The sequence below is a fragment of the Rattus norvegicus genome, chromosome 4 (assembly GCF_036323735.1).
Source record: "Rattus norvegicus strain BN/NHsdMcwi chromosome 4, GRCr8, whole genome shotgun sequence".
Lineage (NCBI taxonomy): Eukaryota > Metazoa > Chordata > Mammalia > Rodentia > Muridae > Rattus > Rattus norvegicus.
The window spans coordinates 165,113,045-165,185,133 of NC_086022.1; the positions used below are offsets into that span (position 1 = coordinate 165,113,045).

General features: G+C 38.6%; 2 protein-coding genes across 4 annotated transcripts in view; both read right to left on the bottom strand.

Moving 5' to 3' along the window:
- Positions 1-1,999: 1,999 nt before the first annotated feature.
- On the bottom strand, positions 2,000-28,478 carry LOC690045 (killer cell lectin-like receptor, subfamily A, member 17). 3 transcript variants are annotated; one of them, XM_039108385.2, is made up of 8 exons: positions 28,059-28,475; positions 26,225-26,393; positions 24,009-24,098; positions 22,942-23,163; positions 21,744-21,886; positions 17,919-18,022; positions 2,337-2,492; positions 2,000-2,257 (listed from the first exon to the last, which is right to left on the bottom strand). In XM_039108385.2, the coding sequence occupies exons 1-7, from the start codon at positions 28,158-28,160 to the stop codon at positions 2,357-2,359; spliced, it is 966 nt and encodes a 321-aa protein (XP_038964313.1). In that variant the 5' UTR covers positions 28,161-28,475; the 3' UTR covers positions 2,000-2,257; positions 2,337-2,356. The 3 variants fall into 3 exon arrangements, with proteins under 3 accessions (XP_038964313.1, XP_038964314.1, NP_001165559.1); XM_039108386.2 differs by lacking the exon at positions 24,009-24,098 and having other exon boundaries at positions 28,059-28,478; NM_001172088.1 differs by lacking the exon at positions 28,059-28,475 and having other exon boundaries at positions 26,225-26,336.
- A 25,058-nt stretch (positions 28,479-53,536) lies between these two features.
- Ly49si3 (immunoreceptor Ly49si3) overlaps positions 53,537-72,089 on the bottom strand; it is a 21,515-nt gene continuing 2,962 nt past the window's right edge. The window contains 4 exon segments of the mRNA NM_001009919.1: positions 53,537-53,672; positions 66,957-67,060; positions 70,714-70,856; positions 71,938-72,089. The exon segment at positions 71,938-72,089 is cut by the window's right edge and continues 67 nt beyond it. Coding sequence (NP_001009919.1) covers positions 53,537-53,672; positions 66,957-67,060; positions 70,714-70,856; positions 71,938-72,089 — 535 coding nt within the window.

Here is a 72,089-nt window from a genome sequence, read left to right on the forward strand (position 1 = left end):
TATTATTACTTGAGTTTCCTCTAGTACCTGTTATAATGTCTGCCTTTTCATCTCTCATTTTATTAATTTGGGTCCTCTCAGTTTACTTTGGTTAATATAACTGAAAGTTTGTTAAACTTCTTAATATTTTCAATGAACCATCTGCAGGACATGTCCCACATCCAGCAGTAGGTAGACAACACAACATGAATTTCAATACAAAAAGAAAGAGAAAAGTAAACTGAGAGAGTTGAGTGGGTAGGGAGATAGGAGTGAGGATGTAGTCAGATGAAAGGAAATTAATATGATTGAAATACATGGTATGAAATTATTAAAGAACTATTAAAATATTGTTTTAAAATGAAGTTGTACATTAATGTTAAAATCTGGCTTAGCAAAAAAAAAAGGCAGCTACAATGCTGTAATCTAAATAGAACTAGTTTATAGTGTAAGAGCACAGAGAGGGTTAATAAAGGACTTTGAGAGGAGAAGGAAATACTGTTTGGATTTGATAGAGGATAAGAAGTTTACTTACTGATCAAGGCCCATGTTTTTCAGCTGGGTATTGTGCCACATGTTTTTAATCCCAGCATATAGGAGGAAAAGGAAATCTCTTTGAGTTTGAGGGCAGCCTTGTCTATACAGCATGATCCAAGGTGCACACTCGTGTGTGTGTGTGTGTGTGTGTGTGTGTGTGTGTGTGTTATATACAATTCTCATGACCTATAGTGGGTGTATTTTTTTATATACACAGTCTCCCTCCAGAAGATGATTTTCAAAATATCAAGGTAAAAATATCAAAACCATATCGCCGCATTTATCTCATTACTCAGGAGGCAGAGGCAAATGAATCTCTGAGTTCAAAGTCTGCCTGTTCTAGAGAGAGAGAGAGAGAGAGTCAAGACAGCTAGGGTAGCACACAGAGATATCTCCGAACAAACAAAGAAAAGCCCAAACAAACAAACAAGCAAATGAGCAAAAATCACCAACAAAATGAAACAACAATAAACATAAAAAAATTTCTCAGGAGAAAAGAACAGTAAAATGACACCATAACTGAGTGAACAGGATCCTGAACGTGGAGAAAATACCTAGAGTAACATTATCCGGTCATTGGATAGGTACACAGATCCTAGATTAGAATAAGTTATTGTAATAAAACTAAGTGTCGAGATTGGTCATTTGTGTGTGTTGTATAATACAAAGTGTAATCCCTAGAAAATATTGAGGAATACATATGTCTTGATTTTATTTGTTTTTTTTTTTTTTTTTTTGGTTCTATGATGTAGGCTCTTGCTTTATTTATATTTCATTAATCACGTTGTAACCTCCTATTTGCCAAGGTCATAGTATAAGCCACTAAATCTCACAAACTTCAATTATTACCATCATTTGTACAAGGCCACAACTCATGATAGATGGATTAAAGTGAGTGGGTGGGAAAACTGCTGCCTTAGGTAAGATATTCAGCAGTTCCTTGGCCTATGCTTGCAAATGTTCACCAAACTTAAAATTATATTTTATGAGCAAAAGAAATGTTTGTAACAAATAGAAAAACTTCTAGATGAAAAAAAAATCAAATTCAAACAAAATAGTATCAGCTAACATATAAAAAATAAAACATACAACTATATTCTATCCCGTAATTGTACTGACTTTTTAAAATTATTTTATTTATTTTATTTATTCACTTTACACATCCCAATATCAACACTTCCTCAACTCCCAGAGACTCCACAAAAATCCTTCCCCCATTCCATTTTCTCCTTCACTTCTCAGAGTCCCTCCTCACCCCTTGCACAAAGTCACATGTAGGATTCTTAAATGAACATTGACAATTATGCCAAGAAGGTTTTCAGTTTTTTGTTTGTTTGTTTGTTTGTTTGGGGGACTGGGGTCAGGAAAATTTTTGTTTTTATTTTTATGTTTTGTTTTCAAACAGGGTCTCATGTAATCTGAACTGTCCTCGTATTCAGTGTGTAGCTATAGATGATCCTTAACTCTTGATCCACCAGGCCAGTTTCAATTAACAGGATTTATTGTAATTATAAATAAATACTCAGGTTGGTTATTGGGATTTAATTTAATCGTATAAGAGTTTAAGAAATCAGAAAGAGCAGAGTCCTGGAGACTTTGAAGCAAACCATGTCCATGCACCAGAGAAAATGTGTCCTGTCTTCACCAGGATGGAAGAAGCCTCTGCTCTGCCACATCAGATTCCAGAGAACATTCCCACACTCTTCCAGCTCATCTCGCTGTTTGCACAGCAGACTAAATCCTGTGAACAAAACACCTGTCTGAAAGCAGTCACACATTATTAGAGGAAACAAATGAGGATCAGCACATTCCGTTTTTACCTTTATCTCTTGTTGGAGAGTCAATCAGGGAATTTATCCAGTCTCTTCTGACAAATACATGGGTAGGGGTTCATGCACTTAGCATTTTCTAGTCTTATTTTAGATAAGAACATACAGTCTCCATCCTTTACATTGTATTTCTTTAGGTTCAAGGAACTAAAGAACAAAAACAACAATTGGCCACTGCTTAATTTTTAACATTTCCTGAAATAGTCATGTTTTTTAAAATTCTATTTGCCAAAGTATATGGAATATAGAACTATTAATCATAAGTTCACCACCAAAATGTCTTTTTTTTTAAGCTCATGAAAGGAAATGGTTTCCTTATCACACAAAAAGTTTCCGTCTTATTTCAGACTCACAATTTTTTGGTCAGCAGGTAAAATGGATTTTCAATATTTCCAAAGAATTATTTTATGATAAACTTCCTTTCACATCAATATCTTGGTCAATAAAAATGCTAGGATAATAGTAAAACAGATGCTCTTGTCACAAAGGACAAGAAGTTATATGTTTATGTTTTAAAGTGAAAGAGATTTGACATACAATCACATGAGGGCTTGAATCTTTTTTTAAAAGACTGTTTTCCTTTCCTCCTGCTGACCTCATAATTAATGAAGCTGAGACTTCATGGAAACATGGTAATCTAATGAACTGCCTATATGCAACACAACTCTGATTTCTGCAGGATGGTATATCAGAGACCACAACTACCCTTCTGTTTAATATAATGCAGCTAAATAAAATAATAAGGTAGAAAACAGAGATAACTACCACTAAAAGAGGGCTGTGAGTTCTGGAACAGCTTGGGCTATGTAGCAAAACATAATTTAAAAATGAATTATTTAATAATTAATCATTAGTATTCTCTTGTATAAACTAATGGAAATCAGATTTCTACTCAACCCGACTTGTTAGCAGGAATTGGAACAAACTTAGATGGTCAGGACATCACTGAAGCTAGTGTTTCCCCTAAGAAGTAATTAACTAAAGAATGTACTCCCTGGGCTCCAACCTCCTAAGTAGCAATGAATAGCCTAGTAAGAGCACCAGTGGAAGGGGAAGCCCTTGGTCCTGCCAAGACTGAACTCCCAGTGAACATGATTATTGGGGGAAGGGTGTTAATGGGGGGAGGATGGGGAGGGGAACTCCCATAGAAAAGGGGAGGGGGAGGGGTTAGGGGGATTTTGGCCTAGAAACCAGGAAAGGGAATAACAATCGAAATGTAAATAAGAAATACCCAAGTTAATAAAGATGAAAAAAATGCACTCAAAACTGAGATTCTTAACATTAAATCCAGCCAGGTCTATTGAGAAACAATTGTAGTTCCAGTATTTGGAAGATGCAAGTGAAAGATTTAAGATTCAAGGAAAGCCTTTCACACATAGGGAGCTTGAGCTTAGTTAGGGTTACTGAGTCTCAAAGAAGGAGAGAAAGAGCATGAAACCCACTGAAACTACATGGGCTGAGATTTCATTTTTTATTTCATGTTTTATTTTTTCATTTTTTTCTTTTATTGGTTATTTTCTATATTTACATTTCAAATATTAATCCCCATTCCTGGTTTCCCCTCTGGAAATCCACTATCCAATCCCTCCACACCCTACCTCCATAAGGGTGTACCTTCACCCACACAACCACTCCCTCCTGCTGACCATCCCTGGCATTCCCCTGTACTGGAGCATTGAGCCTTCATAGGATCAAGGGCCTCTTCCTCCATTGATGCCCAACAATACAATCCTCTGCTACATTTGCAGATGGAGCTATGGGTCGCTCCATGTGTACCCATATGGTTGGTAGCGTAGTGCCTGGAAACTCTGAGTGGTCATGCTAGTTGATATTGTTGTTCTTCCTATTGGGTTGCAACCCCCCTCATCTATCTCATTCCTTTCTCTATCTCCTCCATTGGGAAACCTGTTCTCAGTCCAATGGTTGGCTGTGAGCATCTGCCTCTGTATTAGTCAGACTCTGTGGCAGAGTCTACCTTGAGAAAGCTATATCAGACTCCTATTAGCTTGCACCTCTTGGCATCCCCAATAGTGACTGGGTTTGGTGACAGTCATCAGGGAAATGTGACTAAAAACAATCCTGAGTAACCACCAAAAAAGAAAAAAAAAAAACAATCAACAAATGGGATATAAAACTAAACCGAGAATTGACAGCAGAGAAATCTCAGATTGCTGAGAAGCACCTAAAGAAATGTTCAGAGGGGCCGGGCAGCAGTCGCCAGTGCAAACGTTCACAGCTCTGCATAGACATTCCTGAGAGAAGATTACAGAGAACTGAAGATTTTACAAGGCAATATCTCCCATTACAGGCCCTGATATACAGATTCTAAGAATCAATATCTCGGACACCGCAGGAACCTGAAGAGACCGACCGGATAAACAGATCTCTGCACCCAAATCCTGTGGGAGGGAGAGCTAAACCTTCAGAGAGGCAGACACGCCTGGGAAACCAGAAGAGTCTACACTCGGCCCACATCTCTGACTCCAGAGGAAAACACCAAACACCATCTGGAACCCTGGTGCACGGAAGCTCCCAGAAAGGGCGGCACAGATCTTCCTGGTTGCTGCCGCCGAGGAGAGCTCATAAGCAACACCCCACGAGCAAACTTGAGCCTCGGGACCGCAGGTAAGAACAACTTTTCTGCTGTAAGTGACCTGCCTGGTGAACTCAAGACACAGGCCCACAGGAACAGCTGAAGACCTGTAGATAGGAAAAACTACACACCCGAAAGCAGAACACTCTGTCCTCATCACTGGCTGAAAGAAAACAGGAAAAGAGGTCTACAGCACTCCTGACACACAGGCTTATAGGACAGTCTAGCCACTGTAAGAAATAGCAGAAAAAAGTAACACTAGAGATAATCTCATGGCGAGAGGCAAGTGCAGGAACCCAAGCAACAGAAACCAAGACTACATGGCATCATCGGAGCCCAATTCATCCACCAAAGCAAACACGGAATATCCAAACACACCAGAAAAGCAAGATCTAGTTTCAAAATCATATCTGATCATGATGCTGGAGGACTTCAAGAAAGACGTAAAGAACTCCCTTAGAGAAACATAGGAAAACATAAATAAACAAGTAGAAGCCTACAGAGAGGAATCACAAAAATCCCTGAAAGAATCAGGAAAACATTAATAAACAAGTAGAAGCTTATAGAGAGGAATCACAAAAATCCCTGAAAGAATTCCAGGAAAACACTACCAAACAATTGAAAGAGTTAAAAATGGAAATAGAAGCAATCAAGAAAGAACACATGGAAACAACCCTGGATATAGAAAACCAAAATAAGAGACAAGGAGCCGTAGATACAAGCATCACCAACAGAATACAAGAGATAGAAGAGAGAATCTCAGGAGCAGAAGATTCCATAGAAATCATTGACTCAACAGTCAAAGATAATGGAAAGCAGAAAAAGCTACTGGTCCAAAACATACAGGAAATCCAGGACTCAATGAGAAGATCAAACCTAAGGATAATAGGTACAGAAGAGAGTGAAGACTCCCAGCTCAAAGGACCAGTAAATATCTTCAACAAAATCATAGAAGAAAACGTCCCTAATCTAAAAATATGGATACCCATAGGCATACAAGAAGCCTACAGAACTCCAAATAGATTGGACCAGAAAAGAAACACCTCCTGACACATAATAGCCAAAACACCAAATGCACAAAATAAAGAAAGAATATTAAAAGCAGTAAGGGAAAAAGGCCAAGTAACATATAAAGGCAGACCTATCAGAATCACACCAGACTTTTCACCAGAGACTATGAAAGCCAGAAGATCCCGGACAGATGTAAAACAGATCCTAGGAGAACACAAATTCCAGACCAGGTTACTCTTTCCTGCAAAACTGTCAATTAACATAGATGGAGAAACGAAGATATTCCATGACAAAACCAAATTTACACAATATCTTTCTACAAATCCAGCGCTACAAAGGATAATAAATGGTAAATCCCAACATAAGGAGGCAAGCTACACCCTAGAAAAAGCAGGAAACTAATCGTCTTGGCAACAAAACAAAGAGAAGTAAAGCACAGAAACATAACCTCACATCCAAATATGAATATAACAGGAAGCAATAATCACTATTCCTTAATATCTCTCAACATCAATGGTCTCAACTTCCCAATAAAAAGACATAGATTAACAAACTGGATATGCAATGAGGACCCTGCATTCTGCTGCCTACAGGAAACACAACTCAGAGACAAAGACAGACACTACCTCAGAGTGAAAGCCTGGAAATAAACTTTCCAAGGAAATGGTCGGAAGAGGCAAGTTGGAGTAGCCATTCTAATATCAAATAAAATCAATTTTCAACTAAAAGTCATCAAAAAAGATAAGGAAGGATGCTTCATATTCATCAAAGGAAAAATCCAACAAAATGAACTCTCAATCCTAAATATCTATGCCCCACATACAAGGGCACCTACCTACATAAAAGAAACGTTACTAAAGCTCAAAACACACACTGCATCTCATACAATAATAGTAGGAGATTTCAACACCCCACTCTCATCAATGGACAGATCATGGAAACAGAAATTAAACAGAGATGTAGACAGACTAAGAGAAGTCATGAACCAAATGGATTTAACAGATATTTATAGAACATTCTATCATAAAGCAAAAAGATATACATTCTTCTCAGCTCCTCATGGTACTTTCTCCAAAATTGACCATATAATTGGTCAAAAAATGGGCCTCAAGAGGTACAGAAAGATCGAAATAAGCCCATGAGTCCTATCAGACCACCATGGCCTAAAACTGGCCTTCAATAAAAATAAGGGAAGAACGCCCACGTATATGTGGAAGTTAATTGGACATTGAACTACCTTAGGATCCAGCTGTACCTCTCTTGGGCATATACTCACAAGATGCCCCAACATATAAAAAAAGACACGTGCTCCCCTATGTTCATAGCAGACTTATTTATAATAGCCAGAAGCTGGAAAGAACCCAGATGCCCTTCAACAGAGGAATGGATACAGAAAATGTGGTACATCTACACAATGGAATATTATTCAGCCATCAAAAACAATGCCTTTATGAAATTCATAGACAAATGGTTGGAACTGGAAAATATCATCCTGAGTGAGGTAACCCAATCACAGAAAAATGCACATCGTATGCATTCATTTATAAGTGGCTATTAGCCCAAATGCTTGAATTGCCCTAGATGCACACAACACATGAAACTCAAGACGGATGATCAACATGTGAATGCTTCACTCCTTCTTTAAATGGGGGAACAAGAATACCCTTGGCAGGGAATAGAGAGGCAAAGATTAAAGCAGAGACAGAAGGAACACCCATTCAGAGCCTGCCCCACATGTGGCCCATACATATACAGCCATCCAATTAGACAAGATGGATGAAGCAAAGAAGTGCAGGCTGAAAGGAGCCGGATGTAGATCGCTCCTGAGAGACACAGCCAGAATACATCAAATACAGAGGTGAATGCCAGCAGCAAACCACTGAACTGAGAATAGGACCCCCGTTGAAGGAATCAGAGAAAGAACTGGAAGAGCTTGAAGGGGCTCGAGACCCCTTATGAACAACAATGCCAAGCAACTAGAGCTTCCAGGGACTAAGCCACTACCTAAAGACTATACATGGACTGACCCTGGACTCTGACCTCATAGGTAGCAACGAATATCCTAGTAAGAGCACCAGTGGAAGGGGAAGCCCTTGGTCCTGGTAAGACTGAACCCCCAGTGAATGTGATTGTTGCGGGGAGGGCGGCAATTGGGGGAGGGTGGGGAGGGGAACACCCATAAGGAAGGGGAGGGGGAGGGATGTTTGCAGGGAAACCGGGAAAGGGAATAACATTCGAAATGTAAATAAGAAATACTCAACTTAATTAAAAAAAAAAGAAATGTTTAAACTTCTTAGTGATCACTGGAATGCAAATCAAAATGACCCTGAGATTCCACCTTATACTAGTCAGAATGGATAAGATCAAAACATCAGGGGACAATACATGTTGGCCAGAATATGGAGAAAAAGGAACACTCCTTCACTCCTGGTGGGATTCCAAACTGGTACACCCACTCTGGAAATCAATTTGGAGGTTCCTAAGAAAATTGGAAATAGACCTACCCAAAGACCCAGAAATAATACTCTTAGGTATGTACCAAAAGATGCCCTATTATGCCACAGTGCACATGTTCCACTGTGTTTATAGTGGCCTTATTTGCATTAGGAAGTATCTGGAAACAACCCAGATGTCCCAGGACAGAAGAATGGATATAGAAAATATGGTTTAATTACACAATGGAATACTAATCAGCTATTAAGAACAAGGACATCCTGAGAATTGTTTGCAAATGGATGGAACTAGAAAATATCATCCTGAGTGAGGTAACTCAGACCCAAAGAAGATGCATGGTATGTTCTCACTAATAACTGGATATTAGCCAAAAAAAAAACCCCAAGATACAGTTAACAGAACTCAGAAAGTATAGTGAACTCAAGGGCCCAAGTGAGGACAACTTAGTCCCACATAGGAGGGAGAAGAAAACAACCACAAGACGGGGAGAGAGGGAAGGACAGGAGATGTAAAAGGTATTGGGTAGGGGGAAGAGGGGAACATGATCCAGTATTGGGTGGGGGAAAAGGACTGAAGCCCTGAGGGCCAGCAGTAAGAATGAAAACTGGCAACCTCCACTGGAGGGAGGTTGGGAGAAACCTGTAGAATATTCCAGAGAGCAGGGAAGTGAGAGACTCTTGGAACTCAAAGGGCATACCCTTGAAAAAATGCCCTACGGGGGGCAGGGGCAGGAACTTGTAGAGCCAACCTACAGCAGAGAGACAGGGCATCAAGTGACGAATGGGTGGGGTTGCTATGCCACAGACAAACCTTTGACCCTATCTGAAAGAAATGCAGGAATGGAAATGGGGCAGAGCCTGAAGAAAAGAAGGGCCAGAGACAGGCCCTAAATGGCATCCAGCTTTAGGGCAGGCTGCAAGATCTGACACCATTATCAAGGCTATGGGGCATTCACAAAAGGGGAACTATCATGAATGCCCTCTAAGAAACCCAAGAAGCTGCTGAAATTATCAGATGCAGATATGTGTACCCAACCAAGGAACTTCAATGCTGCTCTACATAACAGGAAGAAAAATGGCCTTTACCATTTTAAGTCATATTTCCAAAGAATATTTCTTCCCTTTCCAGTCCATCACCCTATTTGTGTGATGGCCTAAGAACTGTGGTTAAAAATTTGATCCACAAGTAGTCCCAAATCATTACAGGAAGTCAACAAATATAACAAAATATTTCACTTTTATCTTTCCTTCCCTTCTCACACCAAATCCGGAAATTGATGTACTCTATTTGCACAGATATGGAGTGGCTTTACCACAGTCATCATTATTTATATCCGTGACACCGGAAAATGCACAGCCTCTCTCTTAGATAATGATTCTATTACAGATAAATCAATAGAAAACAAAAAAAAATAAATAAAATGGGAAATTATTTAAGTATAAAGCATATTGACTTAGGCCAAGGTATTTGAAAACAAGGTTTATTAACCAAAGTGTACACAATATCTACTTAATCAAAAGTGCATCAATAAAACTGTTAATTTTCTTTGAATTCATAAAAACTTCTTGGGCCAGTAACATGGCTCACACAAACTGACAATCCGAGTTCTGATATCAGCTCACATAGTTGGAAAGAAATAACTTAGATGGTGTATTAAGTGGCACAACTACATTCTTAGGAAAACATACTTTAATATAGACTAAAATATATAAAACCATTATGACATTATGAAAAGTGAGGCAGGTCACTAATCTCATCATTTGGGTGGCTGAATAAGGAAGACTTTAACCCAGGTTAGACATGGCTATAGAACAAGGTCCTAATCAAATATTAAGTAATAATTAAAACCCCACTTGATGCACAGTCAGGAAGCAGATCCCTACAGGCTTAGGCTTCAGCTGACACTTCAGAGGATAAGCAGAGCCTGGCAGGGAAAGAAAAATAGAGGATCTATGTGAAATGGTCATTTAATTCTAAAAAATTACTGCATGAAGTTCAGGAGTTCAAGGCATGTTGGGAAAATACAGTGAATTTTATCTAGACTATCCTAGGAAAAAAGTTTATGACAAAAATATCAGACAGAGAAAGCCATTCCCCAAGCACTTTGGGGAAAAAATGGCAACAGACTAAATTGTTAGTGTCTGGTCACCTTTCTTCAACCTTAGATTTAATCCAGGGAGAAACAGAGTATTTAGATTTACTGTAGGAACAGAAAAAGAAGATAAATGAATTCAAGGTAGCCATAAACAACAGACAGGGATGTAAGATAGAGTAGAAGTGAGAATACGCATTAGCCAGTCATGAGATTTCATTTGGGTACAATCAGTGAAGGATGTGTATTGAATATGGGCAAAAAGGAGAAGGATCCAAACCCGCTAAATAATCACAGATACACATGAAACACATACGCTGCATCATGAGCTCTTATGTTTACTTTCATAGTGATGAACTCCTAGATCTGTATACAAGAACACAAGTTAAGCTCACAGCTGCTTACTGTGGTCATTAGAAGATGTCATTGTAACAGATGGGCAAGGTTCTATGTCCTCCCACAGAAGAAAATGCTGGTGGTGGCTGCAGGAACATTCTGACTATTGTCCTCCCCTACTCAAACTTCAGGTCTGGGCCTAGTAAATATGTCATCACCAGGGAACAGTTTTGTAGCATAGTCGAGGTCAAAAAAGCTCTGTTCAGTTGAATACAGGACTGTTATCTCCCTCTGGTACTTCACTCTAAATTTTACCACCTGCCCATCTCTGACTCTATATGATGCTAGAGGCTATAAGGAAATTTACAAATCCTATGGCCAATCATAACATCAAATACCAGAAATCTCAGAGTTTGGGAGATAGAGAGAGGAAGACTAGGAATACACTGTGTGAAATAATACTTCATATGGACAATCCAAATAAATAACAGTATTAATAGTATCTGTGATTAGAACATATTAATACATCTTGTAAAGATGTCTGTCCTCCAGCCACTTCTGTTACAGTCTGCTTAAGAATGTCCTTCCAGTAAAGAGAGGAAGATATTTTCCAGAAAGTTTAGACTGTAGCTGTCCACACTGACAGGGTCACATTTAGAATCAAAGTGAGATAGACCTGCCAAGTTCCCAGGCACTGAATGAAAGATTCCTAGGAAAATTATCAATGCAGATGCCTCAGACTGTTTCTAAAGCTATTGGCAAAGAAACCCAGTGAGTACCGCAAAGAAAATGACATCATGAATAGAAGATAACAGAAATAGAACATGAAAACCACAAGAGTACAGACACTGGGATTATCGCTAGGACATGAATAAGTATAACTGACATCTTTCAAGAGATAAAAGACAGGCTGGGCATGCCTGTCTATATCCCAAATACCTGACAGATGGAGCTAAGAGGATCAGGAGTTCAAGGACTGCCGCACTTTGAGACTATACATTATCTCAAAATATGAACAAAATAACAAAAATTCCATTTATTTTTATATTATATAGAAAGCAACTCAACACATATCTATGTAGCAAAGTTATAAAGAATTATGAGGTTATTTCTGAAAATTTGTATTTCTAAGAAATCGACAATCATAAAAAATGATAAATATATAATTTGAAGGCAGAAGGTGAAGAATTCAAGTACAGAGCTGGATGAGGATTGAAAATAAGGGACATGAGAGAGTAAAGGATGGATTAACCAAAACTAAGGATATGTAAAGCTCCTTATAAAAACTCACAAGATAGTAATTTCATTTATGATCAACGCAAAGCAGATTCCATTACTCCTTGGTGGTTTGGAGTTTTGTGTGTGTGTGTGTGTGTGTGTGTGTGTGTGTGTGTGTGTGTATTTGGTGTGTTGTTTGTGTGTTTGTTTTTGTTTAGAGGAGGGATAACTTTTTTGTCTTATTGTGATTTTTGTGTATTTTGGTCTCTTGATTGATTTTATTTCCCCCTTAATTCTTGTTGCTGTTTTGGGGAGAATGTAATAGTATGACTTTGGAGGGTAGTGAGATGGGGAACAACAGGGAGCATTCTGTGGGCAGAGAACCCAAACAAAAGAAGATCTGAGTCTTTAAAAAGAACCCAGTGCAAAGCAAAGGATACTTCAAGAGGAATTACTTACTGGTCTGGGACATGACAAGGGTCTCCTACACAATACAGGTTACTGCTCCTCCACTTGGTTATCCATCATAACTACACGGAAAGGCCCTATTACTGAAGATACTTCACACTTTGACACCAACACATAGAGAAGTCAATCCCAACCAATATAGAAATATCTTCCTCTAGGCTGGCTTTTAAAGTGCTAGAAACTGTTTTTTCCAGGTTGTAGAGGAGAAAAGGTATGAGTAGACCTATTCTGCACTGGACCCTGCATGCTACAATGCTGACCTGTTAAACAAGATATGTTTTATGATAAATTTATGCTTTCTTATTGGAACTAGGTCCTTTATTATAAGAGGGAATAATGTCTGATGCTGTAATCCAACTCCAAAGCCTGAGATTGAGGGTGGTCAGAGACCATTTGGTCCAATTGCTCTGCTAAGTACTCAGTGGTTAAAATGTGTTCTTAGCATTTATAGCTATGGCCTAAACCTGTGCTGCTCTCAACTACATCAGGGATGAATCTTTTTTTCCTTTTTTCTTTGTGATATTATACATTTACATTTCAAATGATATCCTGCTTCTGTGTTACCCGACCACAATCCCGCATCCCATCTGCTATAACACCCTTCATTTCACCTACAGGAGGTTGCTCCTCCACCTACTTACCAATCCCAGCCTCACCTCTCTAGCATCTCCCTATGCTGGGGCATCAAGCCTCCACAGGAACAAAGGACTCCCCTCCCTCTGATGTCAGATAAAGCCATCCTCTGATACCTATATATCTGGAACCATGGATCCTTCCATGTACACTCTCTGGTTGGTGGTTTAGTCTCTGGGAGTTCTACATGCTCCACTTAGTTGATATTGATCTTCTTATGGGGTTATAATTGCCCTCATCTCCTTTGATTCTTCCCCTAGCTTTTTAATTGGGGTCCATGGGCTCAGTAAAATGGTTGGCTATGAGTATCTGAATCTGTCTTGGTCATGTGATAGTAGAAACTCTCAGGGAACAGTCATACTAGACTCTTATAGCAAGCGCTTCTTGGCATCAGCAATAGTATCAAGTTTTGGTGTCTGCAAATGGGGATGTATCCTTAGGTGGGATAGTCTCTGGATGGCCTTTCATTTAGCCTCTTTCCAACTTTTGAACCTGTCTTTCCTTTGCAAAGGAACATTCTGGGTAAAAATTTTTGAGACTGGTGGGTAGCCCCACACCTCAACTAGGGGCCATGCCTATCTACTGGAGGTGGTTGTTATAGGTTATATGTCCCCTTTGTGGTATATTCATCCAGAGTCATACCCATTGGGTCCTGGGTACCTCTGGTTTCCCTGGCATCTGAGACTTTCTAGTCATCACCTGTAGTTCCCCATTCCCCACTGCTACATATTTCTATTCAATTTCCTGACATTCTGTATATATGTCCTGTTTTTTCCAGTACTTGATCCTATCCCCATTTGATATCCCCTTTCTATCTTCCTCCCAGGTCCCTTCATCACTCTACTTCCTATGATTATTTTGTACCCCATTCTATATAGGTTGAAACATAAACACCTAGGTGTTCCCTCTTTTTTATTATTATTGGATATCTTTTATTTACATTTCAAATGTTATTCCCTTTCCTGGTTTCCCATCAATGAACCCCCTATTCCATCCCTCTCCCGTTCTTTAAGGATCTTCACCCTCCAAAACCACCCTCATTCCTACCTCTTCTCCCTGACATTCCCCTATACTGGGAGTTCCAGCCTTGGTAAAACAAAAGGCTTCTCCTCCCATTGGTGCCTAACATGGCCATCCTCTGCTACATATGCTGCTGGAGCCATTGTTCTGTCCATGTGTAGTCTTTGGGTTGTGGTTTAATCCCTACAAACCCTGGTTGTTTGGTATTGTTGTTCTTATGGTGTTGCAAGCCCCTTCAGCTCTTTCAATCCTTTCTCTAATTCCTCCAACAGGGACCTCATTGTCACTTTAATAGTTTTCTGGTACCATTTGCCTCTGTATTTGTCATGTTCTGGCTGAGTCTCTCAGGAGGCAGCTATAGCAGGCTCCTTTCCACATGCACTTGTAGGCTTCATCAATATTGTCTAGCTTTAGTGGCTGTATATACATATATATACACACACACACACACACACACACACACACACATATATATATATATATATATATATATATATATATATGGTTTTCTGAGGAACTTCCAGCTTGACTTCCATGAATATATATATATATATATATATATATATATATATATATATATATATATACACACACACACACACACACACACATACACACACATAAGCTAGTTCCCCTGGTGAGACTGTCTCAGAATAGGCATTTCTTCAGCCTTTGATCCAAAGTTTTTCTCCATATATACTCCTATGAATATTTTTGTCCCCACTTTTAAGAAGGAGAGTGAAGCATCCACACTTTGGTCATATTTTTTTCTTGAGCTTCATGTGGTCTACGGATTGTATCTTGGGTAATTTGAGGTTTTGGCTAATATCTACTTATCTGAGAGTGCATACCGTATGTGATTTTTGGAATTGGGTTACCTCACTCAGGACGATATTTTCTACTTCCATCCATTTGCCTATGAATTTCATGAAGTCATCATTTTTGGTAGTGGAGTAGTACTCAATTGTGTAAATGAAACACATTTTCAGTATCCATTTTTCTTTAAGGGACAACTGGATTGATTTGAGCTTCTGGCAATTATAAATAAGGCTGCCATAAACATAGTGGAGCCTGTGTCCTTCTTATATTTTTGACCAATTTTGGGTATATGTCAAAATTGGAGTGGTATAGCTGGGTCTTCAGTTACAACTATTTCCAGTTTTCTGAGGAACTGCCAGCTTGATTTCCATAGTGGTTTTACCAGCTTGCAGTCCCACCAGAAACGGAGTGCTCCTCTTTCTCTACATCCTCATCAGCATCTGCTGTCAAATTTGTTCTTGATCTTACTCATTGTTATTAGTGTGAGGTGGAAACTCAGGATAATTTGACTTGCTTTCCCTAATGACTAAGGATGTTGAACATTTCTTTAGGTGCTTCCTGGCCATTCAAGATTCCTCACTTAAAATTCTTTGTTTACTTCTGAATCCCATTTTAGTAGGGTTACTAGGTTCTTTGCAGTCTATCTTTTGAGGTTTCTGTACATTTAAATATTAGCACTCCATCTGTTGTAGGCCTGATAAAGATATTTTCCTAATCTATCAGTTGTGATTTAGTACTCCAAGTTCTAGCCAGAGCAATTAGATAACAAAAGTAAATCAAGGGAATAAAAATTGGGAAGGAGGAAGTCAAGATATCACTCTTTGCAGATAATATAATAGTTTACATAAGAGACCCCAACAATTCTACCAGAGAACTCCTACATTTGTTGAAAACCTTCTGCAAAGTGCCTGGTTATAAATTGACTCTAACTAATGAGTAGCCTACCCCTACTGAAAGGATAAATGGGCAGAGAAAGAAATTATACAAACAACATCCTTCACAGTATTCATTAATCATATAAAATAAATTCTATCAAATTAATAGTCTTCCTCTACTGAAAGGATATACTGAAAGGATATAAAGACTGAGAAAAAATATGGAAAAACACCCTACACAATAGTTTCAAATAATTTGAAAAAATCTTGACATGAGTCTAACGAGGGAAGTGAATGATTTATATGACAAGTACCTCAAGTCTCTGAAGAAAAAAATTAAAGAATTCCTCAGAAGATGGAACAATCTCCCATGCTGATGCATCAGCAGGATTAACATAGTAAAAATGGCCATCTTACCAAAACAAATCTACAGATTCAATGCAATCCTCATCAAAACCCCAATTCAATTCTTCACAGAGATATAATGAGAAATTCTTAAATTCATTTGGAATTTTAAAAAATGTAGCAAAAACTATTCCCAATAATCAAGGAAGTTCTGGGGGAATCACCGTCTCAGATCTCATGCTGTATTACAGAGTAATACTGATAAAAAAAATAACCAAAAATAAAAAACTACATAGCGTGCTATTGGTACAGAGAAAGGCACATAGATCAATGTAATAGAATTGAAGTCCCAGAAATAAACCAGACTATGGTCACTTCAACTTTGACCAAGAAGTTAAAACCATGCAGTGGAAAAAGGCAGCATTTTCTACAAATGGTACTGGGTCAAGTGCGGGACAGCATGTAGAAGAATTCAAATCGATTAATTCTTATCACCTTGTCCAAAGATCAAGTCCAAGTGGATCAAGGTGTTCTACATAAAAAAAAAAGGTATGCTAAATCTAGTAGAAGAGAAAGGAGACAAGGGCCTGAAACACATGGGCAGAGGGCAAGTTTTGCTGAAAAGAACACAAGTGACTCATGCTATAAGCTGAACAGTCAACAAATGGGAACTCATAAAGCTGAAACGCTTCTCTAAGGCGGGGAACCTTCTTTATGTAGTGGGTTTCAGTCCACGCAGAGTGGCAGAATTTGTCACAGTGCATAGGAGACGTGTATATGTGCTGAACACCAAAGGAGACAGCTGTGTCAACTTTTATGCCTCCATATCACCAGCAAATTTCAGGGGAGAGTAGAGAAGAGGACACAGAAAAAAAAAACAGAAAAAAAAAAAAAAACAGAAAAAAAAGAACCAGAGAAGGGAAAAAGCTCAGTGAAATTCAGGCTTCTGAACAAGAAGAAATTTCTGCAAATTTATTTCTTCTTAAGAAATCATTATTCTTAGGTGACAGCTACATGAAAAGAGAGATATAACTCTTTGTTGAGAGTTTAGTCATTGTTCCAGTGGATTGCAGAAAGCCATGCACTTATAGACAGTTAACTTGAAGACATGAGTTAGTATGATGCATGTTTCAGCTTTTAGGGGGTGATAAGGTTTGATATGTTCATATATTATTGGATGTAAATATGATATTCAAGAAAAGGCATATTACTAATAAAGATAATCACGGAAGAGTTTTCTAGCAGATTATAAATAAACAAACACCTAGGGATTTTCAAAACACCTTAAGTAGATGACAGGCCTACATATATAAGTATATAAAATGTGTATTGTATTTATATATAACCAAAAATTATATAAGCTGCAAACAAAAAGAAATGTCACATGAATGTCTGAATGACTCAGGCTCAATATATCTGTCATGATAAACTGGTCACTCCACCCCATTATTAGTTGTTGACTTTCTAATGCCTTTCTTATTCTACAAGAAACATTCCTGAGATGTATGCATTTTTAAGCCACTTTTGGTCAGTTCCATGAACATACAACTTCCCTCTGTAACACTTTCTCAGAGACTGCCTTATGCAACTTGTCCTTAACTGTGAGCTAATAGAAAATGAGGAAAGGCATGTGAAAAGAGATAGAAGTCTTTACACACAAACCTCCCAGTTCCCACACCAGTGTTAGTCTTAAGAGTTTAGAAACTCACAGTTCAGATTGGCCATTATCAATCCATGACCATTCCTTTTTTGTTTTATAATATGACAATCCAATCCAGTAACTGTCTGAAAGAACCTGGAGCTGAAGGAACTTCTGTAAAAGAAACAACATGCCCTATGATGAATTTTCTGTAGGTTTGATGAAAGGACAAGAAAGAAAATTTTCCAGCATCCCAGTGTCATTCTCTGCTGTCCTCTTCTCGCATCCATCAGTCCCACCATGTTCATTTTGGAAAGGACTTCCCACAATAGCACATTTAAATCAAAACTATGTCAGTTCTGTAAGTTATTTGAAATAAAACCTTCAAGTGTTCTGAGATAATAGTATCATGGCATGCTGTGTGAGTATGTTTCTTAAACCACGTCTCACTAAGTAACCATGACGGGACTTGAATTCACAATCTTCTTATTTAAGGCAGATTTAATGATAATACTTTTAGATTTAGCATTTTTTGACTGATGTAACAATTTCTTGTAATGCTTTATCTATGCCTGAACTAACTACAAAATTCTTAATGTAGGAAACTTAAATAGTCATAAAGCACATAAATGTATGTTCAAAGTCTTTAGCAACCAGAGAAATGCAAATTAGAACAACTCCAAGACCTCATTTTACACAAATAGAAAAGGTTAATATTAAAAACTCAAGTGATAGCACATGCTAAGAAGGTTATGAAGTAAGAGGAACACTCCTCCAATGCTGGTGAGAGTGCAAACTTGTACAATGTCTTTAGAAATAAATTTGGTGATTTATCAGAAAAGTGGTAATAATTCTAATTCAAGAACAAGCTATGCCACTCCTGGACATATACCCAAAAAGTGCTCCATCATTCCACAAAGACACTTGCTCAATTATGTTCATAACAGTTTTATTCATAATATCCAGAAACTGGAAACTTCTTAGATGTCTCTAAATTGAAGAATTTACAAGATCTGTGGTATATCTGCACAATGCAATAGTAGTCAGCTGTGAAATACAAAGACACCCATATTGCAGGCAAATGGATGGAACTTGAGAATATCATCCTGAGTGAGGTGTCCAAGTCCCAAAAAGGCATTTGTGGTATGTTTTAACTTGTAAGTGAACATTAGTCATAAAAAAGAGAATGTCTGTGCTACATGCCACAGACTCAAGTAGTCTGGACAGATAAAAGGGGCACAAGCAAGAATTCTTGAGTCTCACTTGAAAGGAGGAATGTAATGGTTATGAAAAGCAAATGAAGAGAGGGAGGGAACTGAGTAGGAGAGGTACTCATGAGGGGAGTGGAGTTTCCTCCGGTGTGGGGAAGCATGGGGGGATGGCCTGATGATCATGAAAATTAATGGAATTCTGCAATTGCTGAGGAGGTCGGTAGGGACCATCTTCTGGAACGTGGTGATCAGTGATAGGAGAGGCACACAATAATCAGTAGTGATGTCCTTAGCTGTGACACTATGTAGACTGGTGAGACCACCTCCTATGGCCAGGAAAGAATCCTTGGGGAGCAATAGCAACATCAACAAACTGACCAAACTTTTGAAACAAGTTCTTCCTGTTTGTAAGAAATGCAGGATTTGGAGATGGAGTAAGACTGAGGGAGCAGGCAACAAATAACTGGCTCAAATTGAGACCCACCTTATGGAAAAGCTTCAATCCATGACCCTATTAATGATACTCAGTTATGCTTGCAGACAGGAGTCTAGCATGCTGACTTCTGTGAGCCTCTACCAAGCAGCTTAGTCATGCATACACAGGTACCCAAAGCCAAACCATGGATGGAGCTTGGGGACCCTTATGGAAGAATAGAAGGATGGATTGTGGTCCCTTAATGGGATAGGAACTCCACAATAAGACCAAGAGTAACAACTAACCTGGACTCTTGGGAATCTCAGAGACAGACCACTAAAGAAATAACATATAGGGGTTGGAGATTTAGCTCAGTGGTAGAGCGCTTGCCTAGCAAGCGCAAGGCCCTGGGTTTGGTCTCCAGCTCCGAAAAACAAAACAAAACAAAACAAAACACCAAAACAACAACAACAACAACAACAACAACAACAACAACAAAAATAACATATATGGAGCTGTACCTTGGCTTCCCAGCATATATGCAGATTTGTCTTCTTTTAGTATCTGAACAACTGCAGCAGACAAAAGCTGTTGCCTGCATATGAGTTATATTCTAACTGAGCTGCTTTGTCAGAACTCAGTGGAAGAGGATGCACCGAGCTTCATGGAGTTGGGGGGCTCTGGGCACCTGGTGCTCCCCACAGTGATCTCTTGCCTGGCCTATGTTCATGGGTTTGGGCCAAGCAGGGAGAGAACTCAGGTAGGGAGGGGGCACAGCTTTCACCACTCCTTCTGCCAGTCCTTCTCCTTTTTGCTGCTGCCACTTTGGTTGCTTAGGCTGGGCTGAGCCAGCAGCAGACTGAAAAGTTGGCGAATGATGCAAGAGGGCTTTTGGTGGCAATTTCGAGAGAGCAGATCTCTTCCCCAAGAGGCATTGTTTCAGCTCTTATGACAGAAGTTCGCAAACAATGGAATAATTCCTGCACACTTTTAATCCTTAACATGATTCTTAAATACAGTTTTTGGATGGGTCAGTGTGTGACAGCAGGTACTTCCTATTGGTTTCTCCTGAGAGTTTGGGAAGACCTCGTCTACATATTCAGGGACATGGTACTATTTCTATGACTGATCTGTCTTGAACCTACGTGACCTGTGGTCATGTCCTTACCTATGGTGTAGGGGCTTGGAGCATTGCCCTATGTGAGCAGTCTGTCTCAAATCTCTCTATAGGGGTCAAGTGAGGCCTTGATCTGGGAGACTGGGAATTTGCCTGCTGTTCCATTGAGGCTTTCAAAGGATATGATCTATCTCAAACAGGTATTAGGGTACCTTTCATAGCCTGCCGCCCAACATGCAGTCTCGATGTGCCAGGGTTTGAAAAAAATTAGGGGGGTAAAATATTTTTGCTCCTGCTCCTCCTCCTGCTGCTGCTGCTTCTGCTACACAACAACAACCACAACAACAACAACAACTACTACTACTACTACTACTACTACTAACCAAAAATAATAAAAATTAAAAAAAATGGTTTCCGTTAAGTGTATCAAATGGATACTTACTCTATTATTTGTAATTAAACATTCTTTTATGTTATTATTTAAACATATATTAAATTGATATATAAATACCATAATGTGTTATAAATAACAATGTTTTCAAGGTGAGCCTGCCATCATTTCTCTAGAAAAATACAGACTTCAATGAGATTTCATTAGTAATAATTAAAACAGGAAATGCCAGATATTGGGATTATAAAACATAAGAATACTGTTCGGTAAAGGTAGGGACAGTTTCAGTGAAAATCACCATGGACCTAACTGGTCAACCACTTAATTACACATTTTTCATATCATCTCATATTTCAGATAGGAACAGAGGTCAGTTACTTTCCCTTTTGGCATCTGATTTCTCATCTCAGGAAGTCTCACTTTCAGTTCCAAAGAGCAAACATTAGACAAAAGGAGTTAATTTAGAACTCTATGGAGAAAAATAACTCTCAGTCAGAGGGTGTACTCTACCAAAGTTTTAAACTTAATCAGGAAAAGGCATGCTTTCTGAGGGACTCTCTTTTGGCTCCTGAGAAAGAGAATAGACTGAAAGACACAAGTGTATCTGTAGTAATGAGTCTCCCACTAACAGACCCTTGTCCCAAAGTTTTGTTCATATTACAGGAAAATCATATGCAAATTAAAAAGTATGCATTTAGTATCTCATTATTTAGGGCTAGAGACAAAATCTCACAGAATAAATGGGCAAGTGTCTACAGTACCAGTTCATCGTCATCATCTATCTTCAGAAGGGATAATCTGAACTTCTGGCAGGCTTGTTTACATTGGATCCAGGTTTTTTGGTCCAGGATGAAATAATAACATTTTATACCATAGCAGAACCAGTATATTTCAACATTTTTGCCTGTGAAAGTGAAGTTAAATGGTTAAATTCATTGTTTTCTGGTTTTGTGTTATTGGAACACAATATTAATTAATGTGTTGAAAGAAAGAAAGAGGGGATGGGGTAAAATCTCCCAGGTTTCAGAAAATGAGATTATATAATGCCCAGAGACCCCTGCACACCCATGAGTTATGCAACATTGTTGATAACACTAGAGATATAGAAACATTTCCTGTGTCAATCATGTATGATTCAGTAGAGAAAAGAATAATATTAATCCTTTAAAGGGAAATGCATTGGCTGGGCATGATAACATGCCTATAACCTGAGTACTCCAAAGAGAGAGACAGGGAGGGGTCATCCTAGGCTAAGTAATGACTTCCAGGCCAACCTTGGATACACTTTGAGATCCAAGTCAACCTGTACTATGCAATGATATCATGTCTCACATGAAACCCAAGAGAGAGATGCTGACCTATGTGACAAACATGGATGAACTTGAAGATGGTGAATAAAGAGAAACACACCAGGTCTAGGACCATACTTTAAGATTCTAATCAGATTAGGTTTCTAAATCAGGCCAGTTCTATGAAACAGTGCCTTATAAGATACCAGGAGGCAGAGGGCAGGAAATGAGAACTTGTTATTCTGAGGAAGTTAAACTGATGAAAGAATTCTAGATCTGCTGTAATGCATTGTGACCACACTGGTCTGCACAGTACTATGAACTTAGCAGCGTGCCATGTCTTTGTTAAATTCTCTTTGCTTGAAAGAAATGAAAGACATACAAGGGAGATTTTGATGTTGATAGTCTGTTCTAAAGATTATGTTGGTGATTGATAATTCCATGCCTAGTAGAAGTGTCAAAGACTCACTGACTTCTAGATACTATAAGATTCTGCTAACTCAAACAGGGATTTCTGAGTTGCAGGTACCTGCATAAAATATGGCACCCTCAAATGATTTACCAAGTCATCACCAGCATCTTAAGCTGAAGGTTAGACCTCAAAGCTTCCATAAAAGAAACAAGAGGTGATAATGCAATTCTGTATTCATGGTCCTTACCCGCTACATACCTGTGTGCTGAGAGGAAGGTTTAACAGTGTATATTTTGCTGTACCATCTTTTTGGTTCTCTGTTTAGAGATTGCAGAAGATCATTGCCTTGACTACAATTTATAGACATATTTCTTAGCATTTCTTCCTTTAAGTCGATGTCACTTTGCATGGTGCTGCCGTTATTGATGCGGCTTAGAGTTTCCTCCGGCAGTTCATGCTTTGCATGAGTATACTGAAAAACTAGATTAGTCACAGATGAAACATCAAAAATGCCCATAAGCAGTACATATTAAACTTTAAAATTAGAGAAAAAGCTTTATGTTGACAGACAACACGTATTATTCTTTTCATGGGTCCGTAACATTTACAAATTAACCTTTCTATTGACTCACTATTGAAACATATACATCAATTTTTCTCTATAGTTGAGTATAAAATAAATAATACAGCTGAATAAAATTATAGTGGGAATAACTTTCAATCACTTCAGGTTTTAGCACAAATTTACAAATAAATACCTAATTAAAATATTCAGCTACTTCTTAATGCACCATGAAAATTTGAACTAAAAAAATTTAATAAATGGGGCACCTGTTATAAGAGTATATGGAATGCAAAATATATACATGTTTTAACACAGCCTGGAAGTGATTTTCTCTGTAAATGAAGTTTATCCTTTAATATCTCTGTACTGATGAAGACTTTTTACTTAACCACAACCTCAATATACATTAAAGAAAATGAAAAGAATGTCCTAAGTTCTTTGCACAACTGTGTCTTACAATATTTTTCCATAACATTAACGTCACCTGAGCTCAGAAGGTAGACTACTACAAAGTCCTCAAAAGGAATATGACCAAGAGTGAGAAAGAGTAGGGCAGCTCCTAACAGCCTCAGAGCTGACAGATAAGGTATGAAAGAGAACAGAGAACTGCAGAGTGTCAGGAAAAGTTATTAAATTCCGTAGGTTCTGAGTCATCTCCTAATTGTAGGCAGGACAATGGATAGAGTGTATAACTGCATCATCCCTGTCCAAAGCTATATTTTAGGCAGAAGTTCAAAAAATATGTACTTCAATTACTCACTGTAGGTCAACAATACTGCAACAGTTACCAGCAGAACGGAACAGAGGATTCCAAGAGCTATCACAATGATCTGCCAGGGGACTGAACTCTCTTAAATCAACAAAACAAAGCAAGAAAATCAACACCATTAAAAGTGCACATCTCAATATTAATTATAGTTTTGTATAACATGAAAACAAGGGGAAATTATGCTCGTCGATGATAGAAACAGGCAGTACATATGCTCTCAAAATTGGAGATTTCTACCTAAAATACACCCACTGAAGAAATACCAAGTGTTTGAAGATTCACAAAATTCTGAACTCATTTCTGCTTTAGCCTTGTATGATGAATCCTCCCAACTCAAACTAAAAATAGCTGCATGACACACATGTACCCTCACCTGGTTCTCCAGGAACAAAAGTGCATTCTAGAGAAGGAATTGGAGACATAGATACAATCGCAGTACAAGATAACCAACTGGAGCAAGAAAGATAAATGAGGGTGGAGAGGAATGAAAGATGGATGGATGTTCCTGAGAACTGGTAGGGAACCACAGCTGTTCTGGACCTGATCTTTATACATCCTCATCCTTGAAAGGGCATATAAGTCAACTATCTCTTTTTCTGTATAAATTTGATTTTGCTCTATAAAATACTAAACATTTTGTTGAATCTAAGGTACTCAGAATCTGAAAGTCATGCTTCTGGTTACCACTACATCAAAAGAGAAAACAAACTCAGCATGGAACCGATGTAACAGTGTGTAAAAAACTAAAAAACAAAACAAAACAAAAAAACCCACACAATAAAAGTGATGTTTGATGTTCCTGCTTTTTCATTAATAAATGTAATTATTCTTTGATTTCTTTGACATTTCAGGAACTCACAGGGTTTAGTCATTCCCACAGCCACTAATCCTCTCATTCATTCTCCCTTCATCTGCGACCTTCATTTGAAGATTTCCTCAGCTGACAGACAACTTTTGTTGCATGTTGTATTAGACACGTTGGGGTATTTATAATTAAAACACTTTCCTCAAGAACTAAAGCATTGTTTCTATTGCATAAGCTTCATTTCTGTAGCATTTTGTTTCTCTAGAAACTTTACTCTTTTTCAGATTCTAGTTTGTCTGTTAGTTTTAAAGTTTTCAGAATTTTTCTTCACTACACTACATAACAAAAACAAAAATCTTATGGTTTCTCACATTTTTTTATTTTTATTTTTATTGGATATTTTATTTCAAATGTTATCCCCTTTCCCACCCCTCCCTTCCATCCTTCTTCCCCTGCTTCTGTGAGGATGCTCTCCCTCCCACTCACACACTCCCACCTCAGTACCCTGGCATTCCCCTCCTCTGGGGAAATGTGCCTTCACAGTACCAAGGACTTCTCCTCCTATTGATGCCCAGACAATGCTGTCCTCTGCTACACATGCAGCTAAAGACATGGGTCTCTCCATGTGTACTCTTGATTGGCGGTTTAGTCCATGGGAGCTTGGGGGTGGTCTGATTGGTTGATATTGTTGTTTTTACTATTGGGTTGCAAAGTGCTTCAGCTCTTCAGTCATTTTTCTAACTCTTCCATTGGGTTTCCAATTCTCAGTCTGATGGTTAGCAGTAAGCATCCTTATCTGTATCAGTAAGTCCCTGGCAGACCCTCTCAGGAGACATCCATATCAGACTCCTGTCAGCAACCACTTCTTGGGATCAGCAATAATTACTGGTTTTGGTGGCTGCATATGGCATCGTTCTCCAGGTGGCGCAGTCTCTGGGTCTCCTTTCCTTCAGTCTCGACTCCACACTTTGTCCCTATATTTCCTCCTGTGAGTATTTTGTTCCCCCTTTTGAAGAAGGACTGAAACATCCACGTTTTGTACTTCTTTCTTCTCACTTCTTGTTTCTATGGATTTTTTTTCTCACAGATTCCCATTGTTCTATTCTCCTCAATTGATTTATTTTGTAACTGGCTAACAACTAAAGGGTAGAAGTAATGTACAATTCTTTCTTTTTTTAATTTTAAAACTTGACTGCTTTATACTTTAAACTTAGTTTTGAACAATTTTGTACTTGATTACCCTCCAACTAATACTTCTGATTCCCTTCTACCCTTGTGCATAATCAAGCCCAGATGTTTTCGAAAATTATGAATTTCAATAGAAACCAGTAGGATATTTTTAAATTGTTAAATTTTTAAGATGCATAAAAATCAAGTAATTTTAGACATTTAAAACACTTACCTCTGTGGACAGCTTCTCTGGTCCTTTGAGGCTCCTTAGGCCTCACTTGGTTCTGTACTTCTGAAGATATTTTAAATCTCACAGTTGAGTAAGTGATCTCCTCCTCACTCATTTTGGGAGTGATGTATAAAGTAGGTTTTAAGTTAAAATGGAGGCCTTGAGAGATTTCCTAAAAAGAAGTTGACATAATTCGTTTTTGGTATGGTACCTGGATTTGATGATACAGATGGCTTGCAAAGGGTGGGGTCTAATTCACTTAATTATCCAAACATGCTGTCATGGAATGACCCCAATTACAGATTAGAACTCTTTGCAAATTTCTGTTAAATTTGTTTTTACTTCTTATGTACACAGCAATTTTTGTTAAGAAACATTATAAAGAATTAAAAATTTACTAAGTAATTATAATATTGAGGCAGTCACTTTGTTCTAAATATTCAGCACATAAAATGTTAGGTAAAATGGGTACCACTGAAAATCATTAAAAATCTTTTAAACAAACTATTAAAAAATGAGTCAAAGCATTAGGAATAAATTAAAAATGTTGCTTTGTTACAAACACATAAACATTAAATGTTTTTACAGTCTTTTTATTTATACATGTCTCTCAGAGTTTCCTAGACAACACTTTCAAAGGAATATTTGAAAGTTAATTGTTCAGGTGATCCAAGGCATATAAATATCTCTTGGATTGAATCCCCAAAGAGCTGAGATGTACAACTTCTCCATCTAACCATAATCTTCATATTCTTCTCTATGCTTGGACCTGGATTCAACCAGAAAAGATCCTACTGAGTGGGATAATCCAAACCCAAAAAGACAAAACTAAATATTGTGTCTCATCTGAGGCTCCGGGCTCAAAGTCTTCAGAAATCCTATGTAGTCTCTAGTAACTGCAGCAACAAGAAAAGTAAAAAGGGGGACATAGCTGGGTGGGTATGAGAGCAACAGAGAGAAGCATAGAGGATACAATATGAAGTTTAATCTCAAAGCATTATATGTACACAACCATCTCACATAGAATATACTCATACATGAGGTGGCAAGAGGAGGACATACGAAAATAAATTTTGTTACTATGCAACATACATGAGCTAATGCCCATGAAAAATACAATCTGATAATAGATATCAATGCATTAGTAAATAGTAAGTATTGGTAACCAACTTTACCTTTACTTTAATAACTTAGATGTGAGCCAGCAGATAATAAAGATAACACACTGCACACATTACACCATTCTTCCCTTGTTTTTAATTTATGAAGTTTTCTGGGGTGGTTTACCTGTTCCCTTACTTTTTTGACTAGAAAAAAGAAAAACCTTTCAGTAAACAATTCTCTTTCCAAATTGTTATTTTTTATTATTGTCTCTAGGGTGGAGCTGGCTGAGACAAGGTTCATCTGTCCAGAAGCCAACTTTACAAAGTGAGTTCTCTCACTCCACCTTAATGCTAGTTCCAAGGATTAAATTCAAGTATTTGATCAAGTTTGTTTATCAAGTACCTTTACAAACTGATCCATCTCATCTTGGTCCTATCATGACATTTGTCAGATGGATAATATATACACATTTGACACAGTTAATGAGAAAATAACTCCATAGATCCCTCTATCTTAACTTCTTAGCACACAATAAAGTTCACATCATACCGTGAAAGAAAATAACCAGTGCAGAAAAACAATTTTCACATGCTGTTGGAGTTAACCTGATCTAACAGAAACAGCAGGACAGCAGGGTTTCTTCATCAATCCTATTTTCGTGTCAAGCCATGGGAAATTTTCTAAAAAAATATTTGATCATTGTTAGGAAAACAATAAAAGCAGGTATTTTTACCTGTGTCTCTATACCGAAGTGATTCTGTTGGAAGGTATTGGTCTCCCAATTGGAAGCAGAGTTGACCTTTCCTGGTCTATATCCACAAAGAGGCTCCCACATGAAAGGCAAAACTAACTTTTCTCTCAGTGATACTCAACCTCATGACTTTCTGCCCCTCCTCTTGACCAAAGCGAAAAGAGGAAATTGTTTAATGAAAGCCAACTCTGAGAGTAAAGCAAAGAAGCAACATATTGTGCTGTTGCAAAATAAATGTCAATAATTAACATTGGAAGACTGAGAAGATGTAAACTGCAGAGAGAGCAAAACCAGTGTCCTTAGCAAAACAATAGGAAAAAGGGGGACTGAAGCTGCTCTGTGCTTAGATTTCAAATGCACTGTCAGAAATTTTGTCTCATGTTACTACTTTTAAACTTACTTCTTGATTTTGTATTATGCTAATAGCATCTTAAAATATGGATTAGACGCATCATTAAAGCACTCATGTTTCCACTGGTAATGACGTTTTTACCCTCTTCTCACTTTTTAAACATAGATATTTGTTGTTAACATTGTCATTTCACATGAAGTGATTTAAATGCTGATATGTTCAAAGTGTTGGGAATTCAAACTTAAGACAATTAACATGTTCAGTATACACTCATTCGCTGAGTTTTATTTTGTTCTGCTGTTTTGGTTTTGGTTTGTTTGTTGATGTTATTTTAATATACAAGTTGTATCTTACTGTGTAGCACAGCTGACTCCACATTCACAGATCTCTGTTCTCACTAATTTTCTCTTAGAATTATAGTTGAATACCACTACCCCAATTTATGCCGTTTGTGATAGATATTTTCTAATAAATAAAAAGAAGTTCTACATTTTATAAATAGTGGTCTCAAGATTTTTGAAGCCATATGTAATTACTAATCAATTATATATTGTATGAATTAAATAGGTAATTCTCCCATACTGAACATCCTACTTGTTTTATAGAATCTTCTTATTGTTAATTGAAGAACTACATGGGGCATACTTTAGAGCATATTGAAAAAGTCATCTTATGCATGAAGTCATGGAATTAGGGCAGATTCACATATAAGAAACTCTAATATCGACCAGTACCTGATATCTAGTTAATTTATAATCTGTGATTTGGCATGAACAAATTCACAATTGATTTTTTTAAAGATAAGGTGAATTTTTATTCTATGAGAATTGCTCATAGAATTGTGATGAAAAGCCCTGAATATGAGCTCCTTCAAAAGAGACAGACTTAAACTACAGGGAAGAGGGAACTGTGTAATGGTGTTTGTCTAGTCTATTACAAAAAAAATGGCCTAGATTCACTACCTGATCAATTCCAAGAGTGCAGGTGTTTGGAAGGTCAAGAAAAGGAGGGTATTTGAGCAAAAGTGAGAGACTGTCACATCTACGTCCCTCAGCCATTGGTGCTGTAGAAAACCCACACCACTCCCTCAAATCTGAGAGGTTTATGTCAAATGACCCACAGAAATAGTAATGGTGCTGAAACTTTCTTGCATTTTTATCTCTGCTGAGAGGTTGTCATCTGAACCACAGAGGCTATTTGCATGCACAGGGGACAGATCTTTCTGTTCTCTGCATTTGGTTTGCCTCCTCTAACAGCATGCAACAACTGTGTGAAGGAACCCAAGAGCTTGTTATTCATTACTGTGAACAAAGTATGAACAGGACATGGGGTACCTACCAGTGTGCTTGATGAAGGAAGAGGGTAGTTAACAGAAACTGATGGGGTAGGTGGGGTTTGGTTTTTGTTTCTTTGTTTGTATGTCAGAGACAGGAGGATGCATATAACTGTAAAGCCAAAGAGGAACAGATTCTTCTAAGCTCTGTAGAGTTGAGTTCTGAATTTATGGAAGACTGTAAACTGTTAAGGGGCACAATCAGCATTGAAGATATAGTGACTGCAGAACAAATGGAACTGACTGACACTCATATTTTGTTTCTTTGTCCAAGGTTCACCATAAAAGAGGAAGTATTAAACTTCACATGATCAAGTAAGTAATAAAACAGAGAAGTGAAGAACATGAAGAAATTTTGTTTTCTTAAGTTTCATCTTCCAAAATTTTTGTGAAAAAACAAAAATAACAGTATACATACATACACATTACACACACACACACACACACTCATTTTTGTTTTACTGTAAAAACCTTATTTGTGAAACCACAACTGCCCTCTTCTTTATGTTGAGAGAGACACAATCTAAATCCTACATTCAAACCTTCCAGTCACACCCTAAAACCTCAGCACAATCTTTGCTCAGCTGTGAGCTCTTTTTCCTCTCCCTGGCTTAGATGAGGGACACCTGAAGTAGCCACCAGTCCACAGGAAATGATGGTCTGATCACTTGCTTCACTGGGAGAACTGGCTTATCCTGGTCAGTGTCTCACTACTTGGTGCTGTCTTTTAAGGTGGAATTTTTAACTACCATGAAATATGGTAAACTTCACAGTTCTTAAGGAAACCCCAAACAGTTCTATTTTGAGATTTCCTGTGTGTGTGTCCACCCTGTGCATTTTTAATGACAGCTATTTTAACACTCTGCCATTCCTGCCTACCCACATTGTCCTAGATGGGCTCAAGCACTGAGAGAATATAAGAACATGATTCAGGAATGTATTCAGAATGATAAAAGGGGCCCAGACAGGGTTTATTGCAGATAACTGGGCTCTTCAATACCCAGGGATACAAGTCACTCTTGGAGAAGACAATTAAGAAAGAATCCATGAGACCTTTGTTTCTTCAGTTTCTGTTTTCTCATTATGTCATACTTCAGAGCAGACCCTCTGATCCAGTTCAGCTGCATCCTCTATGGAGTCTCCAGGTTCAGCACGTCATCGTAAAGCAATCATTCTTTTAAAGTTATTTCCTTTTCATGGTGTGTGGTCTCATATAGTTTAGGATGGCCCAGAATTACTATGTATGTGACACAGCTCTGAAACTCCTTCAAACATGTTTGATCTGGATTTTCAAAGTGATCTATCATATTTAGCATTTGAATCATTCATTAACATTTCATTGTGTAATTATGTTTTCATTTTGATGGGAAGTATCCAATAAGCCTAGGGATCTAACTATTGAAACAGGGAAAACTCTCTGTAGTTCAACTTATAACTTAGCCCTTTTTAAGAAAGAGTTCAAGAAGTGCAGACCGACAGGAGCCGGATGTAGATCGCTCCTGAGAGACACAGCCAGAATACAGCAAATACAGAGGCGAATGCCAGCAGCAAACCACTGAACTGAGAATAGGTCCCCTATTGAAGGAATCAGAGAAAGAACTGGAAGAGCTTGAAGGGGCTCGAGACCCCAAAAGTACAACAATGTCAAGCAACCAGAGCTTCCAGGGACTAAGCCACTACCTAAAGACTATACATGGACTGACCCTGGACTCTGACCCCATAGGTAGCAATGAATATCCTAGTAAGAGCACCAGTGGAAGGGGAAGCCCTGGGTCCTGCTAAGACTGAACCCCCAGTGAACTAGTCTATGGGGGGAGGGCGGCAATGGTGGGAGGGTTGGGAGGGGAACACCCATAAGGAAGGGGAGGGGGGAGGGGGATGTTTGCCCGGAAACCGGGAAAGGGAATAACACTCGAAATGTATATAAGAAATACTCAAGTTAATAAAAAAAAAAGAAAGAAAGAGTTCTCTCTCATTTTAAGTAAATATATAGGAGTGCAATAGGAAAATTCCAAATAACCTCAGCTATCATTCATATTCCTGACAACAATGTGGAGTAGCCATATCAATAATGGTTAGTCTTCCACAGAAACCAGTATTTATTCACAGAATCCACATGTAACATCTCAGAGAAGTTTTTGTTCTAAAGGCATTTTGTGGTCTGTTTCAACTCACCACACAATAGAATCAGCGAGTGTTAGAGCCAGCATTTCCAAGCTTCCATCTTGGACTAAGAAACAGCAGCTCTCCAGAATCCTAAATGTTTTCCCTGCCACAGTGGGACTAAGGGACCCAGCTTTGTGTACTAAACAATCACTGGGTTGTCAGCTCCCCAACTCAGAGGCAAATATTGTACAACTACTCCAAGTGTCAAGACAACAGCTAGGAGGACCAAGCAATCAAGAGCATTTACCACTCTCCATTGTGATTCAGCTGTTGTTAATTTTATAGCAAGTGCAGAACTAATAAGTCATTTCATGTGTTACCTTAGGGTTACTGTGTGTCTTACTCAGGCTTTCTCTTCCTGCACAAACATGAACAAAAAGCAAGTTGGGGAGGAAAATGTTTCTTTGGATTAATCAGTTTATTCCATATTACTGTTCATTACCAAAGGAAGTCAGGCCTGGAAGTCAAACAGGTCAGGAAGGAGGAGCTCATGCAGAGGACATTCAGGGATGTTACTTACTGGCTTGCTTCACTTGGTTTGCTCAGCTTGCTTTCTAATAGTACCCAAGACTACTAGCCCAGGGATGGCACCAGCCACAATGAGCTGGGACCTTCCCCCTTGTTCACTACTTGAGACAATGCCTTAGAGCTGGATCTCATGGAGGCATTTCCTCAACTGAGGCTCCTTCTCTGTTTTAACTCCAGCTTGTGTCAACTTGACACACAAAACCAGCCAGTAAACTATGTTGAATACAAATGGCATTCAAAGGCTTTATTAGGTATTCCTAAGGTCACACCCACTGATTCTTGGGTGCACCTCTCTTATCCTCAGTCTCTGTCTTATCCTCCACACTGAACCAAACAAACTTTGAAGGGAATGGTTCAGTTCATGGCACATGTTACTGCTAGATGTTAAAGGAATATGGAACAAGCATATACTTGAAGGCTCAAAGAAGAAATTATAGAGAAACTCTCTTTCAGGCTTGCTCCATAGCTCAAGTGTAGCTCCTTTTCTTTTTCTCTTGTTGTTGTTGTTGTTGTCATCATCGTCGTCGTCCTTCCTCCTCCTCCTCCTCCTTCTCCTCCTCCTCCTTCTCCTCCTCCTCCTTCTCCTCCTCCTCCTCCTTTTCTTCTTCTTCTTCTTCTTCTTCTTCTTCTTCTTCTTCTTCTTCTTCTTCTTCTTCTTCTTCTTCTTCTTCTCCTTCTCCTTCTCCTTCTCCTTCTCCTTCTCCTTCTCCTTCTCCTTCTCCTTCTCCTTCTCCTTCTCCTTCTCCTTCTTCTTAATTATTTAAAAATTGTATTTAATTTTTTTAACATTTCAGATTTTATTCCCCTCCCAGTCTACCCTCTGACTGTTCCCCATCCCATACCTCCTCCTCACCCTCCTGACTCCAAGATGATTTCCCCACCCCTCAACCCCATTACCCAGCACAACTTGAAACTCACTGGGGGCTCTATTCTCTTGAAGGTTAGGTGAAGTTTAGGTGCATCTTCTGTGACTAAATTGAGATTCAGCACTGCTCTGCTGAATATGTGTTGGGGGCCTCATATCAGCTGCTGTATGCTACCTGGTTGGTGGTCCAGTGTCTGAGAGATCTTCAGAGTCCAGGTTAATTGAGACCGCTGGTCCTCTTATAGGGTCTCCCTCCTCCTCAACTTCTCAGAGCTTTCCCCTAATTCAACCACAGCGGTCAGCAGCTTCTGTCAATTGGTTGGGTGTAAATATTTGCAACTGATTATTTCAGAGGGCAGTCATGACGGGCCAATTTTGTGAGTGCTCCATAGCCCCAGTAATAGTGTCAGGCCTTGGGCTTTCCCCTTGACCTTGATCCTACCTTGGGCCTGTTGTTGGACCTCCTTTGCCACAGTGTCCTCTTCATTTCCATCCCTTCATATCTTTCAGATGAGAACATTTATGGGTCAGCATTTTGACTGTGGAATGGCAACCCCATCCCTCACTTGATGCCCTGTCTTTCTGCTGGAGATGAACTCTAAAAGTTCCCTCTCCCAAATGTAGGGCATATCATCTAAGGTCTCTTCCTTTGAGTCTTAAGAGTCTCTTGCTTCACAGGTCACTGGTACATTCTGGAGGATCCTCCCAACCTCCTACCTCCTGAGGTTGCCGGTTTCCATTCTTTCAGCTGGTCCTCAGGCCTTTCAGTCCTTTCCCCTATCTAATAATAAATCAAAGTCCCCTCTCCTCCCCAACCCCCAATTGCCTTTCCCTCCCAGAGCCCTCCATTCCTGCTTGTGATTGCTTTCTTTTATTCAATGGTTTATATATTCACCACTCTCTCCACTCCTCATACATCCACAGTCACTTACCACTTCTCATTAACCCTTCCCCTTTTCCTGAAAGAAAAGGAAACACTCCATGGCTAAGAACCTGCCCTGGCATCTGCAATTAGAGCAGGCATAGCCTCTACCTCTAAGGTTAGACAAGACCATCCTTATTGGGGAAGATGATCCAAAGTTAAGCAACAGATTGGCAGCAGCCTCCACTCCAATACTTAGGGGACCAATGTGAAAACTAAGTCATACATAGAATAAAAATATATAAGGGTCCTTGTTTTAGCTGAAGCATGGTTTTTGGTTTGTTGTTCTTTCTCTGTGAGACCACATAGGTCCAGGTTAGTTGACAATGTAGGTCTTCTTGTGATATCATTGACCTTCAGATGCCTTCTATCCTATCCCTCACTCTTTCACAATAATTCCTGAGCCTTTCCTAATATTTGAATGTGGAGACACTAACCCTGCATTCATCAACTGATAGATAAAGACTCTCAGGAGACAGTTATACTAGGTCCCAATCTGAACGCATTAGAAAATATCATTAATCATGTCAGGGTTTGGCTCTTTCTCAAGGAATGGATCTCAAGTTGGTGCAGTCATTTGTTGGCCATTCCCACCATTTCTGCTCCATTTTTATTCAAGTGTATTTTGTAGGCTTGAAAAATGTTCAGTCAAAGTTGTTGGATGTAGGTTGGTGTCCATTTCCTTCCTGGAAGTCCTATCTATCTGAGAGGTGTTGCCACTTAAGTCTCCATATACCCAGTTAGTAGATGTCTCAACTAGGGTCATTCCCATAAAGACTCAGAAGCTTCCCCCATCTCAGGTCTCAGGCTATCCCCAGAAATGTACCATAACTGGGTTCCCTTTTCTCTCAAAATCCTTTTCTACTTTCCCGCACCACACTAGATCCCATCCCCATTAGTTTCCTCACCCACTCTTCCCCATTCATCCACTTCTGATATATATTTTATTTCCCTTTCTGAGTGAAATATAAGCATCTTCACTTGAGTCCTCCTTGTGACTTAGTTCCTTTAAATTTATGACGTGTAGCATGTATCTCCTGTACTTTAAGGCTAATGTCCACTTATAACTGAGTACATAGTGTATATCTCTTTCTAGATATGAATTACATCACTTGGGACCATAATTTCTAGTTCAATTAATTTACTGCAAATTTCATGATATCCTTGCTTTTTGCTATTGTTGTTTTCTTCATGTTATTACTGTTTTATTTTAAATATGGAAAAGTTACATTTTTATTGGATATATTTATTTACATTTCACATGTTATTCTTTTGCCAGGCTTTGAGTCTCTAAGCACCCTATAGTAGCTCCCCCCTTCTTCTGTAAGGGTGTTCCCAGTAACCAAACACACCCCCTCTTCCCACCTCCCCACCCTGATATTCCACTAAATTGGTAGGTCTATCCTTGGCAGGACCAAGGAAAAAGATTCTCACTGGAGCCCAAGAAGGCCATCCTTTGCTACATATGCAGCTAGATCCGTGGGTCTGTCCATGTTTAGTCTTTGAGTAGTGGTCTAGGACCTGGAGCTATGGTTTGTGGGTTCTGTTGTTCTTCTAGGGTTGCAAGCTCCTTCAACTCCTTCAATACTTTTTCTAATTCCTTTGGTGGGGACCCTGTTCTCAGTTCGATTGTTTACTGCTACCATTTGCCTCTGTATTTGTCATGTTCTGGCTGAGTCACTCAGATGACAACAATATCAGGCTCCTTTAAGTGACACACACACACACACACACACACACACACACACACACACACATATATATATATATATATATATATATATATATATATATATATAATGTGCCCTGAATGGTCATTCCTTCAGTCTCTACACCAAACTTTATCAACAAATCACCTCCTTTAAATATTTTGTTCCCCTTTTAAAGAAGGCCTAAAGAGTCTTTGCTTTGGTCATCCATCTTCTTGAGCTTCATGTGGTCTGTGAATTGAATCTGGTAATTCAAACTTTGGGGCTAATATCCACTCATAAGTGAGTGTGTACCATGTGTGGCTTTCTTTTTGTGATTTGGTCACCAAATTAAGGTTGATATTTTCTAGCTCCATTCTTTTGCCTGTGAATTTCATGAAGGCATTGTTTTTGAAAGCTGAGAAATATTCAATGTGTAGGTATACCACATTTTCTGTATCCATTCCTCTGTTGCAACTAAGTTCTTTCCAGCTTCTGGCTATTATAAATATGGCTGCTGTGAACATAATGGAGCATGTGTCTTTGTTTTATGTTGGATAATTATTTGGGCATATACACAAGAATGGTGTAGCTGGGTCCTCAGATAATACCATGTCAATTTTTTTTAAGGAATGTCCATACAGATTTCCAGAGTAAGTGTAACCTCCTGCAATCTCACCAACAATAGAGAAGTGTTCCTTTTTCTTCACAGCCTCACAAACATCTGTTGTCATCTAGTTTTTGTTCTTAGCCATTCTGACTGCTATGAGGTGGAATAACAAGGTGGTTTGACTTGCATTTCCCTGATGACTAGGATGACGAATATTTATTTAGGTACTTCTCAACCATTCGATATCCCTCAGCTGAACATTCTTTGTTTAGCTCAGTATCCCATTTTTTAATTGGGTTATTTGGCTCTCTGAAGTGTAACTTCTTGTGTTCTTTGTATATTTTGGATATTTGCCCTCTATCAGATATAGAATTGGTCAATATCTTTTCCCAATCTGTTAGTTGCCATTTTGTCCTAATAATAGTTTCCTTTGCCTTACAGAAGCTGTGCAGTTTACTGAGATCCCATTTGCTGATTCTTGATCTTAGAGCATAAGACATTGATGTTTTGTTCAGGAAATATCAAATGCCCATGTGTTTGAGACTCTTCCTCACTTTTTCTCCTATTACTTTGAGTGTACCTGGATTTATGTGGTAGTCCTTGATCCATTTCGACTGAACCTTAGTATAGAACCATAAAAATGGTTCAATTTGCATTATTCTACCTGCTGACCTCCAGTTGAACCAGCACCATTGGTTGAAAATGGTATCTTTTTTTACCACTGGATGGTTTTACCTCCTCTGTCAAAGATCAAGTGACCAGGTGTGTATGGGTTCATTTCAGGGTTCATATTTTATTCTACTGGTCTACTTGCCTGTCTCTGTAGAAATACCATACAATTTTTATCACTATTACTCTGTAATACAGCTTGATATCAAGGATGTTGATTCCCCCAGAATTTCATTTCATGCTGAAGATAATTATTTGAAATGAATTTGCAAATTGCCCCTTCTGACTTTATAAAGAATTGAGTTGGAAATTTGATGGGGATTGCATTGAATCTGAAGATTAATTTCGGCAAAATGGACATTTTTATTATATTAATCCTGCCAATCCATGAACATTGGAGGTCATTCCAACTTCCGAAATCTTCTTCAGTTTCTTTCTTCAGAGACTTGAAGTTCTTGTCATAAAGATTGTTTGCTTGCTTGGTTAGAGTCACAGTGAAGTATGTTATGTTATTTGTGACTATTGTGAAGGGTGTCATTTCCTTAAATATTTTCTCAGCCTGTTTGCCTTAAGTAGAGGAAGGCTACTGATTTGTTTGAGTTGACTTTATAATTAGCCACTTTGCTGAAGTTGTTTGTCAAGCATAGTAATTATCTCGTGGGTCTTTAGGGGTCACATAATTATACTATCATATCATCTGCAAATAGTGATATTTTGACTGTTTTTTGTCCAAAATGAGTATCCCGTTGACCTCCTTTTGTTATATGATTGCTCTGGCTAGGACTTCAAAACTATATTGAATAAGTAGGTAGATAGTGGGCAGCCTTCTCTAGTCCCTGATTTTATAGGGTTTGCTTCATGTGTCCCTTCATTTTGTTGAATATTGGGACTGTTTCCTGTATATTCCTTTTACTGTGTTCAGGTATGGACTTTGAATTCCTGATGTTTCCAAGACTTTGAACATGAAGGGATGTTGAATTTTGCCAAGTGATTTCTCAGCATCTAATGAGACGATCAGGTGATTTCTTTTCTTTGAGTTTGTTTACATGGTGAATTTTATTGATGGATTTCCATATATTGAACCATCCCTGCATCCCTGGAATGAAGCGTACTTGACCATGTAGTATGATCATTTTGATGTGGTCCTGGCTTCTGTTTGCAAGAATTTTATTGAGTATTTTGCATCGACATTCATAAGGAAAGTTGGTCTGACGTTTTCTTTCTTTGTGTTGTTTAGGTATGAGCATAACTGTGGCTTCATAGAAGGAATTGGGTAATTCTCCTTCTGTTTCTATTTTGTGGAATAGTTTGGACAGTGCTGGTATGAGGTCTTCTATGAATATCAGATAGAATTCTTCACTAATCCCATCTTGTCCTGGGTTTTTTGAGGTTGGGAGACTCTTAATAACTGCTTATATTTCTTTAAGAGTATGGAACACTTTAGGCGGTTTATCTGATCATTTTTTAACTTTAGCACCTGGTATCTGTCTAGAAATTTTGGTCCATATTTTCTACCTTTGTTGAATATAGACTTTTGTGGTGGGATCTGATGATTTCTTAATTTCCTCAGATTGTATTGTTGTGTCTCCTTTTTCATTTCTGATTTTGTTAATTTGAATACACTCTCTGTGCCCTCTAGTTAGTCTGGCTGAAGTTTATCTGTCTTGTTGATTTTCTGAAAGGACTAGTTCCTGATTTTGTTGATTCTTTTTATAGTTCTTTTTGTTTCTACTTGCTTGATTTCAGGCATGTGTTTCATTATTTCCTGAAGTCTATTCCTCTTGTGTGTATTTGGTTCTTATTGTTATAGAGTGTTTAGGTACCCTGATAAGATGGTATTTTATGTTTTTTCCTATTGACAAAACATTTTCCTTACAGAGTATACAGTTTCATTAGGTCCCCATGTTGATCTTAGTGTCTCAGTTATGGGTGTTCCCTTTATCATTTTGTCTGTTGTACTAATTAATTCAAGGCTATTCCCAAATTTCTCTTCTTTTAAAATTTGTGTATCTGGTTTTATGATGATCTACTTAGACTTGATTTTGTGCAGGGTGATAAACATGGAACTATTTGCTTTCTTCTATATGCAGACATCCAATTAAACCAGCACAATTTGTTGAAGATGCTTTACCATTTTCATTGTATTATTTAGCCCTCTTTGTCAAAATATCAAGGGTCTGTAGTTTTATGGGTTTACTTCTGTGTCTTTTATTCAAATCCATTGATCAGTCTATGTGTTTCTATAAAAGTTCTATGCAGTTTTTATTTCTGTTGCTCTATATGGAAGCTTGAATTCAGGGAGGTGATACCTTCAGATATTAATTTATTGTATAGGACAATTTTAGCTATCCTGTACTTTATGAATTTTTGTTTGTCCAAATGAAGTTGAGAATTACTCTTTAGACTTTAGAAATTCAAAGTTCTTGTTTGTGGCTGCTATTTGATTAAAGGTATCTTTCACAATTCTTAACTGATGAAGGAAAATGCATGATCTAGAATTTTTTTCTGACCCGGCCAGAAAATGCTGCACCACTGGCAACATATAGTTAGGTATTTTTCAGAATTTTTCTTTAAAGCCTAATGTTACCTATTATGGGATTGTAGTCTACAAAAGACTTCTTCAAAGCCCACCATAACTATGAGTGTTCTTGAGCATTCCTACCCTCTGTCCTCAAGGGAAATATGTGTGAAAGACGTCATCAGAATCTTCTGTGGATGATCACAGGTTCTCTGGTTCAAGTAATTGCAATGGTCTAGTCCAAATCAAAACTAACAGCTACACATCTGATTTCCACATGGAGTATAGATACACATTTGTAATGGTGGCACTCATAAAATCACTGAAGGTGTATCAGCAAGTCTAATCTATCCTCTTCTGTAGAGTGAGTTTGAAACTATGTTGACTTATGGAATCCAGATCTCACAAAAGCAAAAACAAACAAACAAACAAACAAACAAACAAACAAAGCAAATGTAAGCCCCATACAGTAAGCAAATATGCACTGTTTTTCTTTCATTCACAAAGTGCATGTGTTTCACTTGAATAACTGGAACTAACACACATTTAAAAAATAGTAGAAACCTAACAATTTAAGAAAAGGCACAAATATATTAAAGTAAAATTTAGCCAAATTACCATATAGAAATATTTATACCTTTTCTAAAAGACAACTTGACAGGGAGGCTTGTATTCTAGCCCTCATAGCTCATAGCTGCAAAATAATTTTGGTAGATTTTTTTTCCTCCTTAGCCTACATGTCAGTTTCTTTCTCACTGTACACAAGCCTGCAGCAAGAAAGCTTCTAAGTGTGATCCAAATTGACTAAATTGTTTTCGCTGTATTCAGTAACCAAGATGTTCAGTAATAGGCTCTTATAATATTGATCTGGTGAGAAACTAAAAGCAAAAGCAATAACCCATGTCACTTTGAGGATCTCTTGCATGTTTCTGACCCACATCTGGCTGTGGTACTTTTTTTATTAATGGCTTGTGGCTTCTTGAACAGTCATTATCAACCATAAAAAGGTACCTCTAGTCATCTATAACTATCAATGCTGAGATTGCACAAGTTTCATTCTGTCAACACTTTGTCTTCTATAGGGAAATGTTTCATGGAACATTAGCCCCTGTTTGGAAACTATTGGCTTTGATAAATGCAGCTCATTATTGTTTTCATTTGCATCCCTACCAGTAACCACAGCATACACAACTGATAATAATTCTCCACCTATGCTATGCATGGAAGCATTGTTGACCTAACTGGGGCAATGAGCAAATAAAGATAGATATATAGATTGATACATAAAAGCTACTACAATCAGATAGTCTGGTGTCTCTGAAACAGGAACCATTGGGATTATTATTATTATTATTATTATTATTATTATTACCTATTTTTTTTGTTGTTGTTCAGTCTTTATCCCCCTCTTGGCCCTCTAGATGTTCCTCATCCCATACCTCACCCATCCCTGGTCTTCAAGCTGATGTTCCACACACCATCCTCCACCCCCCTAGACTTCCCCCTTCCTGGGGCTTCAATTCTCTTGAGCATCAGGTGCATCATCTCTCACTGAGGTAAGTCCAGGCAGTCTTATGCTCTATCTGTGTCAGGGACTTCATATCAGCTCTTGTATACTGCCTGGTTGGTGGCTTATTGTCTGAGAGATCTTGAGAGTCCAAAAATTCAGACTGGTTGGTCTACTTATAGGGTAGCCTTACTTCTCAGCTTCTTCAAGCTTCTAACTACTTAAGTCACAGTGTTCCCTGACTCCTTTCCATTGGTATCTGCATCTGACTCTTTCAGCTGATTGTTGAACCTCTCAAAGGGCAGCCATGCCTGGGCTCCTGTTTGTAAGCATACCATAGGATCAATAGTGTCAGGCCTTGGATGTTCCACTTGAGATTGATCTCAATTTGGGCCCGTCACTGGATAACCTTTCCCTTGGGCTCTTTTCCATTTTTCTTCCTGCAGTTCTTTTAGAGAAGAAAAATTCTGGGTCAGTGTTATTGACTGTGGGATGGCAAATTCACCCCCTCCACTTGATTCCCTGTCTTTCATCTGAGGGTGAAACCTACAAGTTCCCTCTACTTCCTGTAGGATATTTCATCTAAGTTCCCTCCTGTTTAGTCCTGAGAGTCTCCTACCTTCCCAGTCTCTGGTACATTCTACAGAACCCCCCCCCCATCTCCTACTTTTCAAGGTTCCCATTTCCATTCTTCCTGCTGGCCCTTGGGTCTTCAGTCCTATTCTTCACAATACCTTGTTATATTACCTTTTCCTCTCCCTTTACTCCCTCCTACACAGGTCAAACCCTCCTTTTGTCCCCCCATGCATGATTGCTTTCTTCACTCTCCCACGTTTTATTGAGTCTTCGTCATTTCAGCTTCTTAAGGTTCTTGAATTCTATGGATAGTATCCTGGGTATTCTGTACTCTTTTTTTCCTCATATCCCCTTATTAGTGAGTACATGCCATTCATGCCCTTTGAGTCTGAGTTATCTTACTCAGGATAGTGTTTTCTAGATCCAACTGTGTGCCTGCAAAATTCCTTAATAGTTGAGTAGTATTCCATTGAATGAATGAACCACATTTTTCTGCAATTTTTCCTATGTTGTGGAACATCTGGGTTGTTTCCAGGTTCTGACTATGACAAATAAAGTTTCTATGAACATAGTGGATCACATGTGGTGGGACATATTTTGTGTATATGCCCAAGTAAGGTATAACTGGGTCTTCAGGTAAATATATTTTGAACTTTCTGAGGAACCTCCAAATTGATTTCCAGAGTGATTGTACCAGTTTGCCATTCCACCAGCAATGGAGAAGTGTTCCTCTTTCTCTACATCCTCATACTGACATGTGCTATCATTTGAGTTTTTGATCTTAACCATTCTGATTGGTGTAAGTTAGAATTTCAGGGTTGCTTTTATTTGCATTTCCCTGATCACATAGAACTTTGAACATTTCTCTAAGTGCTTCGCTGCCATTATAGGTATCTCTATATGAATTCTCACTTTTTGTCTACATCCTATTTTTTGATTGGGTTGCTTCTTATTTTTTGTGGTTAGCTTCTTAAGTTCTTCATATAGTTTGCATATCTAATGCGGGTTTAGTGAAATTTTTTTACCAATCTGTAGGTTGCTGATTTGTCCTATGGACTATGTCCTTTGCCTTAAAGATTCTTTCTAGTTTCCATTTATTAATAATTCTTGATCTTAGAAACTTGCCATTGAAGATTTGTTTAGTAACACACACACACACACACACACACACACACACACATGACAATGAGTTCAGGGCTTTTTCCCACAATCTCTTATTTTATATTCAGTGTTTATGGGTTTATGTTGAGGTCCTTGATCCACTTGAAGAGTAGACTTCAGGGAATAGTAAATGTCATTATGGAAATTAAACAAAGAGAAATAAAGTGAACTATAAAAGATTGTATAAAATCAAAAAATGGGGTTCAGAGCTAAACAAAGAATTCATAACTGAAGAATGCCGAATGGCTGAGAAACACCTAAAGAAATGTTCAACATCTTTAGTCATAAGGGAAATGCAAATCAAAACAACCCTGAGATTTCACCTCACACCAGTGAGAATGGCTAAGATCAAAAACTCAGGTGACAGCAGATGCTGGCGAGGATGCAGAGAAAGAGGAACACTCCTCCATTGTTGGTGGGATTGCAAACTGGTACAACCATTCTGGAAATCAGTCTGGAGGTTCCTCAGAAAATTGGACATTGAACTGCCTGAGGATCCAGCTATACCTCTCTTGGGCATATACCCAAAAGATGCCCCAACATATAAAAAAGACACGTGCTCCACTATGTTCATCGCAGCCTTATTTACAATAGCCAGAAGCTGGAAAGAACCCAGATGCCATTCAACAGAGGAATGGATACAGAAAATGAGGTACATCTACACAATGGAATATTACTCAGCGATCAAAAACAATGACTTTATGAAATTCGTAGGCAAATGGTCAGAACTGGAAAATAACATCCTGAGTGAGGTAACCAAATCACAGAAAAACACACATGGTATGTACTCATTGATAAGTGGCTATTAGCCCAAATGCTTGAATTACCCTAGATGCCTAGAACAAATGAAACTAAGGACGGATGATCAAAATGTGAATGCTTCATTCCTTCTTTAAAAGGAGAACAAGAATACCCTTGGCAGGGAATAGAGAGGCAAAGATTAAAACAGAGACAGAAGGAACACCCATTCAGAGCCTGCCCCACATGTGGCCCATGCATATACAGCCATCCAATTGGGCAAGATGGATGAAGCAAAGAAGTGCAGGCCGACAGGAGCCGGATGTAGATCTCTCCCGAGAGACACAGCCAGAATACAGCAAACACAGAGGCGTATGCCAGCAGGAAACCACTGAATTGATAATAGGACCCCCGTTGAAGGAATCAGAGAAAGAACTGGAAGAGCTTGAAGGGGCTCGATACCCCATGTGTACAACAATGCCAAGCAACCAGAGCTTCCAGGGACTAAGCCACTACCTAAAGTCTATACATGGACTGACCTTGGACTCTGACCTCATAGGTAGCAATGAATATCCTAGTAAGAGCACCAGTGGAAGGGGAAGCCCTGGGTCCTGCTAAGACTGAACCCCCAGTGAACTAGATTGTTGGGGGGAGGGTGACAAGGGGGGGAGGATGGGGAGGGGAACACCCATACAGAAGGGGAGGGGGAGGAATGTTTGCCCGGAAACCGGGAAGGGGAATAACACTCGAAATGTATATAAGAAATACTTAAGTTAATAAAAAAAATTGTATAAAATCAAAAGCTGGTTCTTCAAGAAAATCAATAAAATAGATAAGCCCTAGACAAACTAAAAAACGACACAGAAATAGTATCCAAATTAAGCAATCCCATTAAAGTCAGGGAGAAGATGAGGCTGACCACTCTCTCCCTGCCTATTCAATATATCACCCGAAGTGTTGGCCAGGACAATTAGAAAACAAAAGGAGATCAAAGGGATAAATATTGGGAAGAAAAAAGTCAAGATATCACTATTTGCAGATCGTATGACAGTATACATTACCAACCCCCAAAATTCTACCAGAGAGCTCCTATACTTGATAAACAACTTCTGCAAAGTGGCTGGATTTAAATTAACTCTACAAAATCAGTAGACTTAATCTACCCTAAGTATAAATTTGCAGAGTAAAAATTTAGGGAAACAACATCCTTCACAATAGTGAAAAATAACATATCTTGTTGTGACTCTCACCAAGAAAGTGAATAATATGTATGACAAGAACTTCAAATCACTGAAGAAAGAAATTGAGGAAGACCTCAGAAGTTCAAAGATCTCCCACACTTATGGATTGGCAGGATTGATATAGTAAAAATTGCCATCTTACTAAAAGCACTGTATAGGTTCAATGGTTTTTCATAGAGTTAGAAAGAGTAATGATCAAGTTCATTTGGAATAACGACAAACCCAGGATAGGAAAACGAGTCTTAACAATAAAAGCACTTCTGGAGGAATGCACATTACTGACTGTAAGTTATATCCTAGACCAATAGTGATATAAACCACGTGGTTTTGTTACAAAAACAGAAATATAGATCAGTGAAATACATTGAAGATCTAGAAATGAACCTACAACCCTATGGTCACTTGATCTTTGATAAAGAAGTTTAAATCACCCAGTGGAAAAAAGACATCATTTTCAACAAATGATGCTGGTTCAACTGGCAATCTGCATGTAGAAGAATTTAAATTGATCTGTTCTTATCTCCTTGTACAAAGTCCAAGTCCAAGTTGATCAAGGACGTCCATATAAAATCAGATATGGTGAATTGAATAGAAGAGAAAGTGATGAAGTGACTCCAATACTCGGAAACAGGGGAAAACTTTATGAACAGGGCTCCAATGGCTTATGCTTTAAGATCAACAGTTGACAAATGAGACCTGAAAAAATTGAAAAGCTTTCATAAGGCAAAGAACACTATCAACAGGACAAAAGAGCAACCCACAGATTGGAAAAATATCTTTACCAATCCTGTATCCAATATAGGGTTAACATTCAAAACATATAAAGGACTCAAGACTTTAAGACACCAAAAAACCAAATAACCCTATTAAAAAGTGAAGTACAGAGCTAAATAGAACTCTCAACTGAGGAATCTCAAATGACTAAGAAGCACTTAAAGAAGTGTTTAACCACCTTACTCATCAGAGAAATGGAAACCAAATTGATCCTGAGATTCAACCTCACACCAATCATAATGGATAAGATCATAAATGCAGGTGACAGCAAATGTCAGCAAAAATGTGAAGAAAGGGGAACACTTCTCCATTGCCAGTGGAATTTGCAAGCTTATAAAACAATTTTTGAAAACAATCTGTCTATTCCTTGGAAAATTGGAAATCGCTCTATCTGAAGACACAACAATACCATTACTGTGCGTATACCCAAAATATTTCCCAACATATAACAAGGACACATGCTCCACTATGTTCATAAAAGCTTCATTTATAATAGCCCAAAGCTGGAAACAACCCAGAAGTCCCTCTACAGAAGAACTGATACAGAAAATATGGTACATTTACATAATGGATTACTACTCAGGGCTTGAAAACAATGATTTCATGAAATTCCCAGGCATATAGATGGAACTAGAAAATGTAATTCTGAGTGAGATAACACAGACAGAAAAGTACATACATGGTATGTACTCACTGCTGTGTGAAAATTAGCTCAGAACCTCACAATGCCATTTTTCAACTCACAGACCATATCAAACTTAGGAGGAAGGAAAAACAAGGTGTAGATGATTCAGTCTTGCTTGAGGGGAAAACAGGATAATGGAGGGAGGTGGAGGGAGAGGGGGATCTGAGAGGGAGACAGGAGATGGAGAAAATATGGATGCTATAATAGGTACTGGAGGGGATGGGAGAGAGTTACAGATAGTCAGAAAGTCAAACAAAAATATGTTGCTAGTGGGTAGAGGGGAGACGAGGAACTGGGGATAGCCATTGGATGATTCCCAGACAAAAAGAAAACAGGCTCCCAGGACCCACCTGGGATGACTAAAGCCAAAATGCTCAGAGGCTCAGAATGTAGAACTTATAGAGACCATCTCCAACAGATAAGGGCAGTCCTCTCTTGAGGAATGGGCTAACGTACCCATCTCAAAATTTTTAACCCAGAAATGTTCCTGTCCAAAGGAAGAACTGGGACAAAAATGGAGCAGAGACTGAAGGGAGGGTCATCTACTGACTGACCCACCTGGGGATCCCTCCTCTCTGCAGACAACAAACCCTACACTGTTGCTGAGGTCAAGAGGCACTTACTGACAGGAACCTGTTGTAGCTGCTTCTTGGGAGGTCTGGCCAGCAACTGACCAAGGAAGATATGAATTGTGTAGCTAACCATCAGACTGAGCTCAGGGACCCTGGTGGAAGAGCTGATAGAAGCACTGGAGGAGCAGAGGGAAATTTCAATCCCATAGGGAAAACAATATCAACAACATCAGCTGGCAGCACTACTCAGAGCTCCCAGAGACTAGACCACCAAGCATGGAGTGTATAGGGAGGGATCCAGGGTTTTGTATACATATGTAGCAGAGGATAACCTTGCCTGACAAGGCTATTTGGAGGGAGGTCTTGAGTCCTGTGGTGGTTTGATGCTCCAGTGTAGAGGGATGCTGGAGCAGTGGGGAAGGAGAGGTTGGGTGGGCAGGAAAGTACCCTCATTGAGTCAAAGGGGAGGAAGGCATAGGTGCATATGGCAAGGGGGGTGTTGTGGAAGGATAACCTGGAAGTGGGATTTCATTCGAGAATTAAAAGAATAGAATGAGTAACAAAAAAGAAAAATGAAAACATGAACATGGAGAAAATGTTGATTTAGTTAGCAATTACAGCCAGAATACTGCAAACACATAGGCGAACGCCAGCAGCAAACCTCCAAACTGAGAACGGGACCCCTGTTGAAGGAATCAGAGAAAGGACTAGAAGAGTTTGAAGGGCCTTGAGACCCCATATGAACAACAATGCCAAAGAACCAGAGCTTCCAGTGAGTAAGCCACTACTCAAAGACTATACATGTACTGACCCTGAGCTCCAACCTCATATGCAGCAATGAATAGCCTAGTAAGAGCACCAGTGGAAGGGGAAGCCCTTGGTCCTGCCAAGACTGAACTCCCAGTTAATGTGATTGTTGGGAGGAAGGCAGTAGTGGGGGGAGGATGGGGAGGGGAACACCCATACAGAAGGGTGGGAGTGGTTAGGAGGATGTTGGCCTGGAAACCGGGAAAGGGAATAACAATCAAAATGTAAATAAGAAATACTCAAGTTAATAAAGATAAAAACAAAAAGGAAACACACACACACACACACACACACACACACACACACACACACACACACACAAACAGCACAAGCCAGATCCCCCACATAGACTCTGATTAAAGTTGCAATTAATACTGGCAGGCTTTTAAGAAACTTATTGCTTTTAATGATTTTTTAAATTTTTCATTTTTAAAATTTTGAAACAGTGTCAATAAAATCTACTTTGAATAGCTAAAAAAACAAAACCAACCCCCCCCAAAAAAACCAAACAAACAATGGTTTGTGAATACAATTTTGTTGTTTTCATTTTGACTTCCCCAACTCAGAACTAACAGGTCTTCTTTGAAACATGGTGCCTGAGTGACTTCCCTGCATTCAATTCAACTGCAATCTTTGCTGCTTGGTATATTTGGTACCATAGCTTTCTTACTGTGAAAAGTAATTTAAAAAGTTTAATAGTAAATAGAACAAAGAAGTTGTGATCCATACCTATAAACTCAGCATTTGGGAGTAATATGACAGGGGATAAGATTTTGGAATTCTGTCTGAAACTCTTTTTTTTTCCAGTGCTGAGGACCGAACCCAGGGCCTTGTGCTTGCTAGGCAAGCGCTCTACCACTGAGCTAAATCCCCAACCCCCAGATTTTGGAATTCTGAATGACTAGGATTACAAACCAGGTCAAATTTGGATTTAGAACTAGACCCTCATCAAATGTTAACCAATTATTTAAAATTTAATGAATATATTTGTGAAAGACAATGATGTAGATTTCTACATAGGCTAGTGTTAAGTAGAAGTGAAATTTCCAAAGGATTAGTGAGTGTGGCTACCAAACCAAGCAGGGAAAGGGAGGATGGATTAGGGGGTTCAAGAGGAGAAACCAGGAAAGGGGATAACATTTCAAAGGTAAGTAAATAAAACATCTAATGAACAAGTTGGGGAGGATCTCCTAACTGTGGGGATGGATGTCCTGAGGAAAATAAATTCTATGAGAAATCTGTAACTTAATGATCAAAGTAGAGCTGTGTGTGATGGTGATGCACATCTTTTTTTTCCCAGCATTTGTTGGCAAAGACTGGTAGATCTCTGAATGTGAGGTTAGCCTGGTATATTGAGTAAGGTACAGCAGAGTCTGAAATATGCAGAGAAACTCTGATTTCAAAACCCTAATATATATGAAGAATTAAAGTGCAGATTTATAAGATACCAAATGAATATTGAAGTGCAAATCAGGGGATATTTCCAAGAAATTATTGGTCATGAAGGCAAAGAGGTTTCCAACACACCAGCTACACTAGCTTTTTTTTACCAAAACTACATGGTAAAACCTTATTGCTGAAGATACTACACACTGTGACACAAAGACATAGAGATTTAGTGTCAAATCAATCAGGAAACAGTTTCCTTTGGCTACATATCAGAGGGTCAAATGTACATTGCAGTCTGATTGGAGGACAAAAGATATCAATGGCTTTACTCCTACCACGACTACCTACATACATGCTAAGCAAGATATGCCCAGTGGTATCATTGTTAGTGGATATCAAATTGCTTTCATACTGGATTTGAAACATTTAATTGAGGAATGTCATGTTTTAAATTCTAAACAAATCAAAAGTCCATGATTGCAGAGATCATGGGCCCTATGCCCTGTCTTCTATAATACTTCAGATACATAGTCATGTGGAAAATTATGCTATTAATTATAGCCTAGAGCTGGGTGTCATAGTTAGGGTTTCACTGGTGTGAAGACACACCATGATCAATTAACCTCTCATAAGGGACATGTAATTGGGACTTGCTTAAGATTAAGGGGTTCAATCAATTACCAAGACAGTAGCATAGCAGCATCCACACAGATGGAAGACGAGAGAAGGAGATGAAGATTTTACATCTTGATCCGTAGACAGGCAGGGGAAGATTGGCTTCCACATGACTAGGAGAAGGGTCTCAACATCTCCCCCAACAGGTGCGTGCTTTCTCCAGCACAGGCACTAATACATCAACACAGCCATACTCTCTTATAGTACCATTAACTGGGACAAGCAGAGTCAAACCACCATATTTCATTCCACAACTTCAATAGGATTATTCAAACCTATGACACACCTAAACATAATGCAAAATGCATTATTCAAACATCAAAAGTCCCCATTGTATATAGCACTCTCAACAACATTAAAAGTCCAAAATTCAAAGTTTTTTTCTGAGATTCAACCATTTAAATGTTTTATCCTATAAAATCAAAAGGAAGTGGCTGAACAAATCGCTCCAACATCACAGGATATATAATACCATTTCAAAATTCCATATGGAGGAAATAATAGACTAATCCAAGACAGGAAATCAGCTAGGCAAATGGAAACTCTACAACTACATGTCTGATATCAAAGGACTCTTCATATCTCTGACTCGTTTTTCATCTTTGGTTACTGTAAATGAAAGAGCCATAGTTGGGGGTTAATCTAACACCTGTGGGAAAGTTCCACCACAAACCTCCAAGCACAAAGACCTTTCCCTTCCAGGGAGTAGTTTGTTCCCAGAGCAAATGCAAACCAAATTGTCAAACAAGGCTACCTGTGACTCCCAACAGACCTCACCCAGACTCCCAACTGTCTCCCTTGGAAATTCCAGAATGGTCCACTTATCACAAGACAGCTTCGAGGTTACTTTGCCTCATAATTAATACCCTGCCTTGTTAGTAATTGTTTGAATTCTGCCACAATTACTTGCCCAGTATATACATCCCTGTCACAATCTGCTCAGGGTCATCTCCCCTTAAAAGGGAGGACGAGGGAGTGCTGTAATTAATCTCCTCTTGCTATTGTATCAATCACTGTCTCCATGTGTCTCATTCAAGAGGTCCTGGAAAAGATTCAATTCAGACCTCACACAACAAACTCCTTTCTCCCTTTTAACAGCTTACCTCACCTCACAGCTTCTTGTTCCAAAATTTGGAATCCACTCATGATTTTCTGAGTTCCTCCAAAAGGCTTGGATTACTTCTCCAGTTCTGCCCTGTGTAGCATTCTAGATTTTGGTTGACTCCACTCCACTGCTGCTGCTGTTTTTAATGGTCATCCTATGATGCTGAAATATCCCATATGCTGGGGTCTTCGACTGCAACTAGGCCTCACCAATACCCTCTCATATTCACTCTTTATGGTGCCAATTCTCAATTTCTTTGTATGACCCCCTCAGTCCTAGGACATCAACTGCAACTGAGCTGCCCCTTTACCAATGATCTTCCCTTAACCTATTTTTTCCTCCATGACCCCTTCATATCTTCAAAACCAGTATGACTTATGTGACTCTTAAACCTTATCAAGGCCATCAGAAGCAAGAGGAACAGCCTTATCTCTTCTTATCACTTTGTGCTCTCAGAAAACACCACTCAGCAGTTTAAACCAAAATAATTCTGATCTCTGCTTAATCATCCCTAATTTATGAGGTTGAGCTAAAAAGCATTAATTGCCCCAATAGTTCCTTTTATTTTTTACTCTAGATCAAGATTCCTATGGATGAAGCTGCCGAGTTCTACTACTTGCTAGGGCTGGAGGAGGTCCCACCACTTTACTTATCAGCTTTCTGTTTCCTAACTCCCTCACTGCCTAATGTTGGCTCTCCTGAAACTTGTTCTGTAGATTGACAAGAATTCAGAGATCTGCATGGCTCTTCCTCCTAAATGCTAGGATTAAAGGTGTGTTCCCCCATGCCTGAATTTAAACTTTTCTATACCTAGATATCCCTCTGTCCCAGGCTGGCATTGAACACCAAGGTCTGCTTGCCTTTATCTCCTGAGATTAAAGATTTTATCACCATGTCTGGGTCTAAGCTGTTCACAGCTCCTCAAAATCTGGAATAAAAGTGTTAGAGGAAGTTCATAGCACTAAGTCCCTCCATAAAGAAACTAAATTTGCTTTCCATCAGCTTTTAAGTACACCTGAAAGGTTTGGAAGAAAAAAAAGCAAACACAACAAAGAGTAATAGAAGGCAAGAAATAATAAAAAAAAATCAAGATATAGAGAAGTAAATCTCAAATAAATATGGAAATATATTCCCCTGGGATGGCTTTCAAAAGTTTAATAGGTATTTTGCAGTTCGAATGGGAAAAAAGATAAAATAGTCCTTTCCTGCATTTGAACCTGCATGCTAAAATACTAATCTGTTAGGCAATATATGTTTTAGGATAAATAGATGCTTTCTTATTGGAACTAAGACCTTTACTAAATGAGGAAATACTGTTTGGTGTTGTGATGTAAATCAAGAGTCCAAGTTTGGTGAAGTCACAGGTTCTATGTTGGAGCTTGCTACAATTGTTCTGACAAATGGTCAGGGGCCAATTAGACAGACCCCCCAGAGCTCGCAGGGACGAAATGACCAACAAAAGTGTATAAATGGAGCCACACATTATTGGGAGCGATTTCCTTGAAGTCCTCCATTGTTGATGTTATTATTATGGTTAGAATTAAGTATGACTGAGTTCATGGAAAATCCCCAGCTAGCTGCAGAAGACTAATACAAATCTGGTGGTCAAAATGAATAATAATATGATACGTCAAGACACCCAATATGATGACCTGCAACTTTTCTGAAAAACCAACATCCTGTTGATTAATAGATATGACAAACCTGTGACCTTTCTGACATCCTGTCAACATCAGCCTATTCCCTGACCACACAAATATTATGTCCTGGGACTGTGTAAATGTTTCTTACTTCCCCTCTCCCTCTGATACCCCTATTATGGTATAAATTCAGCCTTGGAGAAAAATAAAATTGTTGCCTTGATCAGACTCTTGTCTTGGCGTCCTTCATGTCTCTTGTTCCCCATTCTCTTCCAGGTACCTTCAGCTGCCTTTGTTGACAAACGGCGCCCAGTTTGTACCTTTTAGAGGCCTCCTGGAGGAGAACATCATCCCCCCTGATTAGGCAGACCTGTCTTCCTTATTAGTTGGAGCCTTTGCTCATCGTCGGAGCTTTTGATCCCCCCTCGGAGCCTTTGCTACCCCACTTCTGGCAACCATGAACTGCCGAACCATGGTTCAGTGGCTTGGTGTGTGTTTGTCCCTGGATGACACAGATTTCAGTGGTGAGTTATGGGACAAGCATTCTATAGTCACCTTTTATGACAGGACTCAGGGAGTCACTCAGGATGCAAAGAATAGGGTGAAGAAAAAAATTAAAGAAATTCTTGGTTATTGGGATTTGATCTAATTCTGTATGAGTTTAAGAAAACAGAAAGAGCAGAGTCCTGGAGACTTTGAAGCAAACCATGTCCGTGCACCAGAGAAAATGTGTCCTGTCTTCACCAGGATGGAAGAAGCCTCTGCTCTGCCACATCAGATTCCAGAGAACATTCCCACACTCTTCCAGCTCATCTCACTGTTTGCACAGCAGACTAAATCCTGTGAACAAAACACCTGTGTGAAAGCAGTCACACATTATTAGAGGAAACAAATGAGGATCAGCACATTCCGTTTTTACCTTTATCTCTTGTTGGAGAGTCAATCAGGGAATTTATCCAGTCTCTTCTGACAAATACATGGGTAACGGTTCATGCACATAGCATTTTCTAGTCTTGTTTGAGATAAGAACATACATCCTCCATACTTTTCATTGTATTTTTTTAGGTTCAAGGAACTAAAGAACAAAAACAACAATTGGCAACTCTTTAATTTTGAAAATTCCCTGAAATAAGTCATGTTTTCAAAATCATATTTACAAAAGTATATGGAATATAGAATTATTAATCATAACTTCACCACCAAAATATCTTTTCTCTAAGCTCATAAAAGGAAATTGTCTCCTAATCACACAAAAATTTCCATCTTGTTTTAGACGCCCAATTTTTTGGTAAACAGGTAAAATTTATTTATTATTAAAGAATTTTTTATGCTAAACTTCCTTTCACATTAATATTTTTATCAATAAAAATTCTAGAATAACAGTAAAACAGACGTGCTTGGCACATAGAAGAAGAACTTATATGTTTATGTTTTAAAGTGAAAGGGGAGGTTTGACATACAATTACATAAGAGGACTAGTTTCTTATGTATGGGACCGTTTTCCTTTCTTCCTGCTGACCTCATAATTAATGATGGAAACATGGTAATCTAATGAACTCCCTGTATGCAACACAACTCTAATTTCTGCAGGATGGTATATCAGAGACCACAACTACCCTTTTATTTAAAAAATGCATCTAAATAAAATAATATCATAGAAAACAGAGATAACTACCAGTAAAACAGAAGGACTATGAGTTCTGGAACAGCTTGGCCTATGTAGCAAAACAAGAATTAAAAATGAATTATTTAATAATAAATCATTAGCATTCTCTTGTGTAAACTAAAGGAAATCAGATTTATACTCCATCTGAGTTGTTAGCAGGAAAACTTAGATGGTCAGGGCAGCATTGAAGCTAGTGTTTCCCCTAAGAAACCTAGAGGTGACTAACTAAAGAATGCACTCAAAACTGAGATCCTTAATATTTAAGTCCCTCCAGGTCTACAGAGTCTCTTTTTTTTTTTTTGGTTCTTTTTTTCAGGGCTGGGGACCGAACCCAGGGCCTTGCGCTTCCTAGGCAAGCGCTCTAACACTGAGCTAAATCCCCAGTCCCCTGGCAGAATCTCTTAAGAGAAAACTATATCAGACTTCTATTAGCATCCACCTCTTGGCATCCCCAGTAGTGACTGGGTTTGGTGACTGTCATCAGGGAAATGTGAATCAAAACAATCCTGAGGTACCACCCAAAGAAAATCAATCAAAAAACGGGATATAGAACTAAACTGATAATGCACAACAGAGAAATCTCAAATTGCTGAAAGGACCTAAAGAAATGTTCAAAATCCTTAGTGATCACTGAAATGCAAATCAAAATGACCTTGAGATTCCATTTTATATTAGTCAGAATGGATAAGATCAAAACATCAGGGGACAATACATGTTGACTAGGATGTGGATAAATAGAAACACACCTCCATTCCTAGTAGGATTATAAACTGGTACACAAACTCTGGAAGTCAATTTAGAGATTCCTCAGAAAATTGGAAATAGACCTACACAAAGACCAAGAAATAACACTCTTGTGGATGTACCCAAAAGATTCCCCACTATACTATGTTCCACTATATTCTTAGCAGCCTTATTTGTATTAGTAAGAATCTGGAAACAACCCAGATGTCCCAGGACAGAAGAATGGATACAGAAACTATGCAACATTTACACAATGGAATACTACTCAGATATTTAGAATAAGGATATCCTGAGAACTGTAGGCAAATGGAACTAGAAAATATCATCCTGAGTGAAGTGACTCAGACCCAAAGAACATGCACGGTATGTTCTCACTGATTACTGGATATTAGCCAAAAATACACAACACAGTTCACAAAACTCAAAAATGTTAACAAACTGAAGGGCCCAAGTGAGGAAAACTCAGTCCCACTTCAGAGAGAAAAGAACACAACTACAAGAGGAGGAGAGAGGTAGGGACAGGGGTTGTATAAGGACATGGGGTTGGGGGAGAGAAGAACATGATGTGGTATTGGGTGGGAGAAAAGGACTGAAGCCCTGAGGGCCAGCAGAAGAAAGATAACTGGAAAACTCAGGTGTAGAGAGGTTGGGAGAAACTTGTAGAATATTCCAGAGAGCTGGAAAGTGAGAGACTCTCAGGACACAAGGGTTTACCCTTGATAAAATGCTCTACAGTGTGGAAGGGAACTTATAGTGCTAACGTACCACAGAGAGACAAAGTATCAAGTGAGGCATAGGGTTGCTATCCCAAATTCAAAGCTCTGACATTGTCTATAAGTAATTCAGGAATGGAAATGGAGCATGATGAAATGAATGTCCAGCATCAGGTCCTAAGTGGCATCCAGCTCAAAGGGAGATGCTGAGACCTGGCACAATTACCTAGGCTATGGGGTGTTCACAAAAGGTGAATTATTATGACTGCCCTCTAAAAGACCAAAGAAGCTGCTGAAAGAGTCAGATGCAGATATGTGCACCCAACCAATGAACTTCAAAGCTGTTTGGAATAACAGGAAGAAAAATGGCCTTTGTCATTTTAAGTCAGATTTCAAAAGAACATTTTTCCCTTTCCAGTCCATCAACCTATTTGCATGGTGGCCTAAGACCTATGGTTAAAAACTCATGGGAAACAATGAAAGCTGTGCTAAGAGGAAAACTCATAGCTCTGAGTGCCTGCAGAAAGAAACATGAGAGAGCATAAATCCCCAGCTTGACAGCACTCCTAAAATCTCTAGAACAAAAAGAAGCAAACACACCCAGGAGGAGTAGAAGGCAGGACACAATCAAACTCAGAGCTAAAATCAACCAAGTAGAAACAAAAAAAACTATACAAAAAATGTACAGACCCAAAAGCTGGTTCTTTGAGAAAGTCAACAAGATAGATCAACCCTTATCCAGACTAACCGGAGGATACAGAGAGTGTCCAAATTAACAAAATCAGAAATGAAAAGGGAGACATAACAACAGAGCCAGAGGAAATTCAAAAAATCATCAGATCCTACTACAAAAGCCTATATTCAACAAAACTTTAAAATCTGGAGGAAATGGACAATTTCCTAGACAGATACCAGGTACCCAAGTTAAATCAGGAACAAATAAACCATTTAAACAACACCATAACTCCTAAAGAAATAGAAGCACTCATTAAAAGTATCCTAACCAAAAAGAGCCCAGGTCAGTGGTTCAGTGCAGAATTCTATTAGACCTTCATAGAAGACCTCATTCCAACACTATCCAAACTATTCCATGAAATTGGAACAGATGGAGTGCTACCAAATTTCTTCTATGAAGCCACAATTATTCTTATACCTAAACCACACAAAGACCCAACAAAGAAAGAGAACTTCAGACCAATTTCCCTTATGAATATCGATACAAAGATACTCCATAAAAATTTTGCAAACCGAATCCAACAGCACATCAAAACAATCATCCAACATGATTAAGTAGGCTTCATTCCAGGGATGCAGGGATGGTTTAATATACGGAAAACCATCAACGTAATCCACTATATAAACAAACTGAAAGATAAAAAACATGTGATCATTTCATTAGATGCTGAGAAAGCATTTGAAAAAATTCAACATCCCTTCATGATAAAAGTCCTGGAACAGGGATTCAAGGCCCATACCAAACATAGTAAAAGCCATATACGCAGACCAGTATCTAATATTAGACTAAATTGAGAGAAACTTGAAGCAAACCAACTAAATTCAGGGACTAGATAAGACTGTGCACTCTTTCCCTACTTATTCAATATAGATATCCAAGTCCTAGCAAGGACAACAGAGCAAGCGGACAACAAAAGAAGATGAAAGGAATACAGATAGGAAAGGAAGAAGTCAAAATATCACTATTTACAGATGATATGATTGTATACTTAAGTGATTCCAAAAGTTCTTCCAGAGAACTACTGAACCTGATAAACACCTTCAGCAAAGTGAATGGGTATAAAATCAACTCAAATAAATCAGTAGCCTTCCTCTACACAAAAGAAAAACAAGCCGAGAATGAAATTAGGGAAACGACACCCTTCATAATAGTCCCAAATGATGTACAATAATTTGGTGTGACTTTAACCAATCAAGTGTAAGATCTATATTATAAGAACTTCAAGTCTCTGAAGAAAGAAATTGAAGAAGATACTCATGGGTTGGCAGGATAAATATAGTACCAATGGCCATTTTACCAAAAGCGATCTATAGATTCAATGCAATCCCCATCAAAATACCAACCCACTTCTTCATAGAGTTAGACAGAACAATATGCAAATTCTTCTGGAATAACATAAAACCTAGTATACCTAAAGCTATCCTCAACAATAAAAGGACTTCTGGGGGAATCACTATCCCTGAACTCAAGCAATATTACAAAGCACTAATGATAAAAACTGCATGGTATTTGTACAGAGACAGACAGATAGACCAGTAGAATAGAATTGAAGACCCAGAAATGAACCCACACCCATATGGGCACTTGATTTTTGATCAAGGGGCCAAAACCATCCAATGGAAAAAAGATAGCATTTTCAGCAAATAGTGCTGGTTCAACTGGAGGTCAGCATGAAGAAGAATGCAGATAGGTCCACGCTTATAGCCCTGTACAAAGCTTAAGTCCAAGTGAATCAAGGACCTCCACTTCAAACCAGGTACACTCAAACTAATAGAAGAAAAAGTGGGGAAGAATCTCAAACACATGGGGACTGGAGAAAATTTCCTGAACGAACACCAATGGCTTATGCTCTAAGACCAAGAATCGACAAATGGGATTTCATAAAAGTACAAGGTTTCTGTAAGGTAAAGGACACTGTTGTTAGACACAATGGCAACCAATAGATTGGGAAAAGATCTTTACCAATCCTACAATGGATAGAGGGCTTATATCCAAAATGTACAAAGAACTCAAGAAATTAGACTGCAGGGAGACAAATAACCCTATCAAAAATGGGGTTCAGAGCTAAACAAAGAATTCAGAGCTGTGGAATGCCACATGACTGAGAAACACCTAAAGAAATGTTCAATATCTTTAGTCATAAGGGAAATGCAAATCTAAACAACCCTGAGATTCCATCTCGCACCAGTGAGAATGGCTAAGATCAAAAACTCAGGTGACAGCAGATGCTGGCGAGGATGTGGAGAAAGAGGAACACTCCTCCATTGTTGGTTGGATTGCAGACTGGCACAACCATTCTGGAAATCAGTCTGGAGGTTCCTCAGAAAATTGGACATTGAACTACCTGAGGACCCAGCTATACCTCTCTTGGGCATATACCCAAAAGATACCCCAACATATAACAAAGACACATGGTCCACTATGTTCATAGCAGCCTTATTTATTATAGCCAGAAGATGGAAAAAACCCAGATGCCCTTCAACAGAGGAATGGATACAGAAAATGTGGTACATCTACAGAATGGAATGCTACTCAGCTATCAAAATCAATGAATTTATGAAATTCCTAGGCAAATGGATGGAACTGGAAAATATCATCCTGAGTGAGGTAACTCAATCACAGAAAAACACCCATGGTATGTACTCATTGATAAGTGGATATTATCCAAAATGCACAAATTACCCTATATGCAAAGAGCACATGAAACTCAAGACGGATGACCAAAATGAGAGTTTCACTCTTTCTTTAAAAGGGAACAAGAATAACCATGGGAGGGAATAGGGAGGCAAAGTGTACAACAGAGGCAGAAGGAACACCCATTCAGAGCCTGCCACACATGTGGCCCATAGATATAAAGCCACCAAACTAGATAAGATGGATGAAGCAAAGAAGTGCAGACTGACAGGAAGTGGATGTATATCTCTCCTGAGAGACACAGCCAGAATACTGCAAATACATAGGCGAGCGAATACCAGCAGCAAACCTCTGAACTGAGAACGGGACCCAGTTTGAAGGAATCAGAGAAAGGACTAAAAGAGCTTGAAGGGGCTCGAGACCCCATATGAACAACAATGCCATCCAACCAGAGCTTCTAGGGACTAAGCCACTACCCAAACAGCGAACATGGACTGACCCTGGGCTCCTACCGCATAGGTAGCAATGAATAGCATAGTAAGAGCAACAGTTGAAGGGGAAGCCCTTGGTCCTGACACGATTGAACCCTCAGTGTACGTGATTGTTGGGGGAGGGCGGTAATGGGGAGAGGATGGGGAGGGGAACAGTCATATAGAAGGAGAGGGGTAGGAGTTAGGGGTATGTTGGACCAGAAACTGGAAAGGGAATGAAAATCGAAATGAAATAAGAAATATCCAAATTAATAAAGGTCTAGTAAAAAAATAAAAAGACCTGTGGTTAAAACATTTGGTCACTATGTAGTCCCAAATCATTACAGGAAATTAACAAGTATAACAAAAGGTTCCACTTTTATCTTTCCTTCCCTTCTCACAGAAATTCTGAGAAAAGCAATACTCTCTTTGCACAGATATGGAGTGGCTTTACCACAGTCATCATTATCTATATTTGTGACACTGAAAAATACACAGCCTCTTAGATAATAATTCCATTACAGATAAATCAATAGTAGACAAAAAGTAAAATGTGCAGTTATTTTAAGTTTAAAGCATATTGATTTAAGCCAAGGTTTTTGAAAATAAGGTTTATTATCCAAAGTGTACACATTATGGACTTAATCAAAAGTTCATCAATAAAACTGTTAATTTTCTCTGAACTCATAAAAAAATTCTTGGGCCAGTAACATTGCTCACACAAACCAACAGCCTGACTTCATACTTCATACCCCACAAAGTAGGAGAAAAATAATTTAGACAGTGTATAAGTGGCACAACTACATTATTAGTATAACTTACTTTCAAATGTACACTAAAATATATAAAATTGTTATGACAGTATGGAAAGTGAGGCAGGTCACTAACCTTATCATTTGTGTGGCTAAATTAGGAGGATTTAAACCCAGGTTAGACATGGCTATAGAAAATGGTCATAATCAAATATTAACTAATAATTAAAACCCCACTTGATGCACAGTCAGGAGCACCAAGCCAACAGGCTTAGGCTTCAGCAGAGCTGTCACTTCAAAGGATCAGCAGAGGCTGATCAAAAATGAGAAATACCTGCCACATGCCCACGCACTGAATTATAGTTTCCTAAGAAAATAATCAGTCTAGATGCCATGCCTCAGACTGTTTCTAGAGCAATTTGCAAAGAAATCCAGTAAATGCCCCAAAGAAAATGACATAATGAACAGAAGACAACAGAAATAGAACATTAAATCCATAAGATTAGAGACACTAGAATTATCACTAGCACGTGTAAAATAAGAATAACTGACATCTTTCAAGAAATTAAAGATAGGCTAGGCATGCATGCCTGTATTCCCAATACCTGACAGAACTAAGAGGATCACGAGTTCAAGGAATGCCTGAATCTTGAGATGATTCCTTATTTCAAAATATGAACAAAATAACAAAAATTCCATCTATTTTATATTATATAGAAAGCAAATTAACATATATCTATATAGAAAAATTAGTAAAGAATAAATAATATTGAGGTGATTTCTGAAAATTTGTATTTCTAAAAAAATCAGCAACCAGAAAAAATTATATATATATATATATATATATATATATATATATATATATATATATATAAATTGAAAGCAGAAGGTATATTTTGAGGATTCAAGTACAAAGGTGAATGAGGATTGAAAAATAAGTCACATGAGAGAATAAAGGATAGATTAACCAAAACTAAGGATATGTAAATGTCCCTATAAAAACTCACAAGATAGTAAGTTCATAGATGGTCAACAGAAAACAAACTCCATTATTCCTTGGTGGTTTGGAGTGGTGTGTGTGTGTGTGTGTGTGTGTGTGTGTGTGTGTGTGTGTGTGTGTGTGTGTGTGTGTTGTTTGTGTAATTGTTTTGGTTTTGGGGAGGGGAAATGTTTTTGTCTTTTTGTGATTTTTGTGTATTTTGATCGCGTGATTGATTTTATTTCCCCCTTTTTTGTTGTTTAGAGGAGAAAGAAATAGTATGACTTTGGGTGGGTAGTAAGTTTGGGAGGAACAGGGAGCACTTACTGAGGAGAGAATCCATTCAAAAGAAGATATGAGTTTTTAAAAGGAACCCAGTTGCAAGGCAAAGGACTCTTCAAGAGGAATTACTTACTGGTCTGGGAGATGACAAGGGTCTTCTACACAGCACAGGATACTGCTCCTCCCCTTGGGTATCTATCATAACCACATGGAAAAACCTATTGCTGAAGACACTTCCCACTTTGACACCAACACATAGAGAAGTCAATCCCAATCAATATGGACATATCTTCCCCTCGTTTGGCTTTCAAAGGGCTAGAAACTGGTTTTGCTGGTTGCAGAGAAGAAAAGATATGAGTAGACCTATTCAGCACTGGACCCTGCATGCTACAATGCTGACCTGTTAAGCAAGATATGTTGCAGGATAAATTGATGCTTTCTTACTGGAACTAGGTCCTTTACGATAAGAGGGAACCATGTCTGATGCTGTAATCTAACTCCAAAGCCTGAGATTGAAGGTGGTCAGAGGCCACTTGTCCCAATTGTCCTGCTATGTAGTCAGTGGGTAAAATGCGCTCCTAGAATTTATCGCTATGGCCTAGACTTGTGCTGCTCTCAACTTGATCAAAGATGAATCTTTTTTTCCCGTTTTTTTTTTTTGCGATGTCATTCATTTACATTTCAAATGATATCCTGCCTCATTGTTACCCCACCACAATCCCGCTTACCATCTACTATAACACCCTTACTTTCAGCTACAGGAGGGTACTCCTCCACCCACTTACCAATGCCAGTCTCACCTCTCTAGTATCTCCTTATGCTGGGGCATCAAGCCTCCACAGGACCAAAGACCTCCCCTCCCTCTGATGTCAGATAAAGTCATCCTCTGATACCTATGTATCTGGAACCCTGGATCCTTCCATGTATACTCTCTGGATGGTTGTTAGTCTCTGGGAGTTCTAGATCCTCCACTTAGTTGATATTGATCTTTTTATGGGGTTATAATTACCTTCAGCTCCTACAGTCTTCCCCTAGCTCTTCCATTGACGTCCATGGGCTCAGGACAATGGTTGGCTATGAATAACTGTATCTGTGTTGGTCATGTGATAGTAGAAACTCTCAGAGAATAGTCATACCAGGCTCTGCTTAGCAAGCACTTCTTGGCATCAGCAATAGTATCAAGTTTCGGTGTCTACAAATGGGGATGGATCCTTAGGTGGGATAGTCTGTGGATGGTCTTTCTTTAGTCTCCTTCCAACTTTTGAACCTGCCTTTCCTTTGTAAAGGAACATTCTGGGTAAAAAACATTGAGATTGCTTGGTGGCCCCATACCTCAACTAAGGGTCACGCCTATCCCTGGATGTGGTTGTCACAAATTATATGTCCACTTTCCTACATATTTCATCTATAGTCATCCCCACTGGGACCTGGGTACCTCTTGCATCCCTGGTATCTGAGACTTTCTAGTCATTACCTGTACTTCCCCATCACTCACTACTACATATTTATATTCAATTTCCTGACATTCTTTACATGCTTCTTGTACTTGATCCTACCTCCGTTTGATGTCCCCTTTCTCTCTTCCTCCCAGGTTCCTCCTTCACTCTACTTCCTACGATTATTTTGTACCCTATTCTATGTAGGATTGAAGCATCCACATCTTGGTTTTATCACTTTTTTGTTATTATTGGCTACCTTTTATTTACATTTCAAATTTTATTCCCCTTCCTAGTTTCCCATAAATAAACACCCTCTCCTATTCCCCTCCCCTTCTTCTTTAAGGGTGTTCACCCTTGATAACCAACACCATTCCTACTCTTCTCCCTGACATTCCCTTACACTTGGGAGTCCAGCCTTGGCAAAACTAAGGGCTTCTCCTCCCCTTGGTGCCCAACAAGTCCATCCTCTGTTACATATGCAGCTGGATCCATGGCTCTGTCCATGTGTAGTCTTTGGGCAGTGGTTTAACCTTAGTAACTCTGGTTGGTTAGTATTGTTGTTGTTATGGGGTTGCAAGCCCCTTCAGTTTCTTTACTCCTTTCTCTAATTCCTCCAACGGGGACGTCATTCTCACTTTAGTAGTCTTCTGGTAGCATTTGCCTCTTTATTTGTCATGCTCTGGATTAGTCACCCTGTAGACACCTATATCAGTCTCCTTTCAGCATGCCCTTATAGGCTTCATCAATATTGTCTAGTTTTAGTGGTTATGTATATATATATATATATATATATATATATATATATATATATGCATATATGTGTATATATGCTGAATCCCCAGGTGTGGCTGTCTCAGGAATAGCAAAATATAGCCAAATAGCCATTTCTTGAGCCTTTGCTCCAAAGTCTGTCTCCATTTATACTCCTATGTATATTTTTGTCCTCCCTTTTTTAGAAGGAGTGAAGCATTCACACTTTGGTCATCTTTTTTCTTGTGCTTCATGTGGTCTATGGATTGTATCTTGCATAATTTGACCTTATAGCTAATACCTACTTATCTTTGTGTGCAAACCATGTGTATTTTCTTATGTTTAGGTCACCTCACTTGGGATGATATTTTCTAGTTCCATCCATTTACCTATGAATTTTATGAATCATTGTTTTTGGTAGTGGAGTAGTACTCGATTATATAATTGAACTATATTTTCAGAATCCATTTCTTTTAAGGGACAACTGGATTATTTTGAGCTTCTGGTGATTATAAATAAGGCTGCTAAAAACATGGTGGAGCCTGTGTCCTTCTTATATTTTGAAATAACTTTTGGGTGTATGTCCAGGAGTGCTATAACTGAGTCTTCAGTTAGAACTATTTCCAGTTTTCTGAGGAATTGCCAGCTTGATTTGCAAAGGGGTTTTACCAGCCTGAAGTCCTACTAGAAATGGAGGAGTGTTCCACTTCCTCCACATCCTCATCAACATCTGCTGTCAAATTTGTTTTTGATCTTTGCCATTGTGATTGGTATGAGGTGGGAACTCAGGATAATTTGATTTGCTGTCCCCAATAACTAAGGATGTTGAACATTTTTTAGGTACTACCTGGTTATGCAAGATTTTTTACTTGAGAATTCTTTGTTTAGCTGTGAGTCCCATTTCCATAGGGTTATTAGGCTCTCTGCAGTCTAACTTTTGAGGTTTCTGTAAATTTTAGATATCAGCCCTCTATCTATTTTAGGGCTGGTAAAGATAGTTTACAATATATAAGTTGTGATTTTGTCAAAATTATACTATTCCAACTTCTAGCCAGAGCAATTAGACAACAAAGTAAATCAAGGAAATAAAAATTGAACAGGAGGAAGTCAAAATATCACTCTTTGCAGATAATATGATAATTTACATAAGAGACCCCACAAATTCAACCAAAGAACTGCTACAGTTGCTGAACAACTTCTGCAAAGTGCCTGGATATAAATTGACTCTAACAGATCAGCCTTCCCCTACTGAAAGGATAAATGGGCAGACAATGAAATTATGGAAGCAACATCTTTCACAATAGTCACTAATTATATAAAATAAATTCTATCAAATTAATAGGCTTCCTATATTGAAAGGATATCCAGACTGTGAAAAATATGGAAACAACACCCTACACAATAGTTTCAGGTATTATGAAAAAAACCTTGGTATGAATCTAACCAGGTAAGTGAAAGATTTATATGACAAGTACTTCAAGTGTCTGAAGAAAAGAATTCAAGAATTCCTCAGAAGATAGAACAGTCTCCCATGGTGATGCATCAGCAGGGTTAACATAATAAAAATGGCCACCTTACCAAAAGAAATCTAAAACCAAAATATTCAGTGCAATCCTCATCAAAATTCCAATACAATTCTTCACAGTTATAATGAGAAATTCTCAAATTCATTTGGAATTTTTAAAAAAAAGTAGCAAAATTATTCCCAATAATTAATGAAGTTCTGCAGTGATCACCATTTCACACCTGAAGCTGTTCTACAGAGCAATAGTGATAAAAAAAAAAACTAAATGACCTGGCATTTGTGCAGAGAAATGCATATAGATCAGTGGAATAGAATTGAAGACCCAGAAATAAACCACAGCCTATGGTCACTTCAACGTTGACAAAGAAGTTAAAACCATTCTGTGGAAAAAGGTAGCAGTTTCAACAAATGGTGCTGGGTTAACTGGAGGGTGACCATGTAGAAGAATTCAAATTGATTCATATTCTCCATTTCCAAAGATCAAGTCCAAGTACATCAAGGTCTTCTACATAAAAAGAGATATGCTAAGTCTACTAGAAGAGAAAGTAGACAAGAGCCTGAAACACATGGGAAGGGTGCAAATTTTCCTGAAAACAATATCAATGACTCATGCTATAAGATGAACAGTCAACAAATGAGAACTCATAAAGTTGAAATGCTTCTCTAAGGCAGAGAACCTTCTTTACAAAGTGGGCTATCGTACATGTAGATTGGTAGAATTTGTCACAGTGCATAAGAGAAGTGTATATGTGCTGAGTCCTAAAGGAGATATCTGCATCAAATTCCTTGCCTCTATAACACCAGCAAATTTCTGGAGAGAGCACAGAACAGGACATAGAATAAAATATAAGAACCAGATGAGGCAAAAAGCTCTATGTATTTCAGGATTCTTAACAAGATGATATATCTTTAAATTTATATCTTCTTAAGAAATCACTATTCTTAGGTGAAAGCTGCAGGAAAAGAGAAAGATAATTCTTTATGGAGTGTTTGGGTACTGTGTGTTACTTGTTCCAATAGATTGCATACAACGATGAACCTATAGACAGTTAACTTGAAGACATGAGTTAGTATGATTCCTGTTTGAGTTTTGAGGAGGTTAGGGTTTTGTATGCTCATATATTATTTGATGTTTTATGATACTCAATAAAAATGCATATTACTAATAAAGATAATCTTGGAAAAGTTTTCTAGCAGATTATAAATAAGGAAACACCTTGGGATTTTCAAAAGAGCTTAAATGGATGGCTGGGCTACATATGTATGTTTATATAAACATGACCCTGTGTTTATATATGACGAATATTTATATAAGCTGAAAACAAAAAGAAATGTCACATGAATGTCTGAATGACTCAGGTTAAATTCATATGTCATGATCATTTGGTCACTCCACACCATTTATGTTATTGACATTGTAGTGCCTGCCTTTCTTATGTTACAAGAAACAGTCCTGAGATGTATGCAGTTTTAAGCCACTTTTGGTCAGTTTCAGGAACATACAACTTGCCTCTGTAACACTTTCTCAGAGACTTCCTTATGCAACTTGTCCTTGACTATGAGCTCATAGAAAATGAGGAAAGGCATGCGAAATGAGAAAAAAAAAGCCTCTGCACACAAACCTCCCAGTTCCCACACCACTGTTAGTCTTAAGAGTTTAGAAACTCACAATTCAGATTGGCCATTATCAATCCATGACCATTCCTCTTTTGCTTTATTGTATGACAATCCAATCTAGTACTGGTCTGAAAGAACCTGGAGCTGAAGGAACTTCTGTAAAAGAAATAACACACCCTACGATGAATTTTCTGTAGGTTTGATGAAAGAACAAACAAGAAAATTTCCCACCATTCCAGTATCATTCTGTGCTGTCTTGTTCTCTCATTCATCAGTCCCACCATGTTCATTCTGGATAGGACTTCCTACAATAGCACATTTAAATCAAAACTAAGTCAGTTCTGTAAGTCATTTAAAATAAAACTTTCAAGTGTCTTGAGATATTAAGATCATGGCATGCTGTGTGAGTATGTTTCTTAGACCAAGTCTCACTAAGCAGCCATGAATGGACTAGAAGTCACAATGTTCCTATTGAAGGCAGATTTAATGCTATTTTTTTGATTTAGCATTTTTTGGACTGATTTATCAATTTCTTCCAGTGCTTTATCTATGCCTGAGCTAAATAGAAAATTCTTAATGTAGGAATCTTGAATGGTCATGAAGCACATAAATGTATGTTCAATGTCTTCAGCAACCAGAGAAATGCAATTCAGAACAACTCTGAGACCTCACCTTACACCAGTAGGCATGGGTAATATTAAAACTCAAGTGATAGCATAGGCTAAGAAGGTTATGGAGTAAGGGGAACACTCCTCCAGTGTTGGAGGGAGTGGGAACTTGCACAATGTCTTTAGAAATAAATTTGGAGGTTTACCAGAAAAGTGGTAATAGTTCTAATTCAAGAACAAGCCATACCACTCCTAGACATATACCCAAAAAGTGCTCAATCATTTCACAAAGACACTTGCTCAATTATGTTCATAGCAGTTTTATTCATAGCTCTCCCTCCCACGGGATTTGGGTGCAGAGAACTGTTTATCCGGTCTGTTTCTTTCAGGTTCCGGCGGTGTCTGCAGTTTTATTCATAATATCCAGAAACTAAAATCTTCTTAGATGTCCCTCAATTGAAGAATTGAAAAAAGTATTTGGAATATCTGCACGATGGAATAGTATTCATCTATGAATTACAAAGACACCTGTTATACCAACAAATGGATGGAAATTGAGAATATCATCCTGAGGTTGCCAAGTCCCACAAAGACAGTTTTGGTATGTTTCAACTTATGAGTGGATATTAGTCATAAAAAAGAATTTTTGTGCTACATACCACAGACCCAAGTAGTCTGGACAGAAAGAGGGGCACAAGCAAGAATTCTTGGGTCTCACTTGGAAGGGAGATTGGAATGGTTATGGAAGGCAAATGGAGACAGGGAACTGAGCAGGAGAGGGGTTCATGAGGGGAGTGGAATTGCAGTTTCATGTGTGGGGAAGCATGGGAGGATGGCCTGATGGTCATGAGAATCAGTGGAATTCTGCAACTGCTGAGGAAGTCGGTAGGGAACATCTTCTGGAATGTGGTGACCAGTGATAAGAGAGGCACACAATAATCAGTAGGGGTGTCCTTAGCTGAGAAACTTATGTAGACTGGTGAGACAGCCTCCTGTCGCCAGGAAAGAATCCCTGGGGACCAATAGCAATATCAATAAACTGACAAAACTTTTGAAACAAACTCACCCTGTCTATAAGAAATACAGGATTTGTAAATGGAGTAAGACTGAGGGAGAGGGCAACAAATAACTGGCTCAAATTGAGACCCATCCTGTGGAAAAGCATCAATCCATGAGCTATTAATGATACTCAGTTATGCTTGCAGACAGGAGTCTAGGATGCTGACCTCTGTGAGCCTATACCAACCAGCTTAGTCATACATGCACAGTAACCCCAAGCCAAACCTTGGATGGAGCGTGGGGACTCTTATGGAAGACTAGGAGGATGGATTGTGATCTCTTAAGTGGATAAGAGCTCCACATGAAGACCAAGAGTAACACTAACCTGGACCCTTGGGGATCTCAGAGACAGACCACTAAACAAAGTACATATGTAGGGCTGGACCTTGGCTTCCCAGCATATATGCAGATTTATCTTCTTTTGGTATCTGAACAATTGCAGCAGACAAAAGTTGTTGCCTGCATATAACTGAGCTGCCTTGTCTGGCCTCAGTGGAAGAGGATGCACCTAGCCTCATGGAGTTGAGGGGCTATTGGTGCCTGGGGCTCCTCACAGAGATCTATTGCCTGGCTGTGTTCATGGGTTTGGACCAAGAAGGGAGAGAACTCAGGTTGGGGGAGGGAACAGCTTTCATCACCCCCTCTGCCAGTCCTTCTCCTTTTTGATGCTGCCACTTTGGTTGCTCAGGTCAGGCTGAGCCAGGAGGGGACTGACTAGCTCAAGAAGGATACAGGAGGGCTTTGGTGGCAATTTTGGGAGAGCAGATCTCTTCCCCAAGAGGCATTGTTACAGCTCTTATGACAGAAGCTCTCAAACAATAGAATAATTCCTGCACACTTTTATTCCTTAACATGATTCTTAAATACAATTTTTGGATGGGTCAGTGTGTGACAGCAGGTACTTCCTATTGGATTCTCATGTGAGTTTTGGAAGACCTCGTCTACATATTCAGGGACTTGACTATTTCTTTGACTGATCTGTCTTGAACCTATGTGACCTGTGGTCATGTCCTTACCTATGGAGTAGGGGCTTGGAGCATTGCCCTATGTGAGTGGTCTATCTCAAATCTCTCTATAGGGGTCAGTGGGGGAGCTGCAGCTAGTGAGGCCTTGATCTGGGAGACTGGGAATTTGCCTGCTGTTCCATTTAGACTTTCCAAGGATTTGATCTATCTCAAACAGAAATCAGGGTACCTTTCACAGCCTGCTGCCCAACATGCTGTCTTGATGTGCCAGGGTTTGAAAAAACAAGGGGGGCAAAATATTTTTGCTCCCGCTCCTGCTCCTCTCCTGCTGCTGTTGCTGCTGCTGTAGCTACACTACTACTACTACTACTACTACTACTACTACTACTACTACTACTACTAGTATTACTATTACTACCGAAAAATAATAAAAATTTTAAATAAATGCTTACAGTTAAGTGTTTCAAATGGATAATTACTCTATTATTTGTAATTAAACATACTTTTATGTTGTTATTTGAACATGTATTAAATTGATATATAAATATAATACTGTGTTATAAATAACAATGTTTTCATGGTGAATCTGCCACTATTTCTCTAGAAAAATATAGTCTTCAATGAGATTTCATTAGTAATGATTAAAACAGGAAATGTCAGATATGGGAATTATAAAGCATAAGAATACTGTTCAGTAATGATAGGGACAGTCTCATTGAAAATCACCATGGACCTAACTGGTCAACCACTTAATTACACATTTTTCATATTGTCTCATATTATAGGCAGGCAGAGAGGTTAGTTACTTTCCCTGTTGTCATCTGATTTCTCATCTCAGGAAGTCTCACATTAGAGCAAACATTAGACAGGGGGAGTTTATTTAGAACTCTATGAAGAAAAATAACTCTCAGCCAGAGGATGTGCTGTACCAAAGTTTTAAACTTAATCAGGAAAAGGCATGCTTTCTAAGGGACTCTCTTATAGGCTCCTGAGAAAGGGAGTAGACTGAAAGACACAAGTGTATCTGTAGTAATGAGTCTCCGGTAGCGGACATTTGTCTCAAAGTTTTGTTCATATTACAGAAAAATAATATACATATAAAATATGGATTTAATATCTCATTATTCAGGGCTAGAGACAAAATTGAACAGAATAAAGGGGCAAGTGTCTACAGTACCAGCTCATCCTCATCATCTATCTTCAGAAGGGATAATCTGGATTTCTGGCAGGCTTGTTGACATCTGATCCAGGTTTTTTTGTCCAGGATGAAATAATAACATTTTATACCATAGCAGAACCAGTATATTTCAACATTTTTGCCTGTGAAAGTGAAGTTAAATGGTTAAACTCGTTGTTTTCTGGTATTGTGTTATCAGAACACAATATTAATTAATGTTGTGTTGAAAGAAAGAAAGAGGGGATGGGGTAAAATCTCCCAGGTTTCAGAAAATGAGATTCTATAATGCCCAGAGAACCCTGCACATTCAAGAGCAATGCAACATTGTTGATAACACTAGAGATATAGAACCATTTCCTGTGTCAATCATGTATGAGTCAGTAGAGAAAAGAATACTATTAATCCTTTCAAGAGAAATGAATTGGCTGGTCATGATAACATGCCTATAACCTGAGTACTCCAAAGAGAGAGACACACGAAGATAACTATTAGCTTGGGGTCATCCTAGGTTAAGTAATGACTTCCAGGCCAACATTGGATACACTTTGAGTTCCAAGTCAACCTGGACTACACAATGATGTCATGTCTCACATCAAACCCAAGAGAGAGATGCTGGCCTATGTGACAAACATGGTTGAACTTGAAGATGGTGAATAAGGAGAAACACACTATGGTCTAGGACCATAACTTATGTTTCTAACCAGATTAGGTTTTTAAATCAGCCCAGTTCTATGAAACTTAAGCTTATAAGATACCAGGAACAGGAGGGCAGGAAATGAGCACGTGTTCTTCAGAGCCAGTTAAAGTGGTGAAAGAATTCTAGATCTGCTATAATGCATTGTGTCCACACTGGTCCACTCTGTACTGTGAACTTAGCATTGTGCCATGTCATTGTTAAATTCTCTTACCTTGAGAGAAATGAAAGACATACAAGGGAGGTTTTGATGTTGATAGTCTGTTCTCATGATCATGTTGATAACTGGTAATTCCATGCCCAGGGGGCAGTAGAAGTTTCAATGATACTCTGACTTGTAGAAACTAAGACTATGCTAACTGAAACAAAGATTTCTGAGTTGCCAGTGCCTACATGAAATAAGAACCCCTCAAATGATTAACCATGGCATCACCAGCATCTCAAGCTGAAGGTTAGACCTCAAAGCTTCCATGAAAGAAACAATATATGATAATGCACTTCTGTATTCCTGGTCTTCCCCTGGTACATACCTGTGTGCTGAAAGGAAGGTATAACAGTCTTAGTTTCACGGTACCATCTTGTCTGTTCTCTCTTTAGTGATAGCAGAAGATCATTGCCTCGACTACAATTTATAGACATATTTCTTAGCATTTCTTCCTTTAAGTCAATGTCATTCGGCATG

Bases quoted from the DNA above. Each gene is read 5' to 3' on its own strand.
- LOC690045 (XM_039108385.2), bottom strand. From the start codon at position 28,160: ATGTGGGAGCCTCTTTGTGGATATAGACCAGGAAAGGTCAACTCTGCT. The intron at 23,164-24,008 runs GTGAGTAATTGA...TGACTAATCTAG, and splicing joins TGCAGTATTGTTGACCTACA to TTTTTCAGTATACTCATGCA. The intron at 21,887-22,941 runs GTATGTAGCGGG...TCACTTTCACAG, and splicing joins ACCTTCCTCTCAGCACACAG to GCAAAAATGTTGAAATATAC.